Genomic DNA, 60,948 nt, shown 5'->3' on the forward strand with positions numbered 1-60,948 from the left:
CAGTTAACAGTGCATGTTTCTCCATGATTCCTTCCAAACTCGTAGGACATAAAGTCCTCGCGGCTTGGAGAGAATCAGACACACAGTTAACAGTGCATGTTTCTCCATGATTCCTTCCAAACTCGTAGGACATAAAGTCCTCGCGGCTTGGAGAGAATCAGACACACAGTTAACAGTGCATGTTTCTCCATGATTCCTTCCAAACTCGTAGGACATAAAGTCCTCGCGGCTTGGAGAGAATCAGACACACAGTTAACAGTGCATGTTTCTCCATGATTTCTTCCAAACTCGTAGGACATAAAGTCCTCGCGGCTTGGAGAGAATCAGACACACAGTTAACAGTGCATGTTTCTCCATGATTTCTTCCAAACTCGTAGGACATAAAGTCCTCGCGGCTTGGAGAGAATCAGACACACAGTTAACAGTGCATGTTTCTCCATGATTTCTTCCAAACTCGTAGGACATAAAGTCCTCGCGGCTTGGAGAGAATCAGACACACAGTTAACAGTGCATGTTTCTCCATGATTTCTTCCAAACTCGTAGGACATAAAGTCCTCGCGGCTTGGAGAGAATCAGACACACAGTTAACAGTGCATGTTTCTCCATGATTTCTTCCAAACTCGTAGGACATAAAGTCCTCGCGGCTTGGAGAGAATCAGACACACAGTTAACAGTGCATGTTTCTCCATGATTTCTTCCAAACTCGTAGGACATAAAGTCCTCGCGGCTTGGAGAGAATCAGACACACAGTTAACAGTGCATGTTTCTCCATGATTCCTTCCAAACTCGTAGGACATAAAGTCCTCGCGGCTTGGAGAGAATCAGACACACAGTTAACAGTGCATGTTTCTCCATGATTTCTTCCAAACTCGTAGGACATAAAGTCCTCGCGGCTTGGAGAGAATCAGACACACAGTTAACAGTGCATGTTTCTCCATGATTTCTTCCAAACTCGTAGGACATAAAGTCCTCGCGGCTTGGAGAGAATCAGACACACAGTTAACAGTGCATGTTTCTCCATGATTTCTTCCAAACTCGTAGGACATAAAGTCCTCGCGGCTTGGAGAGAATCAGACACACAGTTAACAGTGCATGTTTCTCCATGATTTCTTCCAAACTCGTAGGACATAAAGTCCTCGCGGCTTGGAGAGAATCAGACACACAGTTAACAGTGCATGTTTCTCCATGATTCCTTCCAAACTCGTAGGACATAAAGTCCTCGCGGCTTGGAGAGAATCAGACACACAGTTAACAGTGCATGTTTCTCCATGATTTCTTCCAAACTCGTAGGACATAAAGTCCTCGCGGCTTGGAGAGAATCAGACACACAGTTAACAGTGCATGTTTCTCCATGATTTCTTCCAAACTCGTAGGACATAAAGTCCTCGCGGCTTGGAGAGAATCAGACACACAGTTAACAGTGCATGTTTCTCCATGATTTCTTCCAAACTCGTAGGACATAAAGTCCTCGCGGCTTGGAGAGAATCAGACACACAGTTAACAGTGCATGTTTCTCCATGATTTCTTCCAAACTCGTAGGACATAAAGTCCTCGCGGCTTGGAGAGAATCAGACACACAGTTAACAGTGCATGTTTCTCCATGATTTCTTCCAAACTCGTAGGACATAAAGTCCTCGCGGCTTGGAGAGAATCAGACACACAGTTAACAGTGCATGTTTCTCCATGATTTCTTCCAAACTCGTAGGACATAAAGTCCTCGCGGCTTGGAGAGAATCAGACACACAGGTATCTATTTTATTGAGATATAACTCACATACAATAAAACGGGCCCACCTGCAGTGGGTGGTTCGGTGTTTGATGAGTTTCGATGGCTGCGTACCCTTGTGTAATCTCTTCTCCAATAAGACCTGGAACATCCCCATGACCCTGGGAAGTTCTCTCTTGCTCTTTCCCAGTCAACCCCCTCCCTGCTCGGCAACTACCACCCCTATCACTAGAGGGTTGTTTAGCCTGTTTTATTTTTCAACGTTTTATTTTGTACTGGGGTATAGCCAATTAACTGGAGGAAGAAATGGCAACCCACTCCGGTACTCCTGCCTGGAAAACTCCATGGACAGAGGAGCCTGGTGGGCTACAGACCACGGGGTCACAAGAGTCGGACACGACCGAGCGACCAAGCAACAACAACTGTAGCCAATTATCGAACAATGTCCTGACGGGTTCAGGTGAGCAGGGAAGGAACTCAGCCACACACATGCTCGTATCAGTTCTTTCCTGCTCCTATCCAGGCTGCCACGCAACACTGAGCAGCGTTCCCTATAGGTTCAGCCTGTTTTAGAACTTCAGGGTTCTCCAGAGACACAGAGCCAATTGGATATATGAGACACATTAAGAGACTTATCTTAAGGAAACAGCTCACTTGATCACAGGAGCTGGCACGTCTGAAATCTGTATTGCAGGCTGGAAACTCGCACAACAGGGGACTTTGCAGTCTTGAGGCAGAATTTCTTCCCTGAGAAACCTCAGTTCATAAAGTTTTCAACCGATGGGGTGAGGTCCATCATCAGGGGTCACCTTCTTCCCTTAAAGTCAGCTGATCCCAGGGGTTAACCACGCCTACGAAATACCTTCACTGCTACACCTAGATTCCTCTGTGACTTAATCCTGGTCCTAGGCCCTAGTGAAGCAGACACAGAAGACTCAAATCATCCCGCAGATGGAATCACAGCGTGTGCGCTTCTGGGTCCTTTCCTTCCGGGGCAAGTTTCTGACTCGTCCCTGCTGTTTGTCTGGGTAGTAGGTTCCCTATTATTGGTATTCTCTAGTATGAATACAGTAAATAGGTTCTAATACACAACAATTTAGCCAAGAGGTCTACAAATAATAAAACAAGAAAATTGCTTTGTGATGCCCAGGGACTTGTAAACACCAGTTAGAATCCACCAGAGTAACTCTGGATATTTAAAGTTCACTGGCATTATACAATAGAACGGTTTAAAATCTCTCAGAATCAGCTGAAGCACAATGGGGCGCAGAGGAGGCGGCGCACCCCTTTCAGGAAACGTTCATTTTGTGTTGTTTTGTTGTTTTAGGATTTTAACTTAGTGGCAACTAATTAACCAAAGAATACAGTCTAAACTAGAAGAAACCCTCTCGTGGTCACTTCAAAAGACTTCTCTTCGACACACACTAAAGCAATTGTATGCAGGAGAGTCTGAGAGCGAGCCTGGGTTTCCCACTGCTCAGGGAAGGACCAGCGAAATCTGTCGGTTCAAGAGGAGGTTGCCACCCACTTCACTCCGCCTCACAAAGGGCTGCTGCTCCTCACGGCCTTCTCTCTTCTCTGACTTCCCTTCAGCCCTCTCATAGCAGGCCGCACCGGCCACCCTAGCGTGCCAGCTCTCAGGTCGCTGAGAGCTCTCAAACTGCCACAGCCACACGGCCCTTCCGCAGAGCTCCTCCCCAGGGGTTTGCGAGCAGACCCCTCCCCGCCCTGTCTGCGCTCCTGGTCCTCCCACAGGGCTCCTCCTCAGCCTCCTCCCGGGTTCTGACCCCAGGCCTCTCCTCCATCTGCCCTCCCTCCAAGGGTGAGGAGCTCACCTGGCTCTTCTGGCTTGAAATGTCTCCACCTGCCAGTGCCTCCGGAACCTACACCTCCAGGGCCTCCTTCCCCAAGGCTGCAGATCTGTATCTGCAACCTTTGCGGCCACTCCGCAAGTTCACAACCAGTCTCTCCACCAGCCTGCACACCTGCGCCAGCCCAGCCACTGTCACCTCGGGGCCAGGAAACTCCCTGGTTCCGGGCACTCAGACCAAGGAGTGCAGTATCCCTGACTCCCTTTTCTCTCACACTGCGCCTACTTCACCACAGCCCCAAGCGCTCCGCCTTCAAAATGCCGCGCTCTGACACCTGACCAGTTCTCAAGTCCTCTCCGTACAATCACCACATCCACGATGGCTCAACCCTCTTTCCTCTGCCTGGACGACCTTGGCTCCCTACAGTGTATTCTCAGCAGAGCAGTCACGGTGGCTCTGTTAAATGCCAAGTCATCCATGACCCTTCTCTGCTCATGAATCCACAGCTTCCTGTCTTGCCTGGACTCCATCCCACTCCCCGCACACACTCCTCCCATGTCGGCGTGGCTTTCTCCCTCATCCTCCTGAGATCTTCTCCAGGCACCCTGTTTAAAACCGCCACCCTCCCAGCAGGCACTCCCTCGTGCTCCTTCCCCCCTCCATTTTTCTGTCCAACTCCATCTGACCTACTACATGATTTGCTATATTCCTGTTATTCTCTGTATCCCTGAACCAAGATGCATCCGCCTGCAACGCAGGAGACCCCAGTTCAATTTCTGCATCAGAAAGATCTGCTGGAGAAGGGATAGGTACCCACTCCAGTATTCTTGGGCTTCCCTGATGGCTCAGCTGGTAGAGAATCTGCCCACAATGCGGGAGACCTGGGTTTGATCCCTGGGTTGGGAAGATCCCCTGGAGAAGGGAAAGGCTACCCACTCCAGTATTCTGGCCTGGAGAATTCCATGGGGTCACAAAGAGTCCGACACGACTGAGGGACCTTCACTCACTCAAACCAAGACGTGCGCTCCCTGAGGGCAGGCATTTGCTCTGCTTACCCTCCGGCCTTCTGGGCCGTGAGCAGTGTGGCACACAGCCTGAGCTAATCAAAAAGTACTATTTGTGGACAAATGTTCCTGATGTAGGAAGACCATCTTCTGGTGGTGCCACACGGTCAACGCCAGCTTTACATCACTGAAAGTTACGACTTTGAACACAGAAACCCCACAAATGAATAATCTCTGCGCAGGCCACAGAAAACACGCCCACGAATGAAGGAAGGCTGGGCCACGCTGCACTGCAACACCACTTCCCCAAGATCGGACACTGACGGGGGCGCGGAGGCTGAAGGAACCCAGGCAGACCAGGCTGCCGTCAAAGGTGGACACCGACCCCCGGGCGCCGGAGCCGAGGGCGCGTGGAGTGACCCGCGGTAGGGCCAGAGTCAGCGGGCCGGCAAGATGCCCTCAGGTGAGGGATGCCCCAGGTGGGCCAGGCGGACCCGGGGCCGTCTCGCGGCCTCCAAAGCTGCCCAGAGGGGCGGGGGGCCAGCAGCAGCCCCGCGGCGGACCTTCCGGGCAGCGCCAGGCCTCGGGTCCCACGGCAGCACGCCCGCTCCAGCGCCCGCGCGGCTGCCCTGGGTCCTCCCCTCAGGGGGCGGGGCGCGGCGCGGAGCCCGCAGGCGCAGTCGGAGCGCCCGCGGCCCTGACGGCGGTGAGCCCCGCCCCGCGCAGGCGAGCCTCCCGGCGGACCCGCCCCGCCCGGGGGCCTGAGGAGGCGGGGCAATGACGTCATCGCGCTGGGCGCCACTTTGGAAAGGGTTAGGGTTAGGGGCGGCGGGGCTGAGGTGCTGAAGCGGCGGCAGCGCGGCGGCCACGGTTGGGGGTTCCGCTGCGCGGGGACGGGAGCGCCTGAGAGCCGCGGGCGGGGACCGTGCGCTGACGCGCCCAGTGTTTCCGCGGGAGCCGGAGCCGGCGGTGGTGCCGTGGACAGGACGTGGCGGAAGGTGGGGGCGCGCACCTGGCGCCCCCTGCGCCCGGCGTGTGGCCCGCCGGGGGACGCGGCCCCGGGGTTACCTGAGGGCCCAAGGTCAGGTGGCTGCAGGGCTGCCGCCTGCGCTGGACCGCTCGCTCCGGGTTTCCTGGCCGTCCCTCCTCCTCCAGTGATGCGGTGTAAAGTTCCCACTGCAGGTGGCCCTGCTGGACCTTATGGGATTACTTGAAGCCGGGTGGTCTTTCTTCCCTTAGTCCCGACGCAGGGCGCTTCCCACCGCCTTGTGTGTCGTCTCAGACTCTCCCCTGGTGCGCAGGGTGCGCGGTTTAACTGGAGTAGTGTCCTGACTGTGTTGTGTGCAATCACGCTACTCAACCTAGGGAACCTTCAGTTCAGTTCAGTCGGTCAGTCGTGTCTGACTCTTTGGGACCCCATGGGCCAGGCCTCCCTGTCCATCACCAACTCCTGGAGCTTGCTCAAACTCATGTCCATCCAGTCGGTGATGCCATCCAACCACCTCATCCTCTATCCTTCCCTTCTCCTCCCGCCTTCAATCTTTCCCAGGGTCTTTTCAGATGAATCATTTCTTCTCATCAGGTGGCCAAAGTATTGGAGCTTCAGCTTCAGCATCAATCCTTCCAACGAATATTCAGGACTGATATTCTTTAGGATGAACTGGTTGCGGTCCAAGGGAGTCTTCTCCGACACCACAGTTCAAAAGCATCAGTTCTTCAGCGCTCAGCTTTCTTTATAGTCCAGCCTTTAAGCTTCTCTTTAGAAAGTGTTTGTCTTTCCGTGAAGTATACCTTCTTTGCCCCCAAGGAACTAACAGCCTCTGTTCAGGTGTCGGGTCCCTTTCCTCCACCTCGCCCCCTCCCGTGACCTTTGGCTGCGTCCTTCTTCACTCTGCACCTCTCCCTGGTAGAATGACTTCTGGACACCCTTGGCCTGGGAGCAAAACAGTGCCCAGATTACTAAGCAGGTAAAACCGTGCTTGGGACATTTGTGCAGATGTATATGATTTGAGATCGAATTGTTTCTTTGTATTCAGTTAACACATTTTTCATTTGCAGTCTCAAATGATTAACTTCAGTTCAGTCGCTCAGTCGTGCCGGACTCTTTGCGACCCCCATGAATCGCAGCACGCCAGGCCTCCCTGTCCATCACCAACTCCCGGAATTCACCCAAACTCATGTCCATCAAGTCAGTGATGCCATCCAGCCATCTCATCCTCTGTTGTCTCCTTCTCCTCCCGCCCCCAATCCCTCCCAGCATCAGAGTCTTTTCCAATGAGTCACCTCTTCGCATGAGGTGGCCAAAGTATTATAGTTTCATCTTTATCATCAGTTCTTCCAATGAACACCCAGGACTGATCTCCTTTAGAATAGACTGGTTGGATCTCCTCTCAGTCCAAGGGGCTCTCAAGAGTCTTTTCCAACACCACAGTTCAAAAGCATCAGTGCTTCAGCACTCAGCTTTCTTCACAGTCCAACTCTCACATCCATACATGACCACTGGAAAAACCATAGCCTTGACTAGATGGACCTTTGTTGGCAAAGTAATGTCTCTGCTTTTGAATATGCCATCTAGGTTGGTCATAACTTTTCTTCCAAGGAGTAAGCGTCTTTTAATTTCATGGCTGCAGTCACCATCTGCAGTGATTTTGAAGCCCAAAAAAATAAAGTCTGACACTGTTTCCACTGTTTCCCCATCTATTTCCCATGAAGTGATGGGACCAGATGCCATCATCTTCGTTTTCTGAATGTTGAGCTTTAAGCCAACTTTTTCGTTCTCCACTTTCACTTTCATCAAGAGGCTTTTTAGTTCCTCTTCACTTTCTGCCACAAGGGTGGTGTCATCTGCATATCTGAGGTGATTGATATTTCTCCCAGCAATGTTGATTCCAGCTTGTGCTTCTTCCAGCCCAGCATTTCTCATGATGTACTCTGCATATAAGTTAAATAAGCAGGGTGACAATATACAGCCTTGACGTACTCCTTTTCCTATTTGGATAACTTCAGCTTACTGAAAATTGCTTTTGGGAGTAAAGCAAAACCCGTTTATTTATGGCTAGAGAGGTGGGAGGGCTTACTGTCTGTCTTAACTTCTGGTTTCTTCCCTTTTTATAAGAAGGTTTAGTTGATAACCTGAGTGAATTAAAATTTAAGTCTAACTAAAACAGTCTATTTTAAATGTTGAAGTTATACTTTGAAAATGGTATTTTTACTTTTAAAAATCTTGACAAAAATATTTTGTTCTCTGAACTAAACTCAGACTTTTTTCCCTATTTTAAATCCCTACTTTAAAATTTTGAATATATCTAAAAGTGTGATATTTTGAGTTATCTATTTTCTTAGATCACTTTGTGGTATTTTTTGGTTGTTGTATGTATTCAAAGCTTTCTGTTTTACTCCACATAATCCTTCGGTTTTAGTGATCCTTCAGGGTTAACATTGATAACATTCATCATTTTATCAAATAGGTGTGACACTGTTTAAATTGTATCATTATCTTGAAAGTCCATGAGAAAGGAAGAAAAAGTAACATGTAGTGATTGTTAAGCAACCAGAATTAAGAAGCCAAGTTGATCCTGAAGCTGGTTGTGCCCAGACTCAACCTTGGTGAAGAAATGTTGATTGTTGTTGTTCAGAGCATGCTCGGCTTCTCTGTCCCTCACCGTCTCCCAGAGTCTGCCCAAGTTCATGTCCAGTGAATAGGTGATGCCATCCAACCATCTCATCCTCTATTGCCCTCTTCTCCTCTGCCTTCCGTCTTTCCCAGCATCAGGGTCTTTTCCAGTGAGTCAGCTGTTTGCATCAGGTGGCCAAAGTGTTGAAGCTTCTGCTTCAGCCCTTCCAAAGAGTTTTCGAGTTGATTTCCTTTAAGATTGACTGGTTTGATCTCCTTGCTGTCCAAGGGACTCTCAAGAGAGTTCTCCAGCACTAGAGTTCAAAAGCATCAATTCTTCGGTGCTTTGCCTTCTTATTGTCCAGCTGTCATATCCATACATGACTAATGGAAAGACCATAGCGTTGACTATACGGACCTTTGTTGGCAAAGTGGTAGCTTTGCTTTTTAACACACCGTCTAGATTTGTCATAGCTTTCCTGCCAAGAAGCAGTCATCTTCTGATTTTCATGGCTATAGTCACCATCTGCGGTGATTTTAGAGCCCAAGAGGAAAGCTGTCACTGCTTCCACCTTTTCCCCTTCTATTTGCCACGAAGTGATGGGACCAGATGCCATGATCTTTGTTTTTTTTAATATTGAGTTTTAAATTGGCTTTGTCACTGTCTTCCTTCACTCTCATCAAGAGGCTCTTTAGTTCCTCTTCGCTTTCTGCCATTAGAGTGGTATTGTCCAAATATCTGAGGTTGTTGATATTTGTCCTGGCAATCTTGATTCCAGCTTGTAACTCATCCAGTCTGGCATTTTGCGTGATGTGCTCTGTGTGTAAGTTGAACAGGGTGACAGTAAGCAGCCTTGTTTCTCCTTCCTCCGTCCTGAACCAGTCAGTTCTTCCAAATGGGGTTCGAACTGGCGTCTCGACCCTCATACAGGTTTCTCAGAAGACAGGTAAGATGGTCTGATATTCCCATCTCTTTAAGAGTTTTCCCACAGTTTGTTATGATCCACACAGTCAAAGGCTGTAGCGAGTCAATGAAGCAAGACTCAACCTTGGTGCAGAAATGTTGAGGAGAGATGATTAATGGCAGATTCGTAGTTTAAGGGAAGTTATTGTCCACTGATCCTTGGACTTCTGGACTAGAGGTGCAGTGAGTTCATTTGTTCAGATTTGTGGCTGGTGAGTGTTTTATTCCTTGAGGTTTTGTTCTACTCCAAGCTCTACTTTGAAGAGTCCTCTGGTAGCCTTAGAGTCCGGAGGTCATTCTGCTCTGTGCTGCACTGGGGGTGAGAAGGGGAGGCTGAGGTGGACCACTCCTGAGCTGAGCACGGACAGTGCTGAGTGAGCATGAAGGCGCGGGGCGGTGTGGGCGCCCCTGACATCTGAAGGCTGCAGGTTCAGCACAGTGGAGAGAGGCTTTTGATTTCCTTTCTGTTTTTAAAACTGTTAATTTGGGGGGAGTCCTGAAGAAAGTATTATAGTGTGTAAGATTTGATGGTGGCTTTTTTTTTTTTTTTTCAAATAACAGGGTATTGGTTTGTGGGTCAGGTCAGCCGTCGTGCTCCCCTCAGGCAGGGATAGAGGTGGACTCAAGAGGAGCTAGTCAGCTCTGCTACTGGTGCCGGAATACGTGAGTGACAGTCGCTGGAGGCCTGCCGTCTCCTTCCCCTACAGCAAGCTGGCCCTGGTGGTAGGCCAGCCTGAAGGTGGAGCAGCGGAGCAAGTGCACAGTAACAAAGCCGGGGAAGCTTCCAGAAGGAAGTGAGGAACGCTGTCAGCTCCTGCTCCGGGGCCCTAGACAGCGACTGCTCTCGGGAAGTTGTTCGGAACCGGGGCAGATTCTTCACAGGGTGTTTGCTCGCCCCTCCCGGCACCCTCCCTTCCCTTGGGCCGCCCTCACCCATGCACGTCTTCTGCAGGTGTCCCGTGTTCCAGTTCTTTGCTTGTCTGTCTCCAGTGGTGAGCGCTCTACTTAAAGCTGGAGGGCCAAGTGCCCCTCCCCCACCCCACCACCTTATAGAGCCGAGTCCCCAAGCTTTTTTGGCAGCAAAGGCCGGTTTTGTGGAAAACAGTGTTTCTGCACACCAGGGGTGGGGGTGGGGTCAGGGTGATCCAAGCGTGTTACATATATTGTGCACTTCATTTCTAACCTGATGCCACCACTGGTCTGACAGGAGGTACCGGTCCACAACCCAGAGGGTGGGGACCCCTGTTGTAGAAGACTCAACCCGGAGGTAAAGATGGCTAACAGTTGTTGAGTCTCTTATGTTCCAGAGCTTGCTTCAAGTGCCTTGTGTCCGTTCATTCAGTCTTCACACAACCCTGGGGAGGAAGGGCTCTTGTTCTTCCCGGCTTTAGACACGGAAGCCAAGGCACAGGGGCAGGTCACTTGGTCGGCAGGGTGGCCAGGCCAGGGTTTACAGCTAGCTGGCTTGCTCCAGAGCCCATGCCTGCTGGCCTGAGTCAGCGGCCGTCTGTGGCCAGCACTGGTGAAGCCCCCACTGTGGGATGTGGCTGCCCAGCTTTGCGATCGCCCTGTCCTTCAAAAGCTCGGGAGAGATCTTCTCACCAAGAATTGCAGAAAGTGACCTCTGAAAGAAAATGAAAACGAGATGTTTTTAAAGGAGGTGCCTATCAAAATGCTGTGAGATGAGTGACAAGGCTTTCAGAGACGCCATTCTCAAAGTCCTGGAAGAGCACACAGACACGTCAGGCGAGCACCAAGACAGCTCACAGGGCCACGGCTGCCCTCCTGCAGGGGCGCTCTGGGTCTGTGCTTCTGTACGTTCACTGCTTTTCCTGATTTCCTGGAGGAAGAGTGGGAAAGAGTTAGAGGAGGGGCTTGTCATGAACTGGTTCAATTCAGTTTAATTGCTCAGTCGTGTCCAACTCTTTGTGACCCCATGGACTGCAGCATGCCAGGCCTCCCTGTCCATCACCAGCTCCCGGCGTTCGCCCAAACCCATGTCCATTGAGTCGGTGATACCATCCAACCATCTCATCCTCTGTCATCCCCTTCTCCTCCCACCTTCAATCTTTGCCAGAATCAGGGTCTTTTCAAATGAGTCAGCTCTTCACACCAGGTGGCCAAAGTATTGGAGTTTCAGCTTCAACATCAGTCCTTCCAATGAACACCCAGGACTGATCTCCTTTAGGATAGACTGATTGGATCTCCTTGCAGTCCAAGGGACTCTCAAGAGTCTTCTCCAACACCACAATTCAAAAGCATCATTGCTTCGGCGCTCAGCTGTCTTCATCATCCAACTCTTACATCCATACATGACCACAGGAAAAACCATAGCCTTGACTAGATGGACCTTTGTTGGCAAAGTAACGTCTCTGCTTCTTAGTATGCTGTCTAGGTTGGTAATAGCTTTTCTTCCAAGGAGCAAGCGTCTTTTAATTGCATGGCTGCAATCACCATCTGCAGTGATTTTAGAGCCCCCAAAAATAAAGTCTGTCACTGTTTCCCCATCTATTTCCCATGAAGTGATGGGAAATCATGATCTTAGTTTTCTGAATGTTGAGCTTTAAGCCAACTTTTTCACTCTCCTCTTTCACTTTCATCAAGAGGCTTTTTAGTTCCTCTTCACTTTCTGCCATAAGGGTGGTGTCATCTGCATATCTGAGGTTGTTGATATTTCTCTCAGCAATCTTGATTCCAGCTTGTGCTTCTTCCAGCCCAGCGTTTCTCATGATGTACTCTGCATATAAGTTAAATAAGCAGGGTGACAATATATAGCCTTGACGTACTCCTTTTCCTATTTGGAACCAGTCTGTTGTTCCATGTCCAGTTCTAACTGTTGCTTCCTGACCTGCATATAGGTTTCTCAAGAGGCAGGTCAGGTGGTCTGGTATTCCCATCTCTTTCAGAATTTTCCACAGTTTAGTGTGATCCACACAGTCAAAGGCTTTGGCGTAGTCAATAAAGCAGAAATAGATGTTTTTTCTGGAACTCTCTTGCTTTTTCCATGATCCAGTGGATGTTGGCAATTTGATCTCTGGTTCCTCTGCCTTTCCTAAAACCAGCTTGAACATCTGGAAGTTAACGGTTCATGTATTGCTGAAGCCTGGCTTGGAGAATTTTGAGCATTACTTTAATAGCGTGTGAGATGAGTGCAATTGTGCGGTAGTTTGAGCATTCTTTGGCATTGCCTTTCTTTGGGATCAGAATGAAAACTGACCTTTTCCAGTCCTGTGGCCACTGCTGAGTTGTCCAAATGTGCTGGCATATTGAGTGCAGCACTTTCACAGCATCATCTTTCAGGATTTGAAATAGCTCAACTGGAATTCCATCACCTCCACTAGCTTTGTTTGTAGTAATGCTTTCTAAGGCCCACTTGACTTCACATTCCAGAATGTCTGGCTCTAGGTGAGTGATCACACCATGGTGATTATCTTGGTCGTGAAGATCTTTTTTGTACAGTTCTTCTGTGTATTCTTGCCACCTCTTCTTAATATCTTCTGCTTCTATTAGGTCCATACCATTTCTATCCTTTATTGAGCCCATCTTTGCATGAAATGTTCCCTTGGTATCTCTAATTTTCTTGAAAAGATCCATTCTGTTGTTTTCCTCTATTTCTTTGCATTGATCGCTGAGGAAGACTTTCTTATCTCTCCTTGCTATTCTTTGGAACCTGCATTCAGATGCTTATATCTTTCCTTTTCTCCTTTGCTTTTCACCTCTCTTCTTTTCACAGCTATTTGTAAGGCCTCCCCAGAGAGCCATTTTGCTTTTTTGCATTTCTTTTCCATGGGGATGGTCTTGATCCCTGTCTCCTGTACAATGTCACGAACCTCCGTCCATAGTTCATCAGGCACTCTATCTATGAACTGTTGCCCAAATTTAAATAGGTTTTTGTATAATCAATTTCTTAATCCATAATCTAATCTATTCCTTTTAATTAGGCATTAATCTTTTTCTAAGGAAATAGCGCTTAACAAAATTAAAGGTTCATCTGCTAAACTCAAGCTTGAGTCTAGGAAGTTGTATAAATCATATGGGGTATCTGGGTAATCTGGGATGGCCAGCCTTCCTAAATGGGTTTGCATAGATATTATGAAAGAAAGAAACATTTAGATTGGGAAGGATAACAAAAATTAAGAGCACTGGGCATCAATAGCAGGAATGTTCAGTATGTTTCACTGACTGTTAGATACATGTGACTTCACAGACGTTAAAAGGAGATGGGTGAAATACCATATTTGTGAATGCAGAAGTTTTCAGTCAAGTTTTCAGTCATTATTTTTGGAGTATTGAGTTGTTTCCTGTGAAAAGAAAACAGAAATGCAGTGTTTATCATTGATCTTTTTTTTTTTTTAAGTCACAGTGGGACACCTTATCTGATTATTTGAATCATTTTCAGTCTGGTGTCTACCTTCGATTTTAGAATTCCCATTTACTTAATATTTATACCTGTGTCACTAAAAAGGGTCTTCAGGAAAGCATCTTGTGGGGAAGGCCATCAAACAAGAAAACAATCTGGTAACATTCTTGCAATTTCATTTAGGAGATTCTGCCTTTAGGAAATCAGAGATAGATGGTTTCCTTAAGACTGATGCGTTTGCTGCGCCTGCTGAGCACAGCTCTGTTGTCTGTCTGCAGTCAGGCTGTGCGGTCAGGAAGCTGGACTGACCCTAGTTACATAATCAGGTGCGGGTTTCCAGGATTCGTGGTGGGGACAGATCATATCCCTTGACTTTTGAAATCTGTTGTTTTGATGGGAAGTTCTGGGTTCAGTTTGTGTCTGCTATTTATCAGGTTTGAAGGCCCTTTCTAAACCTCAGCTTGCCTATCTGGAAATCACATAATAGGGTTTTTGTTGAGATAAAGCAGTGCAGTACTTTTGAACCTGTAAGGTGTTGTTGGAGTGTTCGGTGCAGCTGCTCATTAATTCTCATGCACTTTAAGGTGTTTGGGTTTGCTTGTACCTATTTTTAAATGTGAAAGTAGCAGTTTCTTATTTTTTCCTGACCTCCCCTTCCACTCACCCAGGTCCCTTCCATGGGGCCTGACCTCTTGGTTTTTCTATTATTATTTAATGATCTTTCCCATCCCTTGCTCTTGGCTCCTGTTTCTTTCCCAGTGTAGAATATCTGTTTCCCTTGGCATCCTATCTGAAAGAGCCTGTCTATAGAGCCCATCCTATCTGCAGAGCCTTCTGTAAGCTGAAGTGGTATGAAGGGAAGAGGCAGTTGCTTAAGACATATGTTGCTGGCGGAGGCACAGAGGAGCCGAGGTAGAGGCCAGACATCAGACACAGTCCAGAGCTCTGCTGGCCTGACGCTGAGGTGCTGGGTGTAGTTCCTGGAGACAGAGCATGCCGGGGCCCCCACTGCTCAGGGTGCACTGCAAAACAGTCGCTGAAGGCTTTTTTTTTTTTTTCCCTAAAGTGAAAATCTTTGGATATCTTTCAGTTAGCTAGGACAGGTTATTGATGCAGGTCTTTTGTTAAAGTGAAATGACATACAGCAAGCTTTCAAAAAGTGGGGAATTTCTCGGGAATTCCCTGGTGGTCTAGTGATTGACATTCTAGACTTTCACTGCTGGGGGTCAGGTTCAATCCCTGGTCAGGGAACTAAGATCCTGCAAGCCAAGTGGGGTGGCCAAAAAAAAAAAAAATGGATTTCTGTACTGCTTTAGCTTCATGTCCTCCTTCCACACCTACTTATCCATCTAAATCCATCTCAGACTGGATCCATCTGATCTCAGTGAATCACTGCCCAGCCACTCTTCACACCCAGTATTCTGTCTCAGAGCCTGACCTTCCTGTCACTTAGCAGGTCATGGTGTTTAGCATTGGCTGCATCCTGCTTGTTCTCCAGTTTTATCTTACAGGTTAGGCTTGCTCTTCAACTTGGTGTTAATCGAGATACAGACTTTGGTACGAATCCCTTTCAACTTTCTGATTAGCTTTGTGCTAACCTGACAGGTAACTTGCCATCTGCCTCACATGTAACACAGGGTGCAGCTTCCTGTGACCTTCACAGGCTTGTTAGATTCCAAAGGATGCAGGGAAAGCTTCGGCAAACTGGCTCACAGGAACTGATAACTGTGAAGATGTTGGTGTCTTTAAAAACATTCTTTATACAATGTTTAAAGGCTACTTTCCATTTACAGTCACTGCAGAACGTTCTCTGCCTCCCCATGCTGTACAGTACCCCTTGAGGCTATCTTATACCGAGTAGCTTGTGCTTCTCACTTCCCCCCAGATCCCCCCGCAACCTCTAGTTTGTTCTGTTAGTCTCCTTCATCTTGTTATATTTAGTTTGTTGTAGTTTTTCGATTCCACATATAAATGATAACGTTCAGTGACTGTCTGACTTACTTCACCAAGCACAGTCCCCTCCAAGGCCGTCTGTGTCACTGCAGATGGCAAACCTCATTCTTCGTGGCTAAGTCATCACCACTGTATGTATGCGCCACGACTCTATCCATGCATCTATGAATGGACGCTTAGGCTGATTCCATATCTTCCCTATTGTAGTGACGCTACCGTGAGTACTGGGACGCGTGTATCTTTTCACATTAATGTCTTTGTTCTTTGCAGGTATGTGCCCAGTGGCGGGATTGATGGGCCATGTGGTGAGTCCACTTGTTTTTTGAGACTCCTCCATGCTGTTTTCCACAGTGGCTGCCCCAGTTTACATTCCTGCCCAACAGTGCGTGGGGGCTCCCTTTTCTCCACACCCTGGACACTTGTTGTGTTCTCTTTGATGACAGGAAAATGTTGGTTTTTCTTTTCTTTTTTTTTTTTTTTTTTTTGAGACCCTCTTGCATAGAAGAATAACTTACTCTGGTGGTGATTTAGTCACTAAGTCGTGTCTGACTCTTAAACCCCATGGACTGTAGCCCGCCAGGCTCCTCTGTCCATGGGATTCTCCAGGCAAGAAAACTGGAGTGGGTGGCCATTTCCTTCTCCATAACTTACTCTGTTACTTAATAACTTACTTCAGGAAGCTGGCCTGGGAGAATGAAGGGTGTTATGGGGGCTGACTTCCAACTTGGTTCAGCTGCACAGCTCGCAGCGGAGTCCTGAAGGGCTGCTCGTGTTGGGATGGAGAGATCCGGTGTCCACCTTGGAACCTCTGTTTAGACAGGGACTGGCCAGCAAATGGGCCCTTGCCCCACAGTGAGGGCAGGGTGTGCTGAGGGAAGGCGCCTGTGTGCCTGGTACACAGACTTGGGTGGGGAGTGAAAGGGAGCCTGGGTGTGGGGAGAAGGAGAGCGTTCAGGGTGAGGGCTTGGAGTGGAAATCGGAGAGGGTGAAGTGGGTGCATTCTGGGCAGCAGGACCTGGAGTGTTTGGCAGGAGGGGAGGGCCCGAGGCGGGAGGGGGCGCCTGGAGTTCCGTGCTGAGGACTTTTCAGATGCTAAGGAGAGGCGCAACATCAGCTTTTCGGAAGGTCACTCTGGCCTTTGGAAAATGGGTGGTGATGGGGTGAGGGTGGAGACCGAAATGCTTCAGGCTGTGTTACTGCAGCAGCAAAGGCTGGGAATGCGGGCTTACTCTAACTCAGAGGTTTCTAGTTCTTTTTAAAGTGCCCAAGAGTAAGTCTCCCAGACTTTGCAGGCCGGTCTTCTTTGTCTCATCTGCTCAGTTCAGCTATGCCTCTAGCAGGAAAGCAGCCTCAGGCCCCAGGAGCATGAGGACCCTGGGCCCGGACCACTGCTTCCAGACCACAAGGGCGGGGCTGTGCGCCAGGACTGGTATCTACCGACCAGCAAGGGCCAGGTTTTGATTTCAGATGGTGGTTGCCTGCCCCATGCTAAGCCAGTGGTTCTCAAAGCCTTTTGGTTCCAAAACCTCTTGGTTTTATATTCTTAGTAATTTTTAAGGCCATGAGGGTTATGTCTGTCAATATTTACTGTGCTGGAAATTAGGACAACTGAAAGGATTTACTATTTCATTGTAATAATCTATTACATCTTAACATATTTTAGTGAAAAACAGCTTTCTCAAAACAAAGATAGAGAACAGTGCTTTTGTCTTACATGATGCAAGCGTTTTAAATGTGGGGCTTAATAGGATGCAGCTAGATTTCCAGATCTGCTTCTGCATTCAATTTGTTAACAGTTGTTTTATTGAAATACATGAAGATCTGGCCGCACACTTAAATGTCATTAGAAAAGGGAGGGATGATTTAATGGCCTTTTCACGTGATTATGGGTAATCCACTGTTTGTTTACTTGTTTTATATTTTGACCGTGCTTCTTACCATACGGGATCTTAGTTCCCCCACCAGGGATTGAACGTATGCCCCGTGCAACGGAAGTGGGGCGTCCTAACCGCCGTACCACCAAGGAAGTCCCTAATACTCCACCTTAGTGCCAGCACTACAACAGAACTGGGCATGTGGTGGCTTCTGTAAGTTATACTCTGGATGTGTTGGTATTCATTCACATCTTCTAAATGTTGACATATTTCATTGTACAAGATCGAGAAAACGAATACTGATCTCATCAGCAGTCTTAAAAGTGGGAATTTGTCAAAGTAGTAGTAGTCAAAACACATTTTCAAGAGTTCAGATGCTCTCGAAAGCTTGGATTTTATAATCAGCAGTGCACCCTGTCCAGTTTCTGTGTAGAGAGTAGCTCACTTTGTTCGTTTTTAAGAAAATTTGCTCCAGAGTCAAAGTGTGAATAAGTGCCCTTGGTCCGTTGCTGTCTCAGACGAGTGGCGCCCTGAACAGTGACTGCAGCACCGCGGCCGCGCCTGGACTCCCCCTCGGGCCCATCGCAGCACCCTGGACGCAGCAGACACACTGTGTGCGTGTCGCACATCGGACCACAGAGACCCTGAAAAGCCCCACACTCAGGAACTGGGATGGTAGGACCACAGAGACCCTGAAAAGCCCGACACTCAGGCACTGGGATGGTAGGACCACAGAGACCCTGAAAAGCCCCACACTCAGGCACTGGGATGGTAGGACCACGGAGACCCTGAAAAGCCCAACACTCAGGCACTGGGATTGTAGGACCACAGAGATCCTGAAAAGCCCCACACTCAGGCACTGGGAAGGTAGGAACACGAAGACCCTGAAAAGCCCCACACTCAGGCACTGGGATGGTAGGACCACAGAGACCCTGAAAAGCCCCACACTCAGGCACTGGGAAGGTAGGAACACGAAGACCCTGAAAAGCCTCACACTCAGGCACTGGGATGGTAGGACCATGAAGACCCTGAGAAGCCTCACACTCAGGCACTGGGATTGAGAAAATCAACTCGTCTGCCTGGTCATCAAGGATGTTCCTGAGTAAAACTGGCTTTTCCCTCTCTCCCTGCCGTGGGCGAGGCGAGCAGCCGTGCTGCTGACGGTGCTGGACGCCAGCTGCGGCCGCTGCTGCTTCTCGTCCTTCATGCGCTGACAACACAGTGATGATGGCAGGTGCAGCGTTCACATTATTGTGAAAGTTGTTTTGACCTCGTAGACCTCAGAGAGGTTCAAGGGTACCCCCAGGGGTCCACAGACCGCACTTTGAGAACGACTGCTTTACAGCTAGCCTCCAGCAATAGGAATAACAGAACAGGGCGGGTTTCAAGATTATCTGTTGCCTCTCATCTTTCCTGGAATTTATTGGTTTTGTCTCAGAATACCGAAGCAGAGCGTTCATTATTTACAGTAACTCAAATGATGCAGGCGTAAAAAAAAGTGATACCAAACGTCCCGGTCATCGCTGCCCAGAGGTGACCACCCTGAGCAGGGTGTGTGCATTTCTAGACCGTTTCCTGTTCGTGTACCTCTGTGTACTCTTGTTTCAGGGCCTGGTTTGTGTGTGAGCAGCAGTCTCCAAGTCCCTCGCACAGGCTGCGTCCTGCTCTCGGTGGTGTTTTGCTGCTGCCCGTCTGCGTCCCCAGTGTGTGATGTGAGACGTGCAGTGACCCAGACTTGCTTCTGAGCTCTGCGTGCCCTCTGCCCACTCGGCCCTGCACACGGCCCCTGGAGATGCGAGGGCTCCTGCTGCTGTGGGTACAGATGCCCACTGTGGATCTCAGAAGGTGTGGTCGCTGGCCCGGGGACACACAGCGGGTGGTGCCAAGGCCAGGGTTTCAGCCCAGCTGTTCTGGGACCAGAACCCAGCTGCTGCTGTTGTTGTTCAGCCACTCAGTCGTGTCCGACTCTTTGTGACCCCCCTGGACTGCAGCACACCAGGCTCCTCCATCCTTCACAGACTCCCGGAGTTTGCTCAATCGTGTCCATTAATGCTATCCAGCCATCTCCTCCTCTGCCACCCTCTTCTCCTCCTGCCCTCAATCTTTCCCAGCATCCGGGTCCTTTCCGGTGAGTCAGCTCTTAGCATCAGGTGGCCAAAATATTGGAGCTTCAGCATCAGTCCTTCCAGTGAATATTCAGGACTGATTTCCTGTAGGATTGACTGGTTTGATCTTCTTGCTGTCCAAGGTCCTCTCAAGATTCTTCTCCAACACCCAGTTCAAAAGCATCAATTCTCCAGTGCTCAGCCTTCTTTATGGTACAGCTCTCACATCTATACATGACTACTGGAAAAGCCATAGCTTTGACTATACAGATGTTTGTTGGCAAAGTGATGTCTCTGCTTTTTAATACACTGGCTAGGTTTGTCATAGCTTTCCTTCCAAGACGCAAGCATCTTCTAATTTCATGGATTTTTACGGTTAAAAATGGTTTAAAAAGCTGTGCCTTCTTGCATAGCTCAATTGGACCCTTTCTGATGGTTGCACAGTATTCAGTTGGATGAATTACTGATTTATTTAACAAGCCCTCTATGAGTAGGTTCCAGATTTTGCTCTTACAGAAGATGCTGTATTAAAGAGACAGTCCCTCCATCTGCCCTGCAGGCATGTCTGTGGCTGAAGACTCCGGACACTCAGGCCTTGGGCGTCACCTCTCCAAGTGGCCCAGGTCGTCCTCCAGAGACGCTCTCACCTAAACCTTCACTGCGCATGCTGAGAACCTACGTCTTGTTCATTGTTGCCATTTTAATGTCAATTTTAATGCTGTAATTTGCATTTCCTTACAGTTACACAATTGAGATCTATTTCCATTTCTTCCATGAATTGTCAGATTGTATCTCTTGTCCATTTTTCTGCTGAATTTTTTAAAAATCATTTTTAAAAGCTTTTTATGCATTATAAATATTAATCTCTGAATATTTTTATTTGATTTTTAATTTTTCAACTATATCTGCTGTATATAGGTCTCGTAAAAATGGATTTTTTGTTGCTGCTGTTGGGAATTAAGAAAAAGCTGAGATGCTTGTTTGGGTCAGTTAATGGTACAGAAGAGGGACAATGTGTGGAACAAGAAGAGAGACTCACAGTAGCAGGAGGTCAGAGGCAACCGTGAAAACGGGAGAGCCTGGGATATTCAGAGAACTTGGTGAGGATGCTACTTAGGCAGGCTGGAAACAGACTTCAGCCCGTTTTATCTAGCTCTCCAGATGGAAAGCTACAACTGAGAGGCAGGAGTGTGAGTTCTGCATCTTGAGCTGCATGTAGTACAGTGCTGGCGCCTAGGAAGTGCTTTAATACGCTGCGGCTTCTCAGGGAGTCGCGAGGATACCTGCCCCAGAGCTATTAAGTTCCCTGAGAATGGCGTGGAAAATTTAGGTGAAAAAAACAGATGATGAATACTCATTTTTAACCATATCCACTTTCACTTTTCACTTTCAAGCATTGGAGAAGGAAATGGCAACCCACTCCAGTGTTCTTGCCTGGAGAATCCCAGGGACGGGGGAGCCTGTTGGGCTGCCGTCTATGGGGTCGCACAGAGTCGGACACAACTGAAGCGACTTAGCAGCAGCAGCAGCAAGCATGTCATTCACTTTTAAAAAGGGGTGAGAAAGTTAATACAGATCATCAAAGAAAGGGAATTAATGAGCATAAACATTTTAATTAAAGCAGTGATGAGGTTTTATTTTTGCTTTACATTTCTGAAAAGAGTGGGCTTCCCTGGTAGCTCAGCTAGGAAAGAATCTGTCTGCAATGCAAGAGACCCTGGTTTGATTCCTGGGTCAGGAAGAGCTGCTGGAGAAGGGATAGGCTACCCACTCCAGTGTTCTTGGGCTTCCCTGGTGGCTCACCGGGTAAAGAATCCGCCTGCAACGCGGGAGACCTCGGTTCAATCCCTGTGTTGAGAAGATCTTGGGGAGAAGGGAACGGCTGCCCACTCCAGTATTGTGGCCTGGAGAATTCCATGGAATGTGTAGTCCGTGTGTAGTCCAGGGGGTCGCAAAGAGTCAGAAACGACTGAGCGACTTTCACTTTCTGGAAAGAGTATCTTGAACTCATTTTTCTGGAGGGCAGTTTCACGTTATCTGTTGAACTTTAAGCAAGGGTTGGGAGCATATGGCTCCGTTACAGGAATGTCAGCATTTCATGAAGACATACTTAGCGTTGTGCATTGCAGCAGTGTAATATCTGGAAGAGCTTACGTGTGCAACAGTCGTGACATGATCAAACGCACTGTGTCACGCCCGTGCCGTGGGTTAAGGGGCCGTGCCCGTCGGAAAGCAGCTTGTGGAACGCTGGGTGAGTTGGGTGAGACGCAGTGCACAGGCCAGTGACCCCGTGCAAATGAGGGGGTCCAAACGTCGGGAAGGCGCTGGATGGCTGGCGTCTGGGACCCTGGGGCGAGGGCTCCCGTTTGCAGCACAGAGGGACTTGGCTTTTATTCTACACTCCTTTGTGTTACGTAATGTTCCACACTGCGGAGACGTGGTGTGTGACGATGCAAGTACGTAACGTTCCACACTGCGGAGACGTGCTGTGTGACGATGCAGGTACGTAACGTTCCACGCTACGGAGACGTGCTGTGTGACGATGCAGGTACGTAACGTTCCACGCTGCGGAGACGTGCTGTGTGATGGTACAGAGGCCTTACGTAATGTTCCACGCTGCGGAGACGTGGTGTGTGACGATGCAGGTACGCAACGTTCCATGCTGCGGAGACGTGGTGTGTGACGATGCAGGTACGTAACGTTCCACGCTACGGAGACGTGCTGTGTGACGATGCAGGTACGTAACGTTCCACGCTGCGGAGACGTGCTGTGTGATGGTACAGAGGCCTTACGTAATGTTCCACGCTGCGGAGACGTGGTGTGTGACGATGCAGGTACGTAACGTTCCACACTGCGGAGACGTGCTGTGTGACGATGCAGGTACGTAACGTTCCACGCTGCGGAGACGTGGTGTGTGACGATGCAGGTACGTAACGTTCCACGCTGCGGAGACGTGGTGTGTGACGATGCAGGTACGTAACGTTCCACGCTGCGGAGACGTGCTGTGTGACGATGCAGGTACGTAACGTTCCACGCTGCGGAGACGTGCTGTGTGACGATGCAGGTACGTAACGTTCCACGCTGCGGAGACGTGCTGTGTGACGATGCAGGGGCCACTTAAGAAGGGGGAGACTAGCTCTACAACAGTGGAGAAGGGTCCTCTTCCTGCTGCCTATGAACGTCTACTGTCGAGACTGCCACTTGTCACCCTAAACACTGTCAGGTTTTTGTTCTTGAGGGGTTTTTGTTTCTTGGAGTTTAGTTGATTTACAATACGGTGTTAGTTTCAGATGTACAGCAAAGTGATTCAGTTCTGTGCATTTTTTCCCAGATTATTTTCCGTTATAGGTTATTCTATAGACGCACGATACTGACTGTAGGTGTGCCATACAGTACATCCCGTTGCGTATCTGTTTTGTGTATAGTAGTTTGTATTCGTTAACCCTGTTTTTCCGAGTTTCAGTTCTGCCCCAGTTATCTATAACGACAAAATAGATGCCCATGAAAACATATCTATTGCTGAAGCTCTAGTGTTTGTAGCTAGGTGTAAAACAAGCAAAACGATAAGCCTGTTCACAGCGATTGTTGAAAGGAGGCCTTCGCAGCCTGTGTGCGTCAGTGTGTTTATAAACGGACATGACTATTAACCGTGGGGGCTGTTTCTGGCTTTGTTGCGGCCATTTGCACTGACCTGTGAATCTGCACGTTTAAAGAAATGTCATAATTTCATTGTTTTTCTGATGCACCTTATATATAGGAGAAATATTTTAAATCTTGAGACCATCATCTGCCACCTCACATTTTAATAACTATAGTTTGCTTTTACCCGGCTTCTGTAATCAGATTAAATTCATATTGGAAATTTAAATTTTATTGGTTGTATTATTTTGTTAGTATTGAGTTTGTTTATTTTGATTTTAGAGCTCTCCTAAAAGCTACAGTGGGTATTTCTAATTTTAGACTCATACATATTTCCATAGCTTAATGAAAATAATTTTCCTCACTGCTGGCAGTCATGGAATTTCTCTTAAAAGATTCACGCCATTTTAATTAAGTGTGAGAATCACTGGCAGAGCCGATACCATTAATTATATAATATTGTGCACCCCCTGGGTATAAGTGACATAAGTTTTTTGTCCCTTTTAGTCCAGTAAGACTATTTTGGTTTCATTTAAGCAAATTTGGTTATTTCACGTAATTTAATTTAAAAGGTGACACTTCTAACAAGAAGCTTTATTCTTTCCCAAGGCTTACTGAAGATTAAAAAAAAAAAAAAAAAGCCCAGCTGGCAGAATTTAGTACATTCTTGTTGTTCTTCAGTGACTAAGTCATGTCTGATTCTTTGTGACCCCGGGAATTGCAGCACTCCAGACTTCCCTGTCCCTCAGTATCTCCTCAAGTTTGCCCAGATTCATGTCTATTGAGTCAGTGATTCTATCCAACCATCTCATCTAAGTAAGAACTTATTTTTAGGAAGGATATCGTATATTAACAAATGTACGTTTGTGCAGATCTTTAAGAGTTGGGCTTCACTTGTGGCTCAGCTAGTAAAGAATCTGCCTGCAATGCGGGAGACCTGGGTTGGGAAGATCCCCTGGAGAAGGGAAAGGCTACCCACTCCAGTATTCTGGCCTGGAGAAGTCCGTGGACTTCACAGTCCATGGGGTTGCACAGAGCTGGGCACGGCCGAGTGACTTTCACTTTCACTCAAGAATTACGATTTTGTGGCCCCTTTTCTGGGCCATTCTTCAAGTAGTTTCAACTTTGGGGTCTATTTTCCATTAGCAGGTCAGTTGTGTATCACAGCTGTTTACACTGTGTGTCTTTGAACGCTCCCTCCTCTGTAATGCGGAGGTAGGACACCCTCTTTGAGCCGGCCCCAGCCGCAGGCGCGGGTCTCTTGTGCTCCAACCCTTCCCTGGAGCAGCCAGAGAGGAGAGTCTCTGCAGCAGCTGACTAAGATGAAGAGTCTACTTGTGGTCAGAAAACATGCTCACACCAGCCCCTCAGGAGACCAGACCCGAGGCTTTGTCTGATCGATCGGTACTCAGCAAAGCTGAACCCCAGAGAAAGTGGTTTCCCCTGAAGCCCAACCTGGGTGTCCTTCCCAATCAGAACTCTGTGTCGTAAACCCAGATCCACGTCCTCTGCCTGAAGCGCTTGCCTCTGAACACCCGAGGCCTTTCCAGCCTGGGCTTTGCTCTTTGTTCCTGTGGCTTTACCCTCCCGAGCGGATGTCCAGGTCTCTGTGCTGACCAAGTCAGAACCTCAGCGTCCCACTCGGTGACGATGTCATCCTGATCAATGGCAGGGACTCCCCAGACCTGGGACTTTCACTGGCACTCTCAGTGGTGTTGCTTGGTACAGAAGCTGACCAGTCTCCACATAGAGGAAAGCACGTCTGTTTCTGTCATGTAAGAACCAGGCTTGTTTTTAAAGGTGGTACCAGGCGTGGATTTTAAGTTGGGCAGCAGACTTCTAGAGCCAGTTCTTTCCTGTTTTTGTTTCTTCTCAAAATTAGTTTCCTAAATTTCTACTCTGTATCTTATATCAAGACAGCCCAGTTTAGAGAAACGCTGATGGGCCAGGGACCCATGAACCCGTTCGGACTCTGGGCTGCAGAGCCAGGAAGTGGCTGCTGGATAATTACAGGTTTCTTGTGAAATTTTTCTTTATCCAAGGAGAAAATTTCATACGTGCTCATCTTTTTTTGATCCCTTTTGATGATTTTTTTATACTTATCGTAGCCTGGTTGACTGCTTCTGTCTTTTGACAGCTGACATCATCTCAACTGTTGAGTTTAATTGCTCTGGAGACCTCTTGCTACAGGAGACAAGGGCGGCAGAGTTGTTATTTTCCAGCAGGAACAAGAGGTCAGTAGGTGCAGTCCACTGGCCAGGGAGGAGGCTCAGCCCTTCTCGTATCACTCATGAGGAAGGGAGCACGGTAGCTTCTCAGTGTCTGAGTTCACTCGGATTCGGTCTGTCAGCGTTCACCATGTAGGGTCTTCTGTCAGAAGTTGTCTCGGGGTTGACGAGGAGCCCCAGCCAGGCCCCAGGGTCCCCATCTGCAGGGTGGGAGGAGGGTCCTGGCCCCGCCCCAGGTGGTCTCGGGTGGTGGTGAGGTGCTGGGTCTGTTTGCTCGCATCCCATAGCAAAAGAAAGCCCTTCCCCAGCAGTGGAGGTGCTGCCAGCCAACCCGCGGCCCACCAGCTGGTGCCGGGTGCCCTGCGAGCCCCAAGCCTCGGAACACGTGCCTTGGAAGAGCCGTGATGAGTGTTGCTCATGGGCATGGCTGTTAGGCCCCTCCCTTCAGGGAGCAGGGCAGAAGCCCCTCTGTCTCACTACACAGAGGAGAGTGGGTGCTGCCGCCAGCCCCCCAGCCCTCTGGCCCCTGGGGAGTGGCCTTGGCGGTGCTCCTGAGGGAGGGGCCCTCGGGGCGGCCAGGCCTGGGGCTCCCCAACCAGGGCCTTGCTGTCTGCTGTCCAGCAGGTCCGTGTGCGGTTCCCTTTTCATCTCCACATCTGGTCTCTGCGTCGTGATGAAGCTCTGGTATCAGGGCTGGTGGGTCCTCACTCCTTTCCTGCAGCAGGAAATGCGCCTCTGTGACCACAGAGGGGTGCGCAGTGGCATCTGTCAGGGCAAGCCCTGGGCCCCCAGCAGCTCGTTATTAACATATGCCTGTTGCAGCCCTCAGTTTTATTATGTCTGTGTAAATTAAGAATTTTTAATTGTATTTTTTCTGAGTTGGAGTGGTAAGAATTATTTTGCGAATATTATATATATTATCTTTCATATTTCTGAATCTTCACAGACCATTTGATAAATTTATAATTTTGCATTCTTATTTTGGAGGTAGATTTTCACACAGCTACGTAAAAAGAACTATATATGAAAAGAACTTTCTTTTCAACAGAAGTAGAAAATGGGTGGTGGTATTTGAATATTACTTTTAGCAGAAGGATTATTCAACAGATTACTAAACCATAGCTATCTTAAATTTAGGAGTTCACTTTTAACTCCTTAAAGTTTGCCATTTTGATAATGTCCTTATAGAAAATGAAGTTTTTCTTGCTTTGGGGGGTCGTCTTTAAACCTAAGAATACACTAGCTTCAAATGTGGACTAGATTACAGGAAAAAGCATCCGGCTATAAACTGTGTAAGCAAGTACTGTAGTTTTGAGAAGCTGTCTCATTAAGAGTTCAGTGAAGAAGTATTAAGTCAAGGTTGAGACAGATTTGTACAGTAGTGGGTCCCTAAAGTTGTTTAAATTTGATAAGCCCAACCAACGGCACCTTCACAAATCCTGGGCAACTTTTTTCCCCATCTTTTCCCTCATATTTTGGTTAATATAAAAAGCTTTCCTATTCCACTTGCCTGTAGGATGTCTCAGTGGTGGCTGTATGTTAATCCCCGTTGTGGACTTGGGTGTTACCGGTGTGGGTGAGGGTGTGGACTGACTCTTCATCCATCACCTCAGAGGCTGATGGTACTGCTCCCATCATAGCGCCACAGCTCTCGGTCAGAAGCCACAGAAAGCTTCCCAAGGGGTCAGAATATGCCGTTCAGATTCAGGGAAGTGTGGAGGTTCTGGAGGCTGGAGCAGTGCTCTGCTTGGTTGGGGGCAATGCAGGACGTTCAGTCAGCAGGGAGCCACCAAAACTAGTCAGCGACGGTGTTCCAGCTCTCTTCCACGTCAGCGACGGTGTTCCAGCTCTCTCCCACGTCAGCGACAGTGTTCCAGCTCTCTTCCACGTCAGCGGCGGTGTTCCAGCTCTCTTCCACGTCAGCGACGGTGTTCCAGCTCTCTCCACATGAGCGACGGTATTCCAGCTCTCTTCCACGTCAGCGACAGTGTTCCAGCTCTCTTCACGTCAGCGATGGTGTTCCAGCTCTCTTCCACGTCAGCGGCGGTGTTCCAGCTCTCTTCCACGTCAGCGACGGTGTTCCAGCTCTCTCCACATGAGCGACGGTATTCCAGCTCTCTCCCACATCAGCGACGGTGTTCCAGCTCTCTTCCACGTCAGCGGCAGAGCCCTCCGCCCAAGGGCCCCGCTGTGTGTCTGGCTGAGCAGTCTGTGGATGTGGCTCCCACCTCTGTGCAGAACGGGTTTTCTCTGCGGGGATTTTTCTGCGGGGTTTTCTCCGCGGGGGCCCCGGAGACATTGAAACTAACTGGGGACCAGCGTGCCCCAAAACAAAGTGGATGCCACCGTCCGCCTCCTCTCGTCTCGCATTCCCCACACCCTCTGCTGCTCAGAGTCCCTTCCGTCCCCCGTCTGTTCCCACCCTCCCCGCTCCAGGGCCCTCAGACGCTGACATGAGGCCTCAGGGCAGAGGACAAGGGCCAAGGGTTCGCAGTGACCTCAGGTTCCGGGAATTGAGGGTGGCGGCCGGGGCGGCTGTTCCTGGAGAGAGTGACCCAGGAAGGTCGGGCAGCTCTGTGACGGGCACTTTTCTTCCTAGAGTCACGTCTGAGGCCCAGGACCCACCAATTCCACGGATTTTCCTTTCAAATATTTGTTCATTCGAGAGCTAGAAGTATCTCTTGGTGTATTTGGCTTTTTCATGAAGCAGGTGAGGGCCGTGAAGAGGGAGAGCAGTGTAAGTAGCATGAACCGCTGAGCCTGCGCCCGTGGGGACAGGCTGGGCGCGCCAGCGTCCTGGTGAGGAGCACGGGGTCACGGGGAATGTGGGTGGTCTTGACACAGAATCATAAGGAGGTGTCTGTCTAGACATAAAGGCTGCTTATTCCGTTTATTGGTCACACATACTGACATGTTAAGAAGTGTAAGATTTTAGATCCTGGTTACAGAGTAAGAATTAAAATGCTGGTCTGCTTGATTTTTAGTTATGAAATACTTACTATTTCATGGAGCTTCACTCATAGCTCAGTTGGTAAACAATCTACCTGCAATTCAGGAGACCTGGGTTTGATTCCTGGGTCAGGAAGATCCACTGGAGAAGGGATAGGCTACCCACTCCAGTATTCTTGGGCTTCCCTTGTGACTCAGCTGGTGAAAAATCCCCCTGCAATGCAGGAGACCTGGGTTCGATCCCTGGGTTGGAAATGTCCCCTGGAGAAGGAAAGGCTGCCCACTCCAGTGTTCTGGCTGGAGAATCCCGTAGACTGTCTAGTCCACAGGGTCCCAATCGGACACGACTGAGTGACTTTCACGTCACTACTGTTTTGTAGAAAATGTCGTTTTGGACATGCAGACGATTTCAGAGATTAGTATAAATATACTTATGAACCCAGCACCCAGGCTGGTGTTCCTCTATGAAAGAAAAGGAGACGTTGGGCCTGTGGATGGCACACGTGTCTCACCCCCACCCACCCACCCCCATTTCATTTTGCCCTGTTACTCCCAAACCTTACCTTATTATCTCTGTGCCTCCCAGAGGTGGTCATTAGCTTGTGTCTGTTTTTACTGCAGTGTGTAGAATTGTTCTGTGTGTGTGAAAATTTTGCATAAGAGACATCTCACCGCGGGTTTGTTCACGCAGCTCACTTCTCCTAGACATGATGCGGGATGTGCCTGTGTTGGTTCCGTGACCATAACTGCTCGTTCATGACTCTGCCGGGTAGCACTCCCTTCCTTGGTGGCGCGGGCATGAGCTGGAGGCTGTCAAAGGTGACGCGGAGTGTGCCCCGTGGCTCACCCTGGAGGAGTGAGCTCAGGGCTCTCCGCAGGGCCAGGCTGCAGCCCTTCCCCCTCCCGGGCCCTCGGTGGTTCTCAGAGTGCCCCCCTCACCAGCAGCACAGAGGCGAGCCAGGCCATTGTGTGCACAGGGGTTAGCACCCCAGACCCCGCCCTGGGCCAGATGCCCGGAAGTGGAAAAGGAGGCTGCGGAGATGGCCTCATCATTTGTCTCTTCCGAGTGAAGTTCATTCTGAGTGTCGCCTGTTTGACATTTTTTTGACCCAGACTTTTTATTAACTTTTAAAAATGCGTGTGGTCATTTGATATTCAAATGGGCAGTACTGACTGTTTTGCTATGCTGTGCTCTTTTCATTAAAACGGCTTGACGTTTCCTTGCAGAATAAAAGCCACCCTCATTCCAGGGGGGAATATAACGTTTACAGGACCTTTCAAACTCACGAACAGGACTTTGGCTGTTTGAAAAGTCTGGAAATGGAAGAAAAAATTAGTAAAATTAGGTGGTTACCTAACAAACGCTGCTTATTCTCTGCTCTCTGCAAACGGTGAGAGCTGGTTTTGTCCTTAAGTGGCTGTTTGATTTAGGATTTTATTTTTAATTTTCTATGTGTAGATTCATTTTTATTTTAACCTTCTTTGAAAGTTATTTCTGCTTTAAACGTTGGGGGGAGGGTAAATTATCAGGTAGCAGGGACAGGCTGAAAACTCAAATATGCCAAAGCACACCCCCAGCGGTGCGTCTCTCAGCTCTGCGCATCTCTGTGTCTTATTGTCGGAAACGAGATGCTCGTGTGTAATTGGAAATACTGATGTTTAATACTCCTCCCAGCTTTCTGCCGTAATGCTCAGCTAGCACTGGTGCATAACATACAGTTTTTCTTTTAATATAGATAATTAAAACTTTCTTTTCAGATAAAACTATCAACTTATGGGAAATAAGTGAAGGGGATAAAGGAGCAGAAGACTGTAACTTAAAAGACGAAGATGGACGACTGTGAGATCCATTTGGAATCAGGGTGCTGCGGGTGTGTGCTACAGTTTCTTTAAACTATCCAGTACTTGTCGTGAATTAATCAGTAATAATGCTTAGGTCAGCTGTGGAGCGAATACTGCGAACTTTCCAGAAATACTGTGAGATCTGCCTTCTCCTTGAATGTTGTCACAGTCACCTTACGTGTGCTTGTTAAAGTGAGTCCTCTTATTCTCACAAAGACGAAAGTCACATAAAGCTACTGAAGAAAAGACGGACTCAATTCCACAACAGATCTTTCTGAGTGCATCTGCTGTCTTTCCCCGTGAAGTTCCATGTAGCTCGTTGGTGGAGCTGAGCGCAGTTCCCTGGGGGAGCTGACCTGCGGACAGGCAGGCGGGCCTCTGCCGGGCTTCCTCCGAGCCAGCTAGGGTGTAGGCTGATGTCCCAGAACTCTTTGCCCCTCAATCCATCGGCATCATTGCTAATTCTTTTTTCTTAAAAACTCTTCAGTCCCTCTTTGGTGTACCTAGGGATAGTGAGAATGGCCGTATCCGTTCTAATATCTCAATTTTTTCATCACATTTTGACATCCATGAAATTGAGTAAAACTTAAAATCTGGTATCTTGCTGTCAGCCTAGTGAGGACCCCATGGATGGTGTCTGCAATAAAATGAAGTGTGTGAAGGAGGTTCCACAAGCTTGAATCCTGCTCTAGTGAGACCCAGGGTGCTGCCTCGGGCCAGGCAGCCCACCCACCCCAAAGACCAGTACCAACACGGCCTGGCCTCCCCAAAGCGCCTGCCTGGGCCACCTGAGCACTGTGGGCCGCTTAGTCGGTTGGTCAGTTCACGCTTTGTTGGGAGTGACCTGCCCGGTGAAGGCCCGGTGCAGGAGCGCACTGTGGATTAGTGGCTGAGGAGCCAGAGGAGGGCGGGGTGCGGCAGACAGCCCCACGCCTGCAGCGGCCTGGCCTGGGGCCTGCTTCCCTCCCGCTCTGCCGGCCGTGTGTGCGTGCACTGCAGGGCGGCCGCACAGGGCAGAGGCGCAGCTCGCCATTAGGAGGATGGAGGCTCACGGGTAGGTGCTCCCGGGGAGCAGGGTGAAGGGGTACCTTGTCGGTCAGTGGCGTCACCCTGCTTCCGGGAGGTGAGGCAGAGAGGGCTATGCAGTTTGCTAAAATCTGAACCCTAATTTGAACCAGGATGTTTGGATCCAAGCAGTGTTTTTGTAGGCGTGTTCTTGCATGGGTCCGTCTCACCTTCATTCTACTGCTGTGTCTCGGAGGCTGTTCTGAATGTGGTTTGCTGCATAGACCCCCGCGGTGGGAGCTCACTGTGACTCCAGGGTTTGTCTCTAAAATAGGAGCTTCCCTCTACCTCGGGGAAGCTTGCTCCCTCGGTAGCGGGAATCACCTCAGCTCCTGCCTCCAGGGCTGACTCAGAGGAATCTTAAATAGTGTGCACATCAAAGGTAAATAACATTTCCTGTTCTTTTGTGTTTCTTCTTCTAAATTTGCTAATAGATGATAAGGACGGAAAATACTCGCTTTGATTAGAATGACGTTTAATTACCCAATCCAGAAGTGACTTCTCATGTAAGAATGGCATTTTAGAAGACAAGTTGTTTACGGAATAGTCAAAAACTAGGTTATTGGTTTCTCTAGAAAGTGAGGGAGCCCTGTGATGCCCTGCGTTTTGGAGCGGCGCCTGCTAGGCCAGGCCGCGACTGCAGCACCTCGTGCGTCATGTCGGTCACTTCCGTCCTTCTGCTTGCTGTGGTTGGTTACGCGCTCTGTGAAGCAGCGCACGCAGCGCTGGCTTCCGTGTCCCACCGGCACCTGGACGCAGCGTCCCTGCGGCCAGGCGGGTTCCGAGGCCTGGGTTTGCTCAGTGACCTTGGTGTCAGTCGGTGGGTCTTTTCCAGCCTTTCTCTTCCTCTGTAAGTGGAGGCGCTGGCATGTGCCTCCTGGGGTGACGATGGAAAGTAAGAGAATGGCTGCTGGCTCCTAGCTCCGCGCCTGGTTCAGAGCAGCGAGCCCCACACTCAGCCACGGTTTCTCCCACCCTCCCGACACCCTTCTGTGCCAGGAGTGTCCTTCGCAGCTGCGGGCTCCATGGTGCACGTGGCCTGGACGTCACGCCTGCTCCTGGAGCCACAGGTCACTTGCAATGACCCCTGTGGACACGCCTTCGTGTGCTTGGTCGGATTCGGTACCCAGGCCTGGAAGTGGACATGGGCTCTGCACCCCAACTCCCAGCAGGTGCTCCCTGCAGACGGTGAGTGTTTTCAGCAGAACGTCAGAGCTCTTGAGAAAGTGACTTCTCAGTTCTGTGCAACCAGACTGGCCTTCGTTTCTTTGATTATTGCTGAGTGAGGATGTCGTCTGTTAATTGATGTCCATTTCTGTGACATGTTCAGTGTTCTTTATCACTTTCTCTCAGTAACCTGTGAGGACTGTCATTCATGAAGGGCCTGTTTATGGTGTCACATCTATCGTGGTTGTCGTGAAGATTCAGATGCCCGTCTTGTGGCCGAACTCATAAAGCCTGGGAACCGGCACATAATTCCTGGGGTCTGTTGGTACTCTTGTGCCTTGAATCCACTCACTGAGTGAGCTGGTGCCCTGTGGCTCCTCGCCTCCCGCTTGACTTTCAGCCAGTGCCCAGCCATGCCCCTTGGCAAGCTCTCTCCTGAGCTGGGTACCATTCTCTCATTTGGGGGGTGGTTCCTCCCCCAGCCGGGAGGTGTCCTCGAAGGCCTGTGCTGACCAGTCCTCCAGAACCCGTTGGGCGCTCGGCGCTGTGTGCCCCGTGCGCTTCCCTGACTCTGGGCTGGCCTGGCCCCCAGTCTTCTCGGCACCTGGTGACGCCCGGGGCCGAGTGCTGGGCAGCATCGTGCTCCATGCTTCGGGGCCCTGCGCGTGCTGATGGCTGCAGGCGCTGCTGCGGGGCCACCGGGTGTGTCAGCCTCCTCGTCGTCCGCTCCTGCTCGCCTTGCCAGGCCCACAGCCGGGTTCCACTCCTCCCCGTGTTCTCAGTCAAGCAGTGTTTGTGTTCGGCAGCCTGCCATGTGACCTTGCTCTGATACCTTCGAACACACTCTTGACATCAGATACTTCGACCCTGTCGGGATCCTTTGGAGTCTGGCAATACTCCTGGGTCTGCACCGTTTCGTGGCTGTTCACGTGGGACTCGAGTGCAGTGGGCACTTGCCTGCTTTTCTTCCTGATCTTTTAATGTGTGTTATGTTGCTTTGAAAGTCTTTCATAGAAGGCTGGCAGTCACAATGAGGTGAAGGCAGCCCCCTCTCCCCGGGCGTTGCTGGATCTGATTTGTACATCAACGTACATCTTCTTACCTAGCAGATTACACTGCCTGTAATCACCTTCTTCAAACACCTAAGCTCTTAAACCTCCTGCCTGCGAGCCCTGCCTTAACCATGCACTTCCAGACATCGTGGACAGAAGCCAGCCAACATGGAGGAGCTGACGGAGGTGGTCACAGTGGCAGAGCCCGACCCCTTCCAGGGCCGCAAGCCCATCTACAGTGGAGGCCAACCCCCGCCAGGGCCGCGTGCTCGTCCACAGCGGAGCCTGACCCCCTCCAGGGCCGCATGCTCGTCCACAGTGGAGGCCGACCCCCTCCAGGGCCTCATGCTCGTCCACAGTGGAGGCCGACCCCCGCCAGGGCCGCGTGCTCGTCCACAGTGGAGCCTGACCCCCGCCAGGGCCGTGTGCCTGTCTACAGCAGCAGCACAGGGCTGTCCGCCCCTGAGACACGCAGTCCTTCGCCCCGCGCTGCTGGCACACCAAGGGTTAGTGCTGGCGAGCTCAGGCACCTCCCGTCCAGAGCCCCCCTTGTCCGGGCGCTCACCACCTCCAGAGACCTCGTGGTGCCTCCTGTCACCCGCGTGCCTGCCTGCGCAGAGGCCCTGCTTCCTGGGTGCCCACTGTGGGGCCTGCAGGTCACCCCGGCCAGCCCCTCTGTGCACAGGGACCTCTGCTGAGGCCGGAGGCCATCTTCCCACCCAGGATGGGGTCTGTCCCTGCAGAGCTTTGCTGGCCTGGAAGCCAGTTCCCCCAGAAAAGTCCAGGCTTTAGCCCACTGAGCCTTGAGGTCCTTCGGGAGGGGAGCTTTGGGTTTGTTATTTTTACTCATAAGGAACAGGCCCTACTTTGTAGAAAACCAAGAAGTCTGTGTGTCATGACAGTGTGTGCCCTGGGAACTCTGCCAGCATGCCCCTGGGCACTGAGTGCTGACGGCATCCTGGCCCAGCGTGCACCTGGGCGCGGAACGCTGACGGCATCCTGGCCCCGTGTGCCATGGATTGTCCTGTTCTGGACACTGTCCTGCAGTAAATCAGTGTATCGGTCAGTGCGTCCAGAGCGTCTCCCGCTGTAAAGTGGGGGAGCTCCGGCAGAGCCTGCACATTTGGCCTGTGTTTTCAAGACAACACTCTTGAGTAAACAGGCTTAGATTCCAAGAGTGGTTTTATCTGTCAGCCAGGTTACTTCTGTGAGTAAACGCTCAGTACTGCCGCCAGGCTGCTTAGGATCAACTTCAGATGCAGAGTCAATAAACATACAGGTTCTTTGTAATCCATGTACATTTTTTAAAAAGCAGCAGCTGAAAATGAAAGGAAGCACAGACCTCCTTGCCCACAGGTCCTGGAGCCAGGACGGGCTCTGGGTCTGGCGCACGGGCGGGCGGCGGGTAAGACAGGCACTTGAGTTATTGCTGATAAAGCAGAAGTGCTGGGGAAGGAAAGGTCTGCCCAGGAAGTCTTCAGAGTCTTTCTGAAGACAGGTGGGTTTTGCTGCAGTGAGTCTTGCCCATCGAATGCTGAAGGAAACCCCTCTCCTGATGGGCAGTGGCAGGTGGCACCGCTGTGGCTGCAGTCCAGCCGGCCTCAGCTGTGGGCTGGCCCTGCAGCACCCATGGCTTGGGGAGTCAGAGGGCCCTGGGCCGGCATCAGCCTCTCGTGGTGCCCGGCGTGGTGTCTGCATGGAGCCTGCTGGCCGGGGTGTACCAGGCCCCGGCCCCCGTGGAGCCACCGGCTGTGCAGAGCATCTGCAGGGTGCCCAGCGGCTCTCCAGGTTTCAGGCCAGGGCCCGTTGAGCCTGGAGGCCTCGCTTGCACTGCAAAGTGGGCTCTTCTCCGGTTTTTAAACAGAAGTGGAAACACTGTGTTTTCCGGTTTTGGAAGAGCCTAGCAGTAGGTCCTTCTCAGAAATCATCTCCTCCATGTCCGACATGAAATTCAGCCACAGCGGTCGGTACGGGATGAGCCAGGACCACCTGTCAGTGGGGGTGTGGGACCTTGACACAGAGCGCCGGCCCGTTGAGACCCACAGGCGGGGCCTTGGGTGCCACCGCCCCGACCTTCCTGTGCTTCCATTAAAGTCCACGAGTACCTGGAAGCAAGCTGTGTCCGCTCTACGAGAATGACTGCGTCTTTGACGGCTCTGAGTGCTGCTGGAGTGGCTCCGATAGGCGAGGCCCGCATGGGGACCCAGCCCTCCAGGGGCAGGGCTGCCCGACGTGGAGACGGGGTGTCTGGGCGCATTTCTCACCTTGCTTGCAATTCTATCCATGTCTGAACAGCAAGCACAGAGCTAGATTCACAATGACTGTTTCTGAAATGCTTAGTGGGTGACAATTTCTTATTTTCTGTTATTTCCAAGAGGAGTGAAAGGAAGGAGGTGAGGACGTTCGTGTGGGTGGGTGGGTGGGATGGCCTTTGCTTTGGGAAGGAGTGGAGGCCAAGACCCCAGGATGCTGCTGTGCGTGGACGACAGTGCGGGGCTGGCGAGACACCCCGCTCTGTCAGGGCTATGGCCATTTCGATGCCTTTGGTCATCTGTGGGCACATGCCTTAGAAGTGACAATGCACTGGTTCTGCCTAGAGGTCTGTGTTTAATAACGTTTGAAACCTCTCCTGTCGTGAGATGGGAGAAGATGCTGCTGTGGGCCTGTGATGGGGTGTGTGCCGGGTGGGGCTCCTGCGTGTGTCCCAGCCGAGGACCTCCCGGTGGTGGTGAGGGGCTGGCAGACATCCTGAGATGCCCTGCGGCACAGACCTGGGAACTGCCGGCCGCGTGCCCTGTGGCACAGACCTGGGAACTGCTGGCCGTGACACTGCCATACTTTGAACGTGAAGAGGGAGGGACAGTGAAGAGGGCACAGCACTGGCCTCGGGGCCTCAGCTGGACCCAGGAGCCAGGAGCCCTGGTAGGGGGAGCCCTGACTCTGGAGCCGCAGAGGTTGGCTCTTGAGACGGAGACCCTCGGAGGCACCCATCTGGGTTAGACAGGCCCCAAGGGAGACGTGTTTGTGAGAGACCTTGGGCTGGGGTGGATCACGCCCCCAGCGTTTGTGAGCCTGAGCACGGCTGTGTGTGTGTGTGTGTGTGTGTGTGTGTGTGGATGTGGGTGGCTGTGTGTGTGTGTGTGTGTGTGTGTGTGTGTGGATGTGGGGAGCATGCCCCACAGGCCACTCCAGGCACATTGGGAGCGGACATGTCAGGTATGGGTGCCCGCTTTCCACAGGCTGACATGCCACACGTGGTGTCAGTGGCGGGTGGAGGGTGTGGTGCCTGGGGCAGGGACAGGACTTCGCCCGCAAACCTCGGCACGGCCGCCTGGGCACCGTCAGAGCCCTGAGGGGGCCCTAGGCCAGGCGGGGCCGCCCTCGTGGTGGGCTCAGTGTCCCCCCGGCTTCAGAAGGTGGAAAACAGCTGCGGCCTACGTCAGGCCCAGGTCCAGAGCCCTCACAAAATGCTTTCTCAGCAGACCCGCTGAGAGCATGCAGGGCCACAGAGGATTTGCCCTTCCCAGGGTGCCAGGGCCCAGGATTTCCCTGGGTTAAAAGCCCTGAAACCAGAGCTCACAGGCGCAGACGGGCAGGCACGCATAGGAAGGGCAGTGTACACATGCCCCGGACACAGCAGAGCGTGGCGCCCCGAGAATCCCGCTTCCAGAGGCGCGGGCAGCAGCGTATCCTCGTGCAGGAAGGAGCCGGCCCACCCGCGCATAGCACTCACGGGGCCCCTCACTGGGAGGGGACCCGGCCGCTGCTCGGGACGGGAGCTTCGTCCTGAAAACCCCCTGTGGATTCAGCACACCCTGTGCAGCTGAAGAGATCTTGAATTCACTGAAGATGGGAAACATTCTAAGGAGAAAGTCAAGGTTTTTACCTTTTTCAAAAACACATTAATATAATTAAAAGTGTAGATTCGTTACTTTCTCCTTTCTGATCCTGTTGTATTTGTGTTTACTGACACGACTGTGTATGAGGTTCAGTGAGACTGTCTCACCATGGTTCTCTCCTGGCCATTACAGTCTTTCCTGTGTGATGTCTGAAGGTGGCCTGTGCAGAGCTGGGGTAGGCGGTGAACCGCTTCATCCAGGGCCGGCGGGGCAGGGTGAAGGGTTCCTCGTCACTTACACGTCATCTTCTTTCACGCAGCGCCATCCTGACGGGCCCTACAACAACTCTTTCTGAATGTTCGATAGGTCCACCCAGAGGATTGAGATGCTGGAGGCCTCCAGGGTGAACAGCAGGCCTCGGGCCAGTCTGCAGCCTCGCAGGGTGTGTGCGGAGGGGAGGCGGAAGGGTGAGGTGAGCGTAGGCAGCCTGGACCAGCAGGAAGACCCTGCGCATGCGGGCACCTGGCCAAGAGTGTCATTGCCGTGGCCACCACCAGCCACCTGTACACCTTCCAGGACGAGGTCAGCTGCGGTGGCAGAAGGCCCTGTGTCTGTGCAGAATCGCGCCTGCTCACTGTTGGAGCTCGGTGGCCGCCTCACCTCTGAGAAGTAGGGGTGCCCTCCTTCCTCAGCGCAGACTGCCTGGGGCTCCAAGCGGGGGCCCCGGCTTCTGCTCCGGGGAGGGGGGCCCTGGGTGTCGCTGCTCAGTAGGAAGCCAGCTGGAAGCAGGCCTCAAGGCCGTGACTAACATAGACGTCTTTACTTAGGTCTGAGCCTGCCTTCCAGATTAGAGACCAGACATCCACACCCAAGAGAGGAGTCGTCAGGTGCAACCTCTCCTGCCAGCCCTCCTCATCCTCTGCCGTCACCCGGGCCTCCACCCACATGGCTGCATCCGCCACCTACCTGCCAGCCTTGGTGGCTCTGCGCTCGGCTTGGCCCCGGGCAGCTGCACTCCGCCACTCCTGTGTCCACCGTCACCCCTTCTGGGGCAGCTGCTTAATAAAAGCAACACACTGTAAAGAGTGTTTTTAAGTCCAAAATAAGCATTGTCTTTATTTGCTTTCATTGCACATAACAAAATTATGCAGAATTAAGACTTTAAAACTCTTTTATACTTCATTGACAGAATGGTGGATCATATGTACTGCTTGAGGCTCTGAGCGTATGTATCCCCAAACTTCTGCAACCTTTGTTTCTGTAGAACTGGTACCCCTAACCCACCGGGTAAGGACTGGACAAAGCCTTAACTGAGAGAGAAAATCATAGGAAGTAGTAACAGAACCGCTGCTGAGAAGCTAACACGGGGTTTAAAGCATGCCGCAGATGCACTGCCGTTGAAAACTTTCGTGCTTTTTCTAAACCTTTTTTGAAAGTACTAGGTGTGGAGTGGAGGGATAACATACTTTTTTAAAATGCTAAAATTATACCCTGCATTTCACACTTAAAGGCAGCAAAAATTAAACCGTTTTAATTTCTATCCCTTGATGGTTTAACAGTAGGATCTTTGGTATCAGAAATCAAGATTTCCCCTCCCCCCCAAAAAAATACAGAGGTAACAATAAGTCACTGGAGCTTGCTCTGTGGAATTCCACACTGGAGCCACGGCCCCAGTCCTCGGGGGGCGGGTGGCTGGGCCCACGCACTGCTCGTGGACTCACTGTGGTGGCAGAGGCCCCACCAGCACACATTCCAGTTGCAAATTGAGAACCAAAACGTATTAGGTGGGTGCAAACATAATTGTGGTTTTTGCATTGTTGAAACAGAGAAGGCAATGGCACCCCCCTCCAGTACTCTTGCCTGGAAAATCCCATGGACGGAGGAGCCTGGTGGGCTGCAGTCCATGGGGTCGCTAAGAGTCAGACACGACTGAGCGACTTCACTTTCACTCTTCACTTTCATGCACTGGAGAAGGAAATGGCAACCCACTCCAGTGTTCTTGCCTGGAGAATCCCAGGGACGGGGGAGCCTGGTGGGCTGCCGTCTATGGGGTCGCACAGAGTCGGACACGACTGAAGCGACTTAGCAGCAGCAGCAGCAGCAGCATTGTTGAAATTTGTTGTTCGATACTGGAATTCATCCTTAATGTGGTTATGTTATATATCATTTCTGCTTTATGTTTTTTTGCTAATGAATGATCTGCAGTGTATTTTATATTTGAGACTAGGGAAATGATGTTAGACAAAAAGCAAATTCAAGCAATTTTCTTATTCAGGTTCAAAATGGGTCAGAAAGCAGCGACAACAGCTCGCAACACCTACAGCGCATTTGGGCCAGGAACGGCTAATGAACATACAGTGCAGGGGGGTTCAAGTTTTGCAAAGGAGACGAGAGCCTTGAAGATGAGGAGTGTAGGGGCCAACCATCAGAGGTTGACCCTGAGCAATTGAGGGCCATCGTCCAAGCTGATCCGCTAACAACTACATGAGAATCTGCCACAGAACTCCAGTGTCAACTGTTCTATGGTCATTTGGCATCTGAAGCAAATTGAAAAGGTAGAAAAGCTAAGTGGGTGCCTCGTGAGGTGACCAAAAAAAAATTTTTTAATGGTCGTTTTTAAGTGTTGTCTTTCTTCTCTTACTGTATGCAAAACCTATGAACCACTTCTCGGTTGGATTGTCATGTCCGATGAAAAGCGGATTTTATACAACTGGCAATGACCAGCTCAGTGGCTGGACTGAGAAAAAGCTCCAGAGCACTTTCCAGAGTCATACTTGCACCAAAACTAGGTCAGGTCACTGGTGGTCAGCTGCCCCTCTGAGCCACAACAGCTTTCAGAATCCCGGTGAAACCATTACATCTAAGAAGCAGGCTCAGCAGATCAAGGAAATACACCAAAACCTGCAACATAAGTGAGCACTGGCCAACAGAAAGGGCCCGGTTCTCCACAACACCCGGCCGCATGCGGCACAACTAACGCTTTAGAAGTTGAACAGATTGGGCTATGAAGTTTTGCCTCACTCACCACATTTACCTACCTCTCACCAGCAACCTCTTCAAGCAGCTCAAAGACGTTTTGCAGAGAAAGCATTTCCACAACCGGCAGGAGGCAGAAGATATCTTCCAAGCGTCCGTCAAATCCCAAAACATGGGTTCTTATGCCACAGAAATTAATTATGACAATTTATTGCTCCTTGGAAGAAAAGCTATAACCAACCTAGACAGCATATTCAAAAGCAGAGACATTACTTTGCCAACAAAGGTCTGTCTAGTCAAGGCTATGGATTTTCCAGTAGTCGTGTATGGATGTGAGAGTTGGACCATAAAGAAGGCTGAGCACTGAAGAATTGATGCTTTTGAACTGTGCTGTTGGAGAAGACTCTTGAGAGTCCCTTGGACTGCAAGGAGATCTACCCAGTTCATCCTAAAGGAGATCAGTCCTGGGCGATCATTGGAAGGACTGATGCTGAAGCTGAAACTCCAATACTTTGGCCACCTGATTCGAAGAGCTGACTCTGAAAAGACCCTGATGCTGGGGAAGACTGAAGGTGGGAGGAGAAGGGGATGACAGAGGAGGAGATGGTTGGACAGCATCACTGACTCAATGGACATGAGTTTGAGTAAACTCTGGGAGTTGGTGATGGACAGGGAGGCCTGGCGTGCTGCAGTCCATGGGGTTGCAAAGAGTGACTGAAGTGACTGATTAACAATTTAAAATTCATGGTCTGAAATCAAGGGCTTCCCTGGTGGCTTAGAGGTTAAAGTGTCTGCCTGGAATGCAGGAGACCTGGGTTTGATCACTGGGTTGGGAAGATCCCCTGGAGAAGGAAATGGCAACCCACTCCAGTACTCTTGCCTGGAGAATCCCATGGAGGGATGTTGGAGATACGTCTCCGGGACTTGGAAACGGCGAACCTGAAAGAACAACACTTGGACAGTCTCTGCAAGGACTGACAAGTTTATTTCTGCAGTCAAGCCTTTTCATAGGAGCAAGGAACAAAGAGCTTAGAGCATACAGCCAGCAGAACACGTACAAGGCTAGGATATAATCAGTAAAAGATACTTGAAGGAACAGCGCATTCTTAACGACCCATGTATTTATCCATGACCCATTTTCTCAAGCAACGTCTTTAATGTTTAATTGTTAAATCTAGGCACCGAGCATAGCCAAAGGCAGGAAATGTTCTTCAGCAATCAGTACACAATGCCTGGGTACTTCTGGCCCTTCACCATTTTCCCACAGACCTCCTCCTTCACGGCTATTTTGCACTGTGCCTCCCAACATATCCTCCTTTTGTTTTCAGTTTAAGCACGGCAGCTGTTAGTTGGACTCCATTGTAGGAGGCATGGAGTCTTGAGTAGAGACATCTGTATAGAATTGTGTAGTGCCATACCAGATAGGGTTCCTACTGTAACAATAGATATTAGACTAAGAATGCCAGCAATAATCCATACTATTATGTGCCTTGATCTCCTTAAGCCATATTTGAGCAAAACAGAGAAATACAGAGTCGGTCCATGGTTCTGTTAGGTTAACAGGAAGCCATAAATCAGATCTTTGCTTGACTATTGCAATGTTGACATAATGATATGAAATAGTATGGTTTGAACACATATACAAGGCACATGCGTACAGTTAACAATCTTAGCAGAAAGATCTATATCGAAGTTACCTACAATAAACATATACGGGAGGTGCTCACAAGATTGTATATAACCTGCACTGTCGTATAAAAAGGTATAGTTTTGAGGTTTTAAGGCTTTTGCAGTCCCATACACATTGGCAAAGCGCTCCAATGCAGCAGGAATCTTCCACACACGTCATTGCTCAGGTCCTATGGTAGGGGTTCAGACGTTAACGTTTTCTCTTCGGCTTCTTTATGGTCATTGACGAGACCCTTTGCGTCAGCTGTGTCACCTGTCGGGGGAGTCTGGTCTCGGGGTCCTTCTCGGTAACGGACATGGTGAAGTGGAACCCAGATTTCTTCTCCATCTGCAACAACAAGACCGTAACCTCTGCCTAGGAGTCGTAAGATTCCTGGCAACCATTGATTAAACTGTTTATACCATATTGGTGTGTTGGCTTCTAATGGTTTCTTACTGTTTTCCTCTGCAAAATGTCTGTCTGCACGAGTATCAGAACTATCTTTTAGTAAATTTAAAAAATTTAAGGAATAAAGAGTTAAAGATAATAACAATTGAGGGTTCATAGGATAAGAAGTGTATCTCCTCTTCCATATTCCCCCTTTCTGTTTTAACAAATGAATTTTAAGAATATGATGGGTTCTTTCGATAATTGCTTGACCCTGGGGATTGTAGGGTGTCCCCGTGATGTGTGTTACATTCCATTCCCTTAGAAATGAACGAAATGAGTGAGAGGTAAATGTAGGCCCATTATCTGTTTTTAAGACCGAAGGTATTCCTATAACAGGGAAAGTGAGTAAAAGCACGGAAATGGCGTGTTTGCTGGATTCTGAAGAGACAGGCATTGCCCATATAAAACCTGAAAACGTATCCATTGAAACAAAAAGCAAAGAAAACTTTCCCAAGGAACAATGAGTGAAGTCCGATTGCCAAAGGGAGTTAGGCTGTTGCCCACGAGGATTAACTCCTGAAACTGTGATACGTAATGTCTCGCTTCAGTGAGGGGAATATGGTATTTAGAGTGCAATCTTTTAGCATTGGTATGAAGATTAGCGTGTTCGTCCATAGCAGATGTAAAGATAGGAGCTATGAACTTATCAACAGCATCATTCCCTGCTGCCAGGGGGCCAGGAAACCTGAATGAGCACGTATATGTGCAATGAAGAAAGGTTCTGTACGCGATTGAATTAAGGCTTGAGTCTTAGAAAAGAGAACATATAATTCTTCATCTAGGTTGTATAAAAAGGCAGTAACAAAATCAGGGAAAAGGGAAGCAAGGTATTTGGAATCAGTATAGACATTGAAGGATGATGGCTGAAGAGACAAAAGAGCATATAATGCATACAATTCAACTCTTTGTACTGAAGAATAGGCAGGGGGTAATTTCTCTTTGATATCAGGGCCAACAATCCAAGCTATGCCTTTCTGGTTGCCATCAATGAAATAGGTAGGTGCATTTGAAATAGGCCGGGAGGCAATGATATTAGTTACTATAAATTTAGTAAATTGTAGGAAGTCCCATAATTTTCCTTTTGGCAAATGGAATGAGATAACGTTCTGAAAGTCACTTAATGCTATTTGCATGGTCATGTTATACTGTAAGGCAGTTTGTAATTCCTTTTTTGTCAAAGGGACATGTATTGCATATGGATCAAATCCAGTTAAGGTTTGTACACGGCTCCTTCCTGATATAATAGCTGTCCTATTTTCTCAATGTATGATACGATTTTCTTTGACTGCTTAGTATGTAGATATACCCATTCTATCGGGCTGTTTTGAGCTATGATTGCAGTAGGTGAATGTTTGGTGGGGAATATATATAAATAGACCAGTTGGGTATGGTTCAGCTGAGTTGAGAAAGATTGTTGAATGTGTTTTTCAACAAATTTTAATTCCTCTTTCGCTTCTTTTGTTAGCTGTCTAGGACTATTAGGGTCAGGAGGTCCCTTTAAATTTTTAAATAAATTTTGTAATGCATAGTGGGGAATGCCAATAGATGACTGAAGCCAATTAATATCTCCTATCAATTTTTGAAAATCGTTTAATGTGCGTAGAGAATGCACAGAGATTTGAGTTTTTTGAGGTTTTATCTTAGACTCTTCCATAACATGTCCTAGGTAATTAAAGGGTGCTTTCAATTGAATTTTATCTGGCGCAACAAGTAGGCCCTGATTTTGAAGAGTGGTGGTGACTTCGTCATATAACTGTTGTAAACAAAGTTCAGATTCCATGGAGAGGAGTATGTCATCCATACAATGAATTACGAAGGCAGTAGGATATTTATCTCTACTGGGTTGTAATAAAACAGATATGAGATATTAGCAAATGGTAGGAGAGTTCATCATCCCCTGAGGTAAAACCTTCCATTGAAATCTTTTAACAGGAGCCATGTGATTTATAGAGGGAACTGAAAAAGCAAAACATTTTTTATCTTTAGGATGCAAAGGTATAGTAAAAAAGCAGTCTTGTAAATCAATAATAATTACAGGCCATCCTTTTGGCACCATGGAAGGAGAGGGCAATCCAGGTTGTAAGGGCCCCATAGGAATCATAGTATTATTAACATTTCTTAAATCTATCAGCATTCACCATTTTCCTGATTTCTTTTTTATTACAAAAATGGGAGAATTCCATGGGGAAAATGAAGGCTCTATATGATTTTTCTGTAATTGCTCATTTACTAATTGTGTGAGAGCTGCCAACTTTTCTTTAGTCAGGGGCCATTGAGGTGTCCATACTGGGGCATCAAATTCCCAATTGAGAGGCAGCGGTGTTAACTCAATGGCCCCCATCAAAAAGGCTCATTTAGAGAGATCGTGGCTTTCGTTTGTTCAAGAAAATCCCTTCCCCACAAATTAATAGGGATACTGGTAATATATGGTTTGATGTAAGCTACAATTTGATCGGGACCATAAGCTTGTAAATAGGATGCACTGACGAAAGTTCGTGTAGCATCAGCCTCTCCTACCCCTAACAGTCTGGAAGGAGCCACAGTCTTACCCCATTCAAGGGGCCATTCTTCATTTCTAATAATGGAAATGTTGGCTCCTGTATCCAACACACCTGTGAAATTTTTTCCCCGTATCTTTAGAGTAAGCATAGGCTTTTGATGTTCCTTTAATAAGGTAGATAGTGCGGTGGTAAGATTGGTGCTATCAAAACCTCCTTGCCTAATTTTATCAGACGCCCTCATTGGTTTGACATATGGCAAAAGTAATAATTGTGTAAAGCGTTCCCCTTTTTGTAGATATACATTTCCTAATTTTACAACATCCACCATGACATGTATCTCTCCTTCATAATCTTTATCCATAACTCCAGCCAATACTACCAAACCTTTCATTGTACAGCTGCTACGTCCCAAAGTTAGTCCAACTGTTCGGACCATAATATCCAGTGGGGATTTTATGAGGATTGTATAATTCTATTAACTCCATGTCATAAGGACTGGGTATATCAACGCAAGCACTCTTAGATGTAGCTGCTTGCAGTGTCGTACTGCTGGGTCCTCCTTTTGTAGTGGGGCTAGAGGACAGTGTCATAGTGCTGGGTCCTCCTTTTGTAGTGGGCTGAGGACAGCCCCTTTATTAGTTTCCCTGTTTTTGTTGTGCCTCTGGCGTCAATGCATTTCCATCCTTATCGAATTTGGAATGACATTTATTCAACCAATGGAATCCCCTTTTACATTGTGGCAAACTTTTGGGGGTCTCTTTTTTTTTTTAAGAAGTATTATTTTTAGCTGTTTGCACTGGCATGTGGCATTGTTTTTTCCTATGGCCGGCCTTCCCGCAGTTACAGCATTTAGCACTGGCAGCCTTTTGCACATTGAAAATTTCTAGTGCCGCTAATTTTGCTCTATGGGACATAGATCCGGTATCTCTACAAGCTTTCAAATATTCCATAAGAGAACCAGTTTGTCGAATTGGTCTAAGCATGGATTGACGTTCCTCATTAGCATTTTCAAAGGCAAGTTGTTTTAAAATAATACTTTGTAAGGTTTCATCTCTGACAGATTTCTCGACGGCATCCTTTAATCTTCCTATAAATTGGGCATAATCCTCCTCATGTCCCTGGGCAATCTTGACAAATGAACCATCAGAGTTAACATTATCAACCTTTGCCCATGCTTGGCAAGAAATTTCTCTAATGAAATGTAACATCTGAGGGGTAATAGTATCTAATTGCGCAGTCATGTCGGCCATGGCTCCCGTTCCAGTGAGTATATCATAGGCTAAATTGGCAGGGTTACCACGAGATTGCTGGTCAGTCGTCATTTGTTGGGCCTCATCATCAACCCACATTTGCCACTGAAGTAACTGTTGAGGATTTAGAACCATCTTTGCTACTTGAAAAAAATCACATGGCATCCAATGATCAGCCCATCCTCTGAGGAATTCTACACAGTAAGGAGAAGTAGGTCCATACAGAGTGCATGCTTTCTTAAAGCTGGACAACATACCAAAACCTAGACCAGCCCAAGCATTCTGGCCTTGGGCAGGCTGATCAAACTGTATTGGGAAAGCGAAAGCGCAAGCAGGCATCTCCCGAGGAGGAGTGAAATGATTAGTACGAGCAAAGTTAGTAACTGCTGTTACAGGCGGAGCAGAAGGGAAAACCTCAGGTTTGGGCTGTCCATTGAATGAAATGACCTCCACTCCAAGTGGTTTCGGCTTCGACACATCCTGTATACATACGTCTCCAAGCTGTTTTTCCAGGGATTGTGTCTGATTGAGCATAACATTCTTATATTTCAAAGCACCTTGCATATCTTGTTCCTTAAGCTCATATTCATGTAAAGACCGAACAGTTTCTACTTCCAAATCAACATTATGCCCTTCAATTTGTTCTATGACAGCCCGTATGAGTGACCATGTAACCCACCATTGAGGGGGAATATGGACTCCTTGCCGATATGCTCGCAAAACATTATTCTTAACCCTTTTCCATATGTCTAGATCGAGTGTCCCCTCTTCTGGGAACCACGGATTATGTTCCAGTAAAATATGATAGCAGTCATTCAACTGATCTCTTGAAACATTGACCCCATTTTGTTTCAGAAAGTGATGCATTATAGAAATGAAAGGAATCTTACTGTTATGTTGTCCCATCCTGCTTACCTCTTTCTGCAGCACTCGCCGCTTTGTTCAGTCTTCCTTCAAGTCCCTGTTTGGGCGCCACTTGTTGGAGACATGTCTCCGGGACTTGGAAACGGCGAACCTGAAAGAACAACACTTGGACAGTCTCTGCAGGACTGACAAGTTTACTTCCGCAGTCAAGTCTTTTTATAGGAGCAAGAACAAGAGCTTAGAGCATACAGCCAGCAGAACATGTACAGGGCTAGGATATAATCAGTAAAAGATACTTCAAGGAACAGCGCATTCTTAACGACCCATGTATTTATCCATGACCCATTTTCTCAAGCAACGTCTTTAATGTGTATAATTGTTAAATCTAGGCACCAAGCATAGCCAAAGGCAGGAAATGTTCTTCAGCAATCAGTACACAATGCCTGGGTACTTCTGGCCCTTCACCATTTTCTCACAGACCTCCTCCTTCAAGGCTATTTTGCACTATGCCTCCCAACAAGGGAGGAGCCTGGTAGGCTACAGTCCACTGGGTCACAAAGAGTCAGACACGACTGGGCGACTTCACTTCAATACACTTAAAGGTAATTCTCTTACTCTGTTGGTTGTGATGCAGTTCACAAATCTGAGATATTGAACTATTGTCTTAAGTATCAAGTCCTTAAGCATTTCTGGAAAGATGGGGTTGTATATATTTGTTTAGCTATTTTCACCAGAAGTTTAATGAATTTCAAATGTTTAGCTGGATTTGTCCTGTGTAATTGGACAGTTTTTTCCATATTTCCTTCAAGACATATTTCCCACTGAACAAGCAACCAGCCTTCTGCCTCTCAGAGGGCCCTGAGCTGGGGTGTGCATGGCCAGGAAGGGGTCCCTGTTTTGGGCTGACGGCCCTCAGAAGTGCTCGAGAAGTATGTGATCTAAGAGATGTCCAGCAATTTCTCCGGTGTTTTTTGCCAGCTGACACTTTTGATTCCATATAAGCCTCTTCCCCTCCTAATGACATAAGAATCCCGTGGTTCGTCACACTTAAGTTCATGTGTTCATTTTGGCTGCACTGGGCGTTACTTGCCGTGCACAAACTTGTGGGAGTCGTGGCCCACAGGCTGTCGCTCCACAGCACGTGGGGTCTTCCCAGACCCGGGATGGAACCCACGGCCCCTGCATTGGCAGGCGGATTCTTAACCACTGGACCAGTAGGAAAGTCCCCATTTCAATAGTCGGCTTCCCTTGTTATCACCAACTTGAGTTCATGACTTTGGCCCTAAGTGAAGCAGCACTGTGGGCCTGAGAGGAGGTTATTCAGAGGGTCCCACCCCACCTCCCACGGTGCTCGCAGCCCCTCTCCCAGTTACACCCCACCCGTGGGGACAGCCAGGCTCATCCATTTCTGGAGGATTCATCCCAAGTTTTTGGCACAGATGAGCAGATGTGCACGCTCTGGCTCCTCTGCATGTTGTTCAGTCGCTCAGTCATGTCCGACTCTTTGCGGCCCCATGAAACTGCAGCAGGCCAGCCCCCACTGTCCTTAACTGTCTCCCAGAGTTTGTCCAGACTCATTTCTGTGGAATCAGTGATGCTATCTAACCATCTCATCCCCTGCCACCCTCTTCTTTTGCCTTCAGAATTTCCCAGGATCAGTATCTTCCAACTAGTCAACTCTTCAAATCAGGTGGCCAGATTATTGGAGCTTCAGCATCAGTCCTTCCAGTGAATACTCAGGGTTGACTTCCTTTGGGACGGACTGGTTGCATCTCCTCACCATCCAGGGGGCTTTCATGAGTCTTCTCCAGCACAATCCAAACACGTCAGTTCTTCTGCATGAACAATACTAAACCGTTTGACTTGCACACACTTTGTTCTTCAGCCTGCACTTAGGGCTCAGCAGACTCAGCCCTTCCCCTGGGGCAGCTCTGCGGGGTATGGACCGGCCCCGTGGCTGCCCGAGCTCTCCGGGTGGGCCTGCTCACCACCGGGGCAGTGGGGTTAAAGGCTGGGTGTCAGAAAACCCGGCAGCTGCTATAAAACTGGGGGTGCTGGGATGCTTTCCCACCGTTTTTTTCATGCTGGCAGCCACACAGTTCTGGCTCGGGGACCCTGTCACGTTTCCCAAGTTGTCATCTTTGTGCACATGCGTTGTCAAATGCTAAACCACAAGCAGCCCAGACACGTGTCGCTGAAGGTGCGGCCCACTTCCCGCCAGGGTGGGCCTGCCTGCCTCCACCCCCAGCGGGACCCCACAGTGCAGGCGCAGCAGGCAAGAGTCTGCTCAGGAAACAGCCGAGCACAGGCTTGAAAATCTTTTGGAGGACGTTAAGTACTTTGTGAACTTGCTATTCAGTCAGTAAAATGGACGGTGGTGTGATCTGCCTTAACAGGAGGGTGTTATGGAAGCTGTCACCGTGCCCAAAAAAGTGAAAACACTCACACACACACAGTCCCACACCTTAAACGATCAGACGTTCAGTGGAACATCACAGTGATGGGAGAGAGGCCTCAAGGAACCTGGGGATCGTGTTTGGCAGCTCAGCTGTGCCCACAACAGCATCAGTCAGTGGGCAGAGCTGGGAGAAAGGATATGCAACCTGGGAGGGTAGGAACAGAAATAATCCCGCCAGAAAACAAGAGAGAACCAAGGTTTTAAAAAATGAAACCAAAAGGAAAGTTAGTGGAATCAATCATGAATTAAAACTGGTGTTCCAAAGAAAGGGAGGACACCCTCAAGAGCTTACAACTCCCCAGCCCGGGGCACCTCCTCGCAAACGTGCTGCACGAATCCACCTCATTCTCGGTCATGGCCCAACTCACCCGTGCTCTCCAAGATGCGCTGGCCCTGGGGACCCCTGGCCTCGCTGGAGGCCCTGAACGCAGCCTCAACCATGCCCATCGCAGTGAGACGTGCCCCTGCCAGGGCAGGTCAGCGGGAAGCAGCCTTCGCCTCTTCAGGACCAGGCGTGTAATGAAGCTGACGCCTCGCCTCCATATGGAAGGCCTGCGGGCTACCTCCAAGGTCATTGTTTAAATATAAACCAAGTTTTTAAAAATTAGAATGTTACGTTTATTGAACACAACTGAAATTTAGTGTGGAAAAGTGAAGCAAATACAACAGCATTTATACAGTGTATGAAAGGGCATCCTTTAACCCCCAGGCAGTGGGGATACACCTGGCTTCACCAAAAAGCTTGTATGCCGTTTAGTTTTAAACCGTATGTTAATACCATAACCAAGGATTTGGCAAAGATTTATTTTTTTCCTATCTCCAGCCTTTTAAAGTAGACAGAATAGTTTAGAATGCAGCTGATACTAAGAGCACAAAAAACTGAACCAGACTAAATTCCGCAATCTGGAGACGGGAGGAGACAGTGGTTGTCCAGGGGCTGCTGTCCAGGGTGGCGCTGACAGTCCCAGGGGGTCCGTCTGGTGCTGCCCGACCGCCCGGGGTGGGGACCGCTTGGCGCCGCCCGTGTCGCGGTGGATTCTACATGCCGCGTACCAAAGCCAGCAGACACTCAGTGCTGAGGGCTGTCTGCAGCAGACAGACGCGTCCACCAAAGCGTCTGCAGCAGGGAGTAAGGCCACGTGTTTATTCAGGTGAAGCCTCAGGCAGTCCTCCTAGTGTCGGCATTCCTTCCCTCAAATAGTGTTTAACGCTATCAGTAATTCATTAAAATGCTACATACAACATAACTAGGTATTTTAAAATTATTTATACTTTGATATTTATAATATCTGAAGAAGGTTACTACCGAATTATTACAGTAGGTATTAATCAACGACATGCTCGTTGCTCGATCCCTAAGTGTGGCTGCGGGAGAGCGTGGTTTACTGTGTTTCACTGAGTTAGGAAGGCGGCGCTGCCAGAAGAAACGACTCGCGGGGCGGCCGCCCAGGACCGAGACAGCTGCTTCTGTGCGCTGTGCGGGGCATGGGCCCCCGCGGCGTGGGGACACCAGGCTTAAGCCTGCATCAGAACGTGCTGGTGGACGTTGTCAGGCGCCTTCCGATGTAGATCCTGACAGAGAAAGGAAGCGGTCGTTACAGGGCGGCATGTCTCCCGGGGGCGCGCACTGCCGAGACAGCAGCTGATCGGCCCAGCTTATCTACAGAAGGGGCCTGGCTGCCAACACTCAGTGGACACATGGGTCTCACTCTGATCAGCACACATTTCAGCATCCAATTTAGAAAAATCCAGCTGTGCTCTAACAGCTGTGCAACGCATACCCTTGGCACACACAAAGGACAGCCCCTCCTGAGCTGAGAGCTCCCTCCTCACTTTCTGACCTAATCAGTCACCCACGGGACAGCTGACAACCCCAGGTTTATCAGCACATCTCACAGAAACCACTGCTGCATGGGACGCCCCAGGGAGCCCAGAACGGAGGGGCGCGGGGGGCTGTCCGGGAGGAGGGCAGCGGGAGGACATCAAGGGCCTGAAGGCCAGCGGGGAGTCTCTACAGAGCAAAGGGACAGGAGAGCTTGATCCTGACCCCTGTGAAGTCTGGGAGGGCAGACACACCTGCAGAAATCCACCCGGAAGTGAAGGCTGAAGCCTAACCCCGCCAGGCCCCAGAGGACCCGAATGCTGGTTCTGGACAAAGCTCCCTGCAGAGAGGAGCTCCCCAGAGGGGAAGGCGGGGCAGAGCCCAGAGCAAGGGCAGGGCTGTGGGCCAGGGCTCAGGAGGGTGGGTGGGGGCCCTGCTCCTGCCTCCCCGAGCCAGCAAGCCGGGCGTCTCCTCTGCCCCGTTCTCAGAGCCCGGGGCTCCAGCCCACGTCAGAAGCCTGTCCTGACATCCAGTGGCCCAGGAGGCTGCCCAAGAGAAGCCCATCTGCCCGCATCAGGACCGGAGAGACCAGAGCCCTCCACGTGCGAGCCGCCTCGAGGGCTCCCCGCTCCCCCACCTGTGCCCAAGGCCAGCACTGGCCCCGTGCGGGCGGCACTCACCCCAGCCCGATGGCCAGCAGGTGGGACAGCAGCAGCGACGGCAGGAAGACCTTGAGGAACTCCGCAGAGAAGATGCCGCCCTTCTTCATGACGCTCGTGTTGCGCATGCTGAGCGTGGGCGTGCGCTTTGGGTGCTTGAAGAGCAGGAATTCCCTGAGGGGAGAGGGCGGTCAGCGGGCGCCGGCACCCGGCCCCTGAGGCCCCCGTGGACGCAGACTCACTTGGCCGGGGGGATGTTCTCTGGCCGACTGGACCAATCCCAAATCCAGTCTGAGTTTTTCTTCAGGATGCTTTCGACCTCTTTCCTCCTCTCCATGTAGTCTTCCTCGGACTGTGGGGAGACGAGGTCGGTGAACCCGCTGCCTGGCTCGCTGCCCACCCCACACCCCCGTGGAGGGCCCACCGGACTCCAGCGACCCTGAGCTGCAGGCACTGCCCCAGGGAGGGCACCGGCCAGTGGGGACACATGTTCACAGAGACACTGGCTGTGGTTCTAGGGGTAAAAGGAAAAACAGAAACCCCCGAAAAGGCCCCCAACAGGGATGTGCCTGAGCTGACGGCACACAGCACGCAGAGCAAATGCGCGTCCGCGTCTGGCGGGAGAAGAGAAAACTAGAAACCCGCGTGCACCCCTGGTCTCAGTGGCCTTAAAAATACATGTTATTAATAATATGTTAATTGAAGAGCTTTAAAAAGGTGCATTGCTTAGAATTTTAAAAACTGTGTACCTGATCATAGAATTCCTCTTTAAATTCAAGGGGGGAAATTATGGAAATACTCTAGAACACGGTACCAAAACCAACCAAACACCTGGACACAACAAAGCTGGGCTGGACCCCGCACATCCGGGAGCAGGCAGGCAGCACCCTGGAGAAGCCTGAGCACAAGGACTGCTGAGCCCGTGGGGCGGGACAGCCTGAGGGGTGCCCGGCAGGCAGCAGGGGGACCCAGGGGCACTGATAGAAGCTCGGGCCCCACAGCTCTCACAGTGAGGAAGGGAGCAGGCAGCCTTTCCCTTCTCCAGGGGATCTTCCTGACTCAGGAGTGCAACCAGGGTCTCCTGCACTGCAGGCGGATTCTTTACCAGCTGAGGCCCCAGGAAAGCAGGGCCCCCCAGGTTCCTAGATCCCGATACCCCTGAGCATCACAAGAGGCAGCAGGCAGGAAGATGGCCTGGCGAGGCCGCACTGGCCACTGGCCCAACCCAGGTCTATGGAAAGGCAGCTCAGGGCCACAGCCCACCCTACTCTCATGGACTTCCCGCCAGCAGGGGCTACGGCCCCACCAAACTCAGAGATTCTTAAAGGAAACTCAGAAAACTGAGCTCAGCCTCCATCAGCCTGGTCAGCTCCTAACCCAAACCACACAAGCGCCAGTCAGCGAAGCCCGAGGCACGGTTTCTGGAAGCAACTAGTGCCATCGAGGAAGGTACAGCAGCAGTGCCGTCCCAATGGGGAGGCCCCGGGCAGGCCTCCAGACCCCCACGGGCCCCCACGGCTCCCCGCCACCTGCCCGCATCCCCTGGGAGGGCGTGTGGGGCAGACGGGGCCCTGGGCAGGCCTCCAGACCCCCACGGGCCCCCACGGCTCCCCGCCACCCGCCCGCATCCCCCGGGAGGGCGTGTGGGGCAGACGGGGCCCCGGGCACACACCCTGAACCAAACAGCCCCACCGTCTCCGGTCCACTCTGTGAAGTGCTGGAGATGCCCCACCCCCCACAGCTGAGGGAAGGTCTGAGGAAGCACAAGTCGGCTTTCGGGCCGGGTCACCCAGTGCCCTGTACCGACAGATCACGAAGGCAGACCCTGTGCACCTTACCTGGGAGCTGTTCTTCTCTCCAAGGCTGTGCGTGTCTGTCTCAGAAGCTCTGTTAGTGTCCTGTGGGGTCTGTGAGCGGGGCGGGCTTGGGAGAAACAGCACACGTTCACCTTTCCACCAGGACACACAGACCCCCCCACACACAGGGGACGGCGTCCCTGGAGAAGGAAGCGCTCCCGCCAACCCCAGCAGGGACCAGGGCCCAACAGTCACAGCAGCCCCCTGCCTTCTCAGCTGAACTTCTGCCCAGCAGGCAGCAGCCAGCCCCGGGGGGGACCAGGGCCGAGGAGTCACAGTGGCCCCCTGCCTTCTCAGCTGAGCTCCGACGCCCAGCAGGCAGAAGCAGGGGCAGGACCCCAGGGGCGGTGTCCCCCCACCCGAGGGCAAAGGGCCCGCCGTCTGGGCGCTGGCTGAGGCCAGGGAGGCCCGCGGAGCCATGCTGGGACACACACATTCGCCCACCTGTCGCAGTGGGAGCTCTTGGAGCTGCTCCGTCCAGATTCGTGCTGCGCGTCCAGCAGTATCTTTTCCATGTCGCCGTTATAAATAGAAACAGAGTCGGGAACACTGCTCCCGTTTCCGTTACTGCCGAAGTGTAATTCTACCCAGGAGCCTGACGGGGACGAGAGAAGAACCAGGTTGCAATTTTCAGCCCATCTCGGAGTCTGGTGCTAAGATACCAAGCTCACCCCGTCTGTTTCAAGACGTGCCAGAGACTCCCACGGGCCCTCCGCCAGGAATCTGGCCGTAGCGCCCCCAGGCCCGGCTCAGGCCCTGTGCAGTTAGCCTCTGCAGGGACCCTCGGGAGCTGCACCCCAGACCATCTGCTCCGTCAGCAGAGGCCCTGTAGCCAGGACTCGCCCACACTCAGCTCTCAGAAGAAAAAGGCTCAACCAGTGCCTTGGGGACTTAGAAATTAAGGAATGCTTTAAAATTTCCACATTCCAGCCTCACGTTCTGACCCTGAGGCCCCACAGATTAATGACCGATTACCAAGGCTTAGCACTTGATATATTCACCAGGGAAATGGCAGCTGAGCCGGGGGGCCCTCCGCTCACCGGGCCGAGCCCCTCCGGGCCCCCGTGAGGGGAGGGGTCCCCAGTCCAGGTGGGGCCAGCATCCCGGCGGGGAGGCGGCGCTGCTGCTCCCGGCTGCGTGCTGTGGGGGCTGACATGGGGGCGAACTCAGGAGGAGGGCAGCATGGCGAGTGCACAGGAGGACGGGGTGGACACCAGAGAGCTCCTGAGGTAAGAAGGTCCGCCTGCGCTGCGGACCGGAGGCCCAGCCCGGTGGCCCCACAAGGCGCTGATGCCCGCTTCTCTGCGCTCAGCTGCCTGGCCAGCTGCCACAGGCTCTCACGTCTGAACCACGAGAGGCGCTGGGTGTGGGGTGGGGAGCCCTGCTGTGCATCCAGTGCGGGACCACTGCGGCCCCGAGCAGAGCAGACCTCCGCGCCTCTGCCTGGGGACCAGGCCTGAGACGCAACTACCGCAGGGGCACAGATCGTCACCGCGGGGGGCTGGTTGGGGGTCCGGGCAGGCGGGGGCCGGGTCGGCCGGCTTATTCAGCGCTGCTGCCTTCTCACGGGTTGGGCATTTTCCCACAGGCTTCCTGGCTGAGGGGAGAGCCTCTTTTCCGCGTCAGCTGTTGAAACCCGCTCCTCTCTTCTGCTGAGCAGTCCCTCTTTCTCCATCGAGCTCAATATTCGAGACACACAGCTTTCCTTTTTTTGGCCACATGGGAAGGCCCGCAGCACTGAGTCCAGCCTGACCACTGGCCACCGGGGCCCGTCGGCACACGCCTTTCTCCACCCTGTGTGATGCTGGCAACTGGAGAGACTGCCCTTCCACTCAGGTCTTCAGGTGAGAAGACGAAAACTTCTTGCTTTTAATTCCGTCAAACCTGAGGCCACGAACGTCCACTGCACCGCCTCGCTCCGGGGCCCCGCCCCCCTGCACGTGTGAGCTGACGCGGTCAGCTTATTCCAGGCGGCCCTCCGCTGCCCGGCTCACTGACTGCACTGCCGCCCCACCCCGGCCTCTCCCGCCCCGGTCGCTCGCACCGCTCTCTTCCCGGCCCAGCACCGTCCACTGCGGGTCACGGTCCAGCCTTCCCAGGTGGGGGGCTTTTATATCAATAACCAGTTTCCCGGCTCCAGCGCGCGCGGCCCAGCAGTTTGGTTTTGACACTACCTGTAGTGGTCTTGGAGAAGGCAATGGCACCCCACTCCAGTGCTCTTGCCTGGAGAATCCCAGGGACGGAGGAGTCTGGTGGGCTGCAGTCCATGGGGTCGCTAAGAGTCAGATACGACTGAGAGACTTCACTTTCACTTTTCACTTTCCTGCATTGGAGAAGGAAATGGCAACCCACTCCAGTGTTCTTGCCTGGAGAATCCCAGGGACGGGGGAGCCTGGTGGGCTGCCGTCTATGGGGTCGCACAGAGTCGGACACGACTGAAGTGATTTAGTAGTAGTAGCAGTAGTGGTCTCGGTACCACAAGACTGTCCCTGCAGGGGACACCTCAAACGCCCGACAGACCAAGAATTCACTCCCTCGTCAGCAACTCCTTGGGACAAGTCACAGAAGTCAGGACCACACCGTGCTTGCCCGAGTGCCTTCTCAGAGGGCAGGCATGCAGGCAGTGGTGGGAGACGGCAGTTCTACGCCCTTGCCCAGTACATCCTGTAACCCAGCCTCAGCGCCCCTCCCCAGGCAGGCTTGGGGAGGGCGAGTGCTGAGTTTCTGCCCATCCCCACCCCACCCTGAGGCTACCGAGGACCTCGGCAGTCACATCACTAGCACAGACTCAATTGTTTTCCAAAGATCTCAAGAAAGTCCAAGGGTTCTTAGAGCCGAGCTGTGGATCTGGAACCAGGGACAAAGATTAAATATATTTTTCAAATTAAAATATAATGGGCATACAGCACTGTAGTTTCAGGGTTTCCCTGGTGGTCCAGTCGTTAAGAAACCACTCTGCAATTCAAGGGACACAGGTTCCATCCCTGGTCCAGGAAGATCCCACATCCCCCAAAGCAACTAAGCCCACAGGCCTCAACTACCAAGCCCACGCGCCACAGCCCAGGAGCCACGGCTCCCAAAGCCCTGGAGGCCTGGGGTCCGCACTCCACAAGAGAAGACACCGCAGGAAGGAGTCCACCCACTGCAACGAAGAGGAGCTCTGCTCGCTGCAACCAGAGAAAACCCAAGTGCAGCAGCAAAGAACCAGCACAGCCACAAGACAGAGTATTTTTAAAAAAAAAACAACAACACGATGAGTTTCAGGCACATGCTTAGATTCCACTCCAGACTCCATGGAGATTGGAACCATCTCACTGAAAGTGTTGGGCATCCTTTAGAAAGACTTCTACGCAGGCTGTCTACAGCGGAGCTCTGTCTACAGCACAGCTCAGAGGCTGTGATACACTAACAGACCAGAGTTTATGATTAACCTGCAGCAACTGCACAGGGGAGCAGCTCCCTGGAAAATGAAGACCAGGGGCCATTAATCTTCTTTCACCTGCAGTTAAGCTCACTCACCTTTCTAAGCAAGAAAGAGTGGTTTCAGGTTGCTTTGTTGTTATTTCGTCGCTAGGTCATGTTCCTCTCTCTGCGACCCCATGGACTATAGCCAGGCTCCTCTGTCCATGGGATTCTCCAGGTGAGAAGACTGGAGTGGAAGCCGTTTCCTTCTCCCAGGATCTTCCCAGCCCAGGGACCGAACCTGCCACGTCTCCTGCACTGCAGGCGGGTTCTCTACCGCCAAGCCACCAGGGAAGCCCTCGAGTTGCCTTACAACCTCAGATCACTTCCTCAGAACCCCAAACAGCCTGTGAGGTAGTCAGGCCGCGGGAAAAGGGGCGGTGGTTGCTGACCCAGGCGAGTCTCGCCCTGACTCAGGCCACTGCCACACTGACCTGTAATTCACACTAACGAGACACAGGGCAGGTGGACTGGGCAAATGAGATGGGCGGAGAGCCTAGGCCATCGCCCCGTCACCGCAGAAGAGAACTGCAAACCGACGCGATGCGCCATGCCTTCCTTTTGTTTAAACAACTCCCTGTGACCCCCAGGACACTTGATCCCAAAAGAAGGAAAGCCCACACCTTGAATGAGACGATTCGTGGGCCCCCAAAAGATCTGTAACCACAATGCTGTCCCGTCTTCCAGCTCTGGAGAGGCCACAGGAATGACCCAGACACAACCACTTACTGGCTGGGCCACAAATGCCATGAATTCAGCTGACCTCAACTGCTAGTAACTGGGCACAAGCTGTGATCACATGTAGAGTGTTAAAACAGTTCCCTGAGCCACTGCTCGGCAGGCTGGGTGGTTGACTAAGCTTTCAGTTTACCCCAGCCTGAAAACAGATAATGACAACTGTCTTTCTCTAACTTGTGGAGCCTGACCCTATCAACTAACCTCAACACAGCACCCATGCTTTATATCCTGAGCATTTCGCACAGTTTCTCACAGTCCCTGCCTGCACTGTGAGGCTCCCTGCTCCTGGCTCCAGGCCAACAGCCCTCTCCAGCACCCCTGGCAGAGCACCCCACAACCCAGTCTGGGGCAACATGTCACAACCCTGGCTCTGGAGGACCACCTCTTGTGCTTTCCCTGTTCTCCAGCAGTCTCACCCACCAGCCGGAAAATCCTGATTTGGAATGCTACAACAGAACCCTGGTACCCTTACTTTGAGAAAACCACAATGGTGATGGTGGGCAGCCAGGGTTGAAAACTACAGGGGCATGACCTACACGATGCTGGGGTCAATGTCCTGGGGTCTTTGGGACAGGTGGGACCCTGAGGACAGCCCTGGGGTGGCGCAGGGGCTACGCCTGGAGGCAAGGACCACCCTTGGGAAAGCTTCTTCCCTAGGAGAGGTGGGACTTAAGAAATCCCAGTTTTTAAGAGTTTCTTGAGTGAGGCGGTACAGGAACCAGAGGCTTGACGTCTGAACAGGACCCGGTGGACCCCCCTTCCTTCTGCCTGCCTGAGGCCTCTGTCACCGAAGCCCGAGGAGCCTGGCGCCCTAAGAGCCCAACTGCTGTCACCTGCCTGCCATGGGCTTCGCCTCACCTCTCGCCTCACTGTGGCCATCTGAAATGCACAGAGTGGGCCAGGGTCTCATTGCCGGAAACCCCTTCCCTCTCAAAGTGCAGGACACGAGACGTGCACGTCCTGTGCCTATTCATGCACTGCACCTTCATCCACGGTGGGGGCCTGTGACAACACCACCCTCTGACTGGCTGCAGACAGACCAGCAGGTGAAGAAGTGGGGGCCATCTCGGGGTAAGCCGGTGCCACCTGATGGCACTGATCCCCACTCAGCACAGCACTGGGCGGGGGGAGGGGGGGGGCGCGCCTCTGGGAAGTTAAGTCTCGCACCCCCTCGCATGATGCTGCAAGATAATATTACAAAACTCCACCTTCCCCCTGCACGTTAGGGGTTGTTTATCTGAGACAGGAAAGGCATCTAGGACATCCTGCTGCTGGTCAACAGCTTTAACCAGAACGGACCAGGGAGCAGAGGCTGCTCGTCAACAGCTCTAACCAGAGCGGACCAGAGAGCAGAGGCTGCCCGTCAACAGCTTTAACCAGAGCAGACCAGGGAGCAGAGGCTGCAGGACTCAGGGAAAGCATCTGGCCAGAGACAAGCAGAGGGGAGAGCGTTGGCCTTTGTCTTGCCTCAGCGATCAACTGCTCCGAGTTCTTTCCGAGGTAAACAAGAGGTAATCAAATCAAAACTGAGCCCAGGGCAAGTGTCGGCCCAGCCACCAATCCCGGCCCGGATTCGGTTTCCCAGGGCGGCGGGGCCCACGTGATCCCTCCCACACTGGCCAGAGGCTCGAGTGCCCTGCTGCACGTACCCCTGACCGCGGCCCAAAGACTCCTCGACAGTTTCCACTCACCGTGTAACCGTCTTTTTATAGAATACACAAAACCGAGGAGCAAACCTTTTAACCCATGAGCTGGCACTCTGCGTTGCCAATGACTCAGCAGTTGGGTCTGCCAACCAAGGACTGGCGATGAAGCCGCTCTGGACACTGCGGACTCTTCGGACCAATGCAGCCACTAAGGGAACACACCACGGTAGGAGCAGAGTAGTCTGCTAACAGGACTGACTTGCAGGCGGTTCATCAAACACTTTTTAGATCTTTTTTAAGGCAAAGATTCAGTCCCTTTATCTATCTCAAGGAAAATAGCCCATGTCGAAATTTAAGAAAAGATTATAGGATTTCTAGGCTGTGACTGCAGTTTCACAACATACGACGAATTTGGCCAAGTCTTGGCGAGTAAAATACTGTTTTAACGAATACAGAAAATTAATGGCTCAAATTCAGGCAGTGTGATGATTTTTAAATCTTAATGAACCTTTAAAATTCTCTACGGGGTCCACGGTCCTCTCCGAACCTTATTTACGCACTCCCGCGTCCCACTTAACTCTTGCCTCAGGAAAATAAAGGTCGGCGCTCGGCCCCTCCTCCAGCCGCGGCCGGAGCGGGGGTCCAGGCCGCCCCCCGTCCGGTTCCGGGGGCGGGTGTCCGCTCCGGAGTCTGCAGCGCGGTCAGCTGCCCCGTGTCCCCCGGCAGGCCAGCCCGCGACCCCGGACGAGCGATCGAGAAGGACGGCGCGGCCGGCGCGACCCCCGCCGCTTCCCCTCAGGCCGCCCTGCCCCGAGTCCCAGAACGCGTCCTCCCCAGTCTCCCCGGGCCGGTACTGGCACCGAAACCAGCACCGAGGTGCGCCTCAGAAGACCAGGCACCCGCGGGTCCGGCCGCCCCGACGCGGAGACCCGCGCCAGGGCGCCCGGGGGTCCTCTCCGCAGGCCGCCCCCTCGCCGCGGGCCCCTCGCCGCGAGCCCCTCGCCGCAGGCCCCCAGCCCGGGCCCGGCCCCCGCTCACCGTGCAGGCTCTCCTCCTGCAGCCCGGGGCTCTCGCTCTGCGACATGATGGCGGGGCTAGGGGGCCGCGGCCGGCGGGTCGGGGTCTGCGGACGCGCCAAGGGAGCGCAGGGGCCGGAGCACCTTGGGCGGCGGACGAAACGTCGTCGGCCCGCTGCCCCGACTGACTGACGGCGGTGGCCGACGCAAAGCAAATAAGCGGCAGCACCGCCCACTAGCCGCGGGGCGGGGCCTGCGCGTGCGCGAGGCGCGGGGCGCGTGCGGCGCGTGCGACGCGTGCGCGAGGCGGGGGTGGGCCGGGGCGGGGACGCCTGAGGGGCGGACCGCGCGTGCGCGAGGCGGGGCAGGGCGGGGCGGGGGCGCCTGAGG

General features: G+C 51.2%; 1 protein-coding gene and 1 long non-coding RNA gene across 3 annotated transcripts; one reads left to right on the forward strand and one right to left on the reverse strand.

The window, feature by feature from the left end:
* The first annotated feature begins 5,346 nt into the window (after positions 1-5,346).
* On the forward strand, positions 5,347-38,294 carry LOC147344562 (uncharacterized). Its single transcript, XR_015155459.1, has 3 exons — positions 5,347-5,539; positions 37,511-37,633; positions 38,019-38,294. It is a non-coding gene; the product is annotated as an uncharacterized LOC147344562 (long non-coding RNA).
* An 11,659-nt stretch (positions 38,295-49,953) lies between these two features.
* BNIP3 (BCL2 interacting protein 3) lies at positions 49,954-60,748 on the reverse strand. Of its 2 annotated transcripts, XM_086378193.1 has the most exons (7): positions 60,581-60,748; positions 55,871-56,019; positions 54,141-54,291; positions 53,679-53,763; positions 52,083-52,192; positions 51,862-52,014; positions 49,954-50,931 (listed from the first exon to the last, which is right to left on the reverse strand). In XM_086378193.1, the coding sequence occupies exons 2-7, from the start codon at positions 55,962-55,964 to the stop codon at positions 50,886-50,888; spliced, it is 639 nt and encodes a 212-aa protein (XP_086234319.1). In that variant the 5' UTR covers positions 55,965-56,019; positions 60,581-60,748; the 3' UTR covers positions 49,954-50,885. The 2 variants fall into 2 exon arrangements, with proteins under 2 accessions (XP_086234319.1, XP_086234320.1); XM_086378194.1 differs by lacking the exon at positions 55,871-56,019.
* Positions 60,749-60,948: the final 200 nt, after the last annotated feature.

Source organism: Bos grunniens, chromosome 26, assembly GCF_055505025.1.
Source record: "Bos grunniens cultivar Pamir isolate PY7600 chromosome 26, Bosgru_T2T1.0, whole genome shotgun sequence".
NCBI lineage: Eukaryota > Metazoa > Chordata > Mammalia > Artiodactyla > Bovidae > Bos > Bos grunniens.

Coding starts and splice junctions, on each gene's coding strand:
- BNIP3 (XM_086378193.1), bottom strand. CDS start 55,964: ATGGACTGCAGCCCACCAGACTCCTCCGTCCCTGGGATTCTCCAGGCA. Junction 54,292..55,870: donor CTTCTCCAAGACCACTACAG/GTAGTGTCAAAA, acceptor CGTCCCCGTCAG/GCTCCTGGGTAGAATTACAC. Junction 50,932..51,861: donor CTGCTGGCCATCGGGCTGGG/GTGAGTGCCGCC, acceptor TTTCTCTGTCAG/GATCTACATCGGAAGGCGCC.